At 40.4% G+C, this 72,089-nt stretch overlaps 2 protein-coding genes across 2 annotated transcripts; both read left to right on the plus strand.

Moving 5' to 3' along the window:
* The first annotated feature begins 20,574 nt into the window (after positions 1–20,574).
* Positions 20,575–21,742, plus strand: LOC306670362 (vomeronasal type-1 receptor 90-like). Its single transcript, XM_079155063.1, has one exon. The coding sequence runs from the start codon at positions 20,628–20,630 to the stop codon at positions 21,417–21,419; it is 792 nt and encodes a 263-aa protein (XP_079011189.1). The 5' UTR covers positions 20,575–20,627; the 3' UTR covers positions 21,420–21,742.
* Positions 21,743–40,469: 18,727 nt separating this feature from the next.
* On the plus strand, positions 40,470–41,675 carry LOC306637878 (mortality factor 4-like protein 1). The gene has a single exon (XM_079100717.1). It carries the CDS (start codon positions 40,528–40,530, stop codon positions 41,497–41,499), a length of 972 nt encoding a protein of 323 aa, XP_078956843.1. The 5' UTR covers positions 40,470–40,527; the 3' UTR covers positions 41,500–41,675.
* Positions 41,676–72,089: the final 30,414 nt, after the last annotated feature.

Genomic DNA, 72,089 nt, shown 5'->3' on the forward strand with positions numbered 1-72,089 from the left:
GGCAGCCACAGCCCAGTAGGGTTGCTGCTCACTGTGGTCCCTGGGCCTCCAGTGGTGCTTTCTATTTTTCCTTTCAGCTTCACAGTATGAACCCAGCCCACAGGTCGATGAGAAGACAGTAAGAGCCGGACTAAATTCAGTTGTCTCTTTAAAACCAAGTCATGAGCTAAAAGTGTTGTACCCCTTAAAAATCATTTTAGAAAATGGAAAAGCAAGAGGAAAAAGACTGTAAGTGATCCTCTGGATGCTGCATGACCGTGTGAACCTTAGGGTGTCCTGCCTGTGGTGATTTTGGCAGAAGCTTGCTTGACACCTGCATGACCAGCAGGGTTGCCTGGCTCCAGTGGGGGACCCTGCAGCATGCAGGAGGCAGATGTTGGTGGCAGACAAGGTCACCCCTCTGGCTTGGGGGAGGCTACTGGCCCCTTGCTTCTGCCCACCCTCAGGATGTGCTGTGCAGGGCACATTCAGGGCTGTGTGAAACTACTGTCCCTGTAGGGGATTCAGTGTTCTCCTTTTCAAAGAAGCTATGTTGGCAGGGCCTCTCCTGGGTCCTGGGGGCCCACCCTTGGGATCCTGTGCACCAGATGGCACCAGGCAGCACCTCTGAAGCCCTCTGGTGCCCAAGGCTGCACACGTGTTGTTAGTATGACCACTAACCCACCAGCACAGATCTGTCTATTTAGAAACAGCCAAAGAAATCGGGGGACAAGCAAACAAAGTGGACACCAGGCTGGACAACACCTAGGTACACATAGGAGGAACAGGAAAGAGACATATGTGCAACTAGTGAGCATCACTGCAAGTGAAGAGGGAAGGTTTCCTGAAGGCTCCATGCATGCAGGCCCACACTCACCTGGATGGGCACTCTCACATCTAGGCCAGGTGGTCAACCACACCAAGGGTCCACAGCCCTGGTCAGCATGCTGCTACTGTGTGAATGGATGGGCAGGGAACAAGACATCACACAAACCTAACAGCAGGGTGCAGGCTGGTGACATAATGCCAAGTTGTGGCCCGAGGAGAACCACAGGAATGACAAGTGACCTCAGAATGAGGCTTGAGCCCACAGGGCTGCTGTGCCTCTGTTCTAGCTACCACTCTATGCTGGCTGACCTCCTGCAACCCCATTGTGAGCACGCCCACCTGCTGAATTGATAGTTGAACGTTGGAAGAGACCTGACTTCCTCAGAGGCTGCCCAACCTTTGCCCACTGGGCATGAGGACAGAGGCTATGGAGTGCTTGACTGTTCCAGAGGCTGGCCAGCTTCAGCAGACATCTGGGAAGATGAGGCAAGGTGATCAGTCACCTCTGAAATGTGCCTCAAGTCACTGGTGTGCACAAGTATGTTACAACTCTATTCACTGAACATATACAAATAAATAACTTATTTTGAATTACATAATTTAAACTAACTTTCTCATCACCTAGAAACATCAAGGGGCACACAGGACACTGCAGAGTCACAGGCCAGAGCCCTGCCTTCCACAGGACCCATTTTAATGGCTCCACAAGACTGACACAGTTGATTTTGGTTTGCATACTCCTCAGAAGACTTGTGGCTGTGACAGAGGAATACAAACATAGGGTTTGAAACCTGAAATGCTTGCTGGAGCCTGCAGACCCAGCTACAAACCCTGGCTCCAAAGAGCTGTGTCCTCAGATGAGACTCCTGAGGCCTCAGGTCTCCACCTGTGTCACAAAACTGGTCATGGTAGTGCCCAAGGCCACGTCCCATGCACACACTGCTGATGTTCCACCCACCAGGTCATAGGTGTCCCCGATCTTGGCCAAGACCAGGACTTCAGTTGGCCATAATCATAACTTAGCACAGTGCTTGTGGCAATCAGAAGGGCCTGGAGTTGAGAAAGTCCATCTGACCTGAAGGCAGCAGAAATGTATGGCAGGTCAAACTTTCTTCCCTTTATGGAAAATTAGTGTCACAGGAGACAAAGATGTCACAGCTTCCTCTGATGAAAGGGAAACCTTCCCAAGAGGGAAGGGGCACCCCCATGACAGTCAGCTGCTGCCCCTCCCAAGCCTCCTTCTGTGGGTTCCAGCCTGAGGCCCCTGTGGTTGAGCTGGTGTGTGTTGTAGAGTGGGAATGTCATACAGCCCATGAACCAGAGACACTCCTGGCAGATGGCTTCCCCCAAAATTCATGTTTTAAGTGGACATGAGTCAAACCTCCTCCAGTTCTGCCACAAAGCTCTTACTCACTGGAGACTGCCTTCCAGCTGCACAGCAAGTCAATACAGTCCTGCAGGGCCAGAGGGTGTGGTAGCAAAGCTGATCCTACCGTGAAGGTCTGAGGATGCTGACACTGGCTGGACCAGGACAGGGGAGAGTGTGGGAACACTGCTTCTGGCCACTTCTTCCTCTGGCTGACAAGAACATGCTGCCTATGAGCAGGAAAAAGGGTGCTAGTTTTGAGGAAGGCTTTTGTGTTGCTTAAAATGCCTCCTAGATATCCATGTGGACAGGTCTGTAGGTGAGAGCAGAGGGCCGGGAAGAAGACGGATACTTGGGAGGCAGGGGAGGTGGAGAACGCTTCCTGCCATGAGACTGAGGTGACCTATTGTGAGGTGAAGGTGGAGAAGCACAGGAACCTTGCTCTGACCTGGGGACATGCGTATATTTAGCAAAGGTGAAGAAGATCATGAAGGAGAGAGAGGGCAGGGTCATTCAGTTAAGGGGATAAAAGACCAGGGAAATGGAACAACATGGATTTCTGGGAAGAGAGAATTGTAAAAGGAAAGGCAGGGGTTCTTGTACTGAAGACCACTCAAAAGTGGGCAACTAGTGGGCAACCAAGGAGGGACCATTAGATTTGGTGCCATAGATGTTTCTGATGCTCTTAGTGGCACCAGTGTCCACAGGTGGAGGGAAATAAAGCCAACTGGATGCCTTATGGAAGAATAGAAGGTGGCACAGTGAAGGCAACAGCTGGATATCATATAAGGAGGTTTAACAGAGAAAGCCTATCTCCATGTGGTCATGTCATCCAGAAAGAAGTTCTGCCATGCCACACAGTACCGCTGTGCACTGGCTCATGTGAAGGAAACTTAGGCATCACATCATAATTACACATTTTCTGTCCTCCCCAACACAGATTTCAAAAAGTTAATGATATGTTTTTCAGTACTGATAAATACCAAAAAGCTGATGGTGGCAAAGCCATTGTCCACAAATATCTAGGTACAATGATGAATTGGCTCACTTTTCCAAATAATATGTACAAACATAATGCAGTCCACCAGGTACCTGAAAACAATGAAACACATTAACAGCACAATGATCCTGTGGCCCCTCTCTTCTGGGGATGCTTTCAGAGAAAGGCTGGTGCTGTCACAGTGCTGCCACTGCCTCTTATGTCTGCACAAATTGGCCACCATGTACACACTAGAGATAGCCAGGACCCCTATGAATGGGACACATTCTCGATTCAAACTTCATTCAAAGAAAAAATTCAAACCACAGTTTGAACAAGGAACTTCTACCTTTTATGAGTAAGATATTCTCAAAACACAATAGTAGGAAATCAGGAAATCTTTAGAGAAAAATGGCAAAAGACTTCAGCTAAAGTCAATCAAAGAAAGTATAATTAAAGGGAAGTCAGTCAATGTCCTTATCCTGATGAATTTGTGAAGTAAGATGGTGGGTGAAGGGTCAAGCCAAGAGACTTACATCCAAGATCCAGGAACACACTTATCAAAGAGAAAATAAAGTGTTGACACACAGCAGCTTGGACAAATCCCTAGAAAATCACACTAAAAATCCAAAAGCTTGCACACAGCAGAGTCCACTCAAGGCACACTGGTGATTATGCCAGGTTGTACCCAGAAAGAACAGCTTCCAGGTCTTCAGGGGTTAAAGATGTGACAGGGCTGGAGAGGGGCAGAGGTGACAAGAGTGAGACAGGAGGGGCCCTCAGCACTGGAGGCCTTCTGCACCCTACCTGTGCTGCTGTCATCACCCGATGAGGCCACAACACAGGTTTTCAAGACAAGGACACTCAGGAAGATTGGATACAGGGCACTGGGTCTCACTTAAGATTGGATACAGGGCACTGGGTCTCACTTCACCATTTCTGAGTCAGTGTCCATCTCAGTTACCTCAATACAAAACATTTAATTCTTTTCATGTGCATCAGGCTCTGGGACAAAGTGAGATAACCTCACTCACTGGGTGATGATTCTTGAATGATGAAGAGGTGAATGGTCCAAGCACAGAGCCAGGCACAAAGGTGAACTCCCACTTGGCTCTCAGAGATGAGCATTGCTCAGTCAGAAGGTGGTTGGTGAGAAGTAGAGCCAGGGCAGGCAGGGCTGGTGAGGGTCAGGTTGTGGTGAGCAATGGCCACACTCAGTCTCAAATGCATATTCAAGGCATTTATGTCTGGCGAGGGTCAGACATGGGAGAGTGGGTGATAGGGGCACACAGATGATTCCCACATTTCTCCCAGGACCACTGGATTGCTGGTGCCACCAGTTTATGAGCAGTTGTGGGGTGAAGGGCAGATGGATGGAGAAGGGGTTAGTTGTGGATGTGGTGAGTTTGTGTGAACTGGGAGACACTACAGGCATCATCTCTCAGCTGTATGCACAGGGCTGGAGTTCATAACTCACATCTGGGATAGAAAATTAATGGAGATTAAGCCTCTTGGTTGGGGTAAAGGCATAAGTCTTACTCAGAACACTCAGAGGAGAAAAAAGACAGCAAGCACTTTGACTTTCCCAAGTCAAGAAGAAGGCATTTTAAGGAAGAACCAGTGAGCAACAGTGACCTCACAGCAGATAGACATAAACACCAATTAATTCCAATCACTGGAATTGGTGAGGTGGGTGTGACTGGTGACATGGGGGAGACAACTCTGGTCAGAGAACAAGCTAAGTTTCAGCCAGAGTGGTCTGAGAAGACACAGTGAACAGGACTTGTGGATTCTGGAAGCAGAGAAAAACCAGAAGAACAGGAGGGGCTGAGGCTTAGCAGGACTGTGAAGATGAACTGGATGAACAGGGAGGAGGAGAGGCACAAGATTCCTGGCCAGAGGGACAAGCAGGGTTAAGGACAGTGTGGTCCAACTACTAGGACCTATGTACAGTGAAAGCAACTGCTCGATAGCAAGCTGGCATCCGTCCACTCTGAGGGAGATGGGAAGAAGCCACATGGATGTCTTTGAATTTGGAACTGCAGTGTGATGCATAAATCTGACTGTTGTTTCGGGGCAGAACAGAATGGAAATGAGCAGTTTAAGAGTTGACAGGTTGTGGTTTTGCAGCCTGACACAGGAATGCTTCTTATGGCTATTGAGCATAGAGGCTTGCAGTGGATGCAGGTACATGTAGGAAGTGAATTACAGTAGAAGAAGCAGGAGCTAAATAGAAGGGACAGAGCCATCTCTCTTTAGGCTCAGTGCAGAAAAAGTCCCTACTGTATATGAGCTGAATTTTCTAGGCTGTTGACACTCTTCTACCTGTACAAGGAATATAAATTGAACTGAACAGCACCATGTCCCTTGCCTTGGTGTGCTCCAAAATTGCTTATTGTAACACTAAAATCCCTGCTGTATATGGGGCTCATGCTGTGGGAATTACCTCTCTGAGCCCTGTCATCCACTAATAAACTTGCTTCCACATCTTGGTGTTCTGATCCTCATTTCTCATGACATTTTCATACTTCAATCTTTATTGTGAGTGGGGAGGCAAAATGACCTTCACAGGAAGCACAGCAGGGCCCACTGGGACTAGTTTCCTCTATACCCACCACCAAACCACATGCCTGGGACACAGATAGCAAATACTTTCATTTGACTTTAGGGGTTACTGTGCCCTTAATGCAGTCATTCATTACAACCAACCAGCAACTTCTTATGTTAATTACAGGGAATATATGATCTGTCCTACTCCCCAGAATTCCCTATGTCTTGTAGGTCTCTCTTTAGAGAGCAAGGTTTAAGACTGAAGGTTAGTATTCTAGTCAATAAAATAAAATATGTAATTGAGTATTGTGATATCTAATGATTTTGTGTTTATTAAATAGCCTTCAAAATTATATGCAGATAAATTCATTTTCATCTTTTTCCATTACATCTGAAGTCCATACCTGTGAGTTAACCACCCTTATTCATCAAGTTACTATGCTTCAGATATTTTCCTCCATTTATATACATATATGCATTTCAGACTGCATCATGCATGAGGAAAGTCACATATGACGAGAGTTTTGAACACAGAATCGAAAATGTTACATGCAGAACTTGACTGAATATAAACATCTGAAAGAGCTTCATTGTGACATAATTCAATTATTCTAAAATTCAGCAGGTTAAGTTGTACAATTTTACTTGTATATTCACAGATTTTTGAAACCATCACATATCAATTTATGAATTAATTCATTATTTAAAAAAACATGTCCTTTGTTCATGTTTCTCTAACAGTATGCACGGTGAAAATCAGTTGATCTCACTTTCTATAGATTTTCCTGTTCAGGCATTACATGTAATAAATTATGGGGTCAAATGTTCTCAGCAGCACTATCCCAAAGTGTGAGAGATTTGAAGATGCAAGGGAGTCAGGATCCTATCTCTCATATGGGGACACAAGGGAGCAAAAAAGTTCAATGGAAATTTAAAGTAATTTCAGAAAATTTTATTTATGAATAACACATAATAAATTAATATGGCCTTATAATCAAAATTAAATGCAATTACCATCCTGGGTAGTCTAAATCCTATTACTGCAGTGAAACCCAACATTAAAATAGCTGCAGTCTGAAGCTCTGGGTTCAATTCTTAGCAACTCAAAAGTGAAACACACAAAGAAATAATAGCCAGGTGTGGTGGGGTGTGCCTGCTCTCTCAGTGACTGAAAAGATTGAGAAAGGAGACCACTGTGGTGATGCACTTCTGTAAATCCAGTCACTTGGTTACTGAGGTAGGAGAATTACAAGTTCAAAGCCATCTCAGAAACTGAGCAAGGCCCTAGGCAACTTAGCTGACACCTTGTCTCTAAATAAAATATAAAAAGAATTGGGGATTTGGCTTAGTCGTTTAGCATCCCTCTGACCATTCCCTGGGTGCCGCACCCAGCCCCCAAATAAGCAACTGCATCATTCCCATAAGACCACAGATCAGAGACATTATTTGGAATTTAAAGTAATTTCCATTATATCAGTTCCATTCATGAAACATATGTACATATATAATTCATAAGTCATTATGACCATATATACAATGATAAATACCAATTTCCACTACTGCAAGAAAACCCTGCCTTAAAGACACTGAAGCTGAAGCTCTGGGTTCAAATCACAGCAAGTCAAACTCAATAACAAAAGCCAGTTGTGGTGGTGCGTGCCTCTGATCTTGAGGCCAGCCAAGCAAATTCATGAGACCCTGTCTAAAATATTAGAAAGCAGTGGGAATTTGCTTCAGTGTAAAGAGCCCTTGGGTTGAGTCCCTAGTATCACAAAAACCAAAAGCAACAGCCCAATGTCTGTGATCTGTTCTCATTAATTCCTGGATTGACCACATAGGACTATCACTCAGAGGTGGTTCACTAGGCTCAGAGTCAGGGGCCAGGGCCTGAACACATGTCCAATCAGAGGCACTGGGGTGAGAACTGCCCAATCCACATGCAGCCAGTGAGGACGGCGGCATTCTGAAAGTTAGCACTGGGGGAATTCAGGGTGAGAGATAGGGGTTTAGTTTCATTCTGTTACATATGGATTTCCAGTTTTTCCAGCACCATTTGTTGAAGAGGCTATCTTTTCTCCATTGCCCATTTTTGACACCTTTGTCTAGTATGAGAAAATTGTATTTATTAGGGTTTGTGTCCGTGTCCTCTATTTCGTACCATCGATCTACCTATTTTGGTGCCAATACCATGCTGTTTTTGTTACTATTGCTTTGTAGTATAGTTGAAGTTCTGGTATTGCGAGACCCCGTTTTATTCTTTCTGCTAAGGATCGCATTAGCTATTCTGGGTTTCTTATTCTTCCAGATGAATTTCATGATTGCTTGCTCTATTTCTGTAAGGTATGTAATTGGGATTTTAATTGGAATTGAATTGAATCTGTATAGCACTTTTGGTAGTATGGCCATTTCGACAATGTTAATTCTGCCATGGGAGATCTTTCCATCTTCTAAGGTCGTCCTTAATTTCTTTCTTCAATGTTTTGTAGTTTTCATTGTAGAGATCTTTTACCTCTTTGGTTAGATTGATGCTCAAGTATTTTATTTTATTTTTTTTTTTTTTTGAGGCTATTGCAAATGGGTTGTTTTCCTAATTTCCATTTCTTTTTTCTTTTTCTTTTTTTATTTTTAGTGGGTTCTTTTATTTTTATTTTATTGTAAAAAAATGGGATAAATGTTGTTTCTCTTTTGTACATGGCGTAAAGGCATACCATTTGTGAAATCATAAATTTACATAGAGTAATGTTGTTTGATTCATTCTGTTATTTTTTCCCTTCCCCCCACCCCTCCCACCCCTCTTTTCCCTCTATACAGTGCTTCCATCCTCCATACTTTCCCCCCTCCCTAACCCTAACTCTAACCCTAAGACTAACTCTTCCCTCCCGCTATTATGTGTCATCATCCACTTATTAGCAATATCATTCGTCCTTTGGCTTTTTTGAGATTGGCTTATCTCACTTAGCATGATATTCTCCAATTTCATCCATTTGCCTACAAATGCCATAATTTTATCATTCTTTATGGCTGAGTATTATTCCATTGTATATACATACTACAGTTTCTTTATCCACTCATCAATTGAAGGGCTTCCATGTTGGTTCCACAGTCTGGCTATTGTGAATTGAGCAGCTATGAACATTGATGTGGCTGTATTTCTGTAGTATGCTGATTTTAAGTCCTTTGGGTATAGGCCAAGGAGTGGGATAGCTGGGTCAAATGGTGGTTCCATTCCAAGTTTTCTAAGGAATCTCCACACTGCTTTCCAGAGTGGCTGCACTAATGTGCAGCCCCACCAGCAATGTATGAGTGTACCTTTTTCCCCACATCCTCGCCAACACCTGTTGTTGCTCGTATTCTTGATAATCACCATTCTAATTGGGGTGAGATGGAATCTTAGGGTAGTTTTGATTTGCATTTCTCTTATTACTAGAGATGTTGAACATTTTTCCATATGTTTGTTGATTGCTTGTAGATCTTCTTCTGTGAAGTGTCTATTCATTTCCTTAGCCCATTTGTCAACTGGATTATTTGAATTCTTGGAGTAGAGTTTTTTGAGTTCTTTATAGATTCTGGAGATTAGGGCTCTATCTGAAGTATGATTGGCAAAGATATTCTCCCACTGTTTCTATATATATATCCCCCCTTAGCCTTCAGTAGGCTGAAGTCTTCGAGGAAGTTGATAATGCAGTGCTCCACAAAGAAGCTGCCTCTCTAGGAGTGGTGGCCTTCAGGTGGTGTATAATCCCTGCTAGTAGGCAGAGGTGCCTCCACTTTTTGACCAATGGTCATCCAATATGGACCTAGGCTGCGGGCTGAGGCAAGGCCTGTTTGGGCCTGAGTCTCTGGTTTTACTGTCCTTGTGGGGTAACCTCACCCAGCAGGGAAGACTCACCCGGTGGGGAGGTCTCGCTGGTCGGTTCCCTCCTAGAGGTTCCCCTCAATTTACAGCTACTGCCTGGGCTGAGCTGCCTTCCTCTGCAAAGTTCCCAGGGGCCCGGCCCTACCTCCTGGGCCTGGGAGCCTCACCCTTCGCAGATGAATCTCCTTAGGCTGCCCCTCCTCAGAGAATCTGCCCACAGGCCTGGAACCTTCGCTCCGCCCTAAGCCTGTCTCTGTGCGGCTGTTCCACCCAGAAGCCTCCTAGATCCTGGGACCCTGCTCTGCACCTAATCATCTGGCTATGCGGCCCCTCCTCTGAGCAGCCACTTGGGGCCCTGTACAATCGCTCTGAGTCCCAGAGACCCGCCACACACCTCTTCCTCCAGACAGTTGCCCAGTATTCCGGAAACTCACTGCGTGCCTCCACCTCCCACCAACCACCCGTAGCCCTGGGCAATCAATCACTCCAAGTCAAAGTGACCCTCCCCGTTCCTCCTTCTTCTCCAGATAACCCCCCGGGTGTTCAGGAGCGGTCGCTCTGAGTGGCTCTGAATCCACGTGACCCGCTGCACGCATCCTCTGGGCAACCGCCCGGAGCTCTGGTGCGGCCACTCAAGACCGAGCGACCCACCACGCTTCTCCTCCAGGCAGCCCCCCTGTGTTCAGGAGGTGTCACTTTAAGTCCAAACAACTCACCACTTGCCTTCTCCTCTGAGCAGCTGCCTGGAGGGCTAATGCAGTCACTGCGAGTCCAAACAACCTGCCACGCTCCTCCTCCTCCTACTACTACTCCTCCGGGTAGGCCCCGGTGTTCAGAAGTGGTCTTAGTCCAAACAGCTCACCACGCAGCCCCTCCTCTGGCAACTGCCTGTAGCTCTGGTGTTGTCACTCTGAATCCAAGTGACCACGCTCCTCTTCCTCCTCCTTGTCCTCAGGGCAGGCCCCGGGGTTCAGAAGCAGTCATTCTGAGTCCAAACAGCTCAACGCGGAGCTTCTCCTCTGGCAACCGCCTGCAGCTCTGGTGCAGTCACTCTGAATCCAAGCGGCCACGCTCCTCTTCCTCGTCATCCTCAGGGCAGGCCCTGGTGTTCAGAAGCAGTCGTTCTGAGTCCAAACTGCTCGCCGTGCAGCATCTCCTCTGGCAACCGCCTGTAGCTCGTTTATGGAGATTTATAATCAAACTTATGAAACTCTAAAGAGAGAGAAAGACACTAGAAGATGGAATGAAGTTCAGTGTTCTTGGGTAGGCAGAATTAATATTGTTAAAATTACCATATTATCCTTGTATACAGAGCCAGTGTGATCCCCATCATAATACCAGAGGCATTATTCACAAAACTGGAAAAAAATAATCCTATCATACAAAGAACAAAAGACCTAGAAGAGTTAAAGCACCACTGACCAATGAGAACGATGCTGGGGTCATCACAATGCCTGATCTCAACTTATACTATAGAGCTCTAGTAACAAAAACTGCATGGTACTGGAACCAAAATAAACATGAAGTCCAATGGAAAAGAGTAGAAGGCAGAGGCAAATGCACATGTTTACAGTCATCAGATCCTGGACCAAGATGCCAAAATCATTCACTGGAGAAAAGAAAGGCTTTTTAATAAATGGTGCTGGGAAAACTGGATATCCATATGTAGAAGAGTAACACTTCATCCCTATTTCTCACCCTGCATACATAAAATCACCTCAAAAGTTCATTGAAGACCTAGAAGTTACACCTGAAATAGTGCAGCTACAAGAAAAGAAAAATAGCATCAACTCCAGCAGACTGGCACAAGAAATATCTTCCTTACTAAGACAGAATCAGTAAGTGGGATAACTTTGAATTAAAAATGTTCTACACAGCAAAAAAAGAATAATTAAAACTGGGAAAAAAAGCCTACAGAATGGGAGAAAAAATTCCAGGTTCTCTTCCAGCAGAGGATTAATATGCATAATATAGGAATAAATAAAAAAACATTAACAACCCCCCATACCCAGTAAATAAAAGTGCCAATTAACTAAAAAGGCATTGCTTTAAAAAGAATAAGACAAGTGAAAAAACATGAATAGTCAACAAATATGTGAAAACTGAGATTTCATCTTCTATTACAATGTCAATCATCATTAATATAACGATAATCAATGCTGTCAAAGAGGAAGATAAAAGAAAACTTTATATACTGTTGGATTGTCAATCACTATGTTTAATGTGAAAATCACTATAGTGTTTTCTCAAATGTCTAGGAATGGAATTGTCACATGACCCCCACTACATCCCTACTTGTCCAAAAGATTATAGAAATACATGCAGAACCATATTTATAACATTGTTAGTGACAATAACCTAGTAATGGAAGAAGTCTAAACTCATGTAAAAGTGAACAGATAAAGAAATGTGGTATGTGTACACAATGAATTTTACATGGCCACAAATAAGAAGAAAATATTGTCATCTGCAGAGAAATGAATGGAAGTGGAAAGCATCATGTTAAATGAGAAAACCAAACTCAGGAAGTCAATAGTCAAATGTTTTCTCCCATAGATGGAAGAAAGGGAGGAAAAAAGAAGAAAAATAAAAGGAGCTCATGAAAACAGAAGGTAGAGGTGTAGAGTACAAAATGAAATTGGAGGAGAAAGGAGAAAGTGATGGAAAGTACTAGAAAATTAAATTGACAAAATTATGTTATGCGTACATAACATATGACACAATGAATCCTACATGAATAACTAGTGCACCAATTAACTTTTTTTAATGGTAGCCAAAAGCTAAAGACCAATGAGATGTGGCTTCCATGTAAGTATTATTAGTCAAAACATAATCATGGCCACAACTACCTGCAAAGTTGGATGAGAAATGTAGTTTCTAAAGTCATACAAAAGACACAGGTTTTATTCTTAGTAACTGATAATACTTCCTCACACTTATGTTTAAACAAATATCTGAGTTTAACTTACTCACTTACAGATATCTGTTTGAAGTGCCAATGCTGGGGCAGGCGTGGAGCTACCACCATGTATTCCACCAGTTAAGTGGAAAAAAGAATACCTGTCCTTTGCTGGCTTAGGGAACACTCATTGTGTACCAAGTACCTACTATGATTCAGCCCCATCTTTCAGATGAGTGAACAGAGATTCTGAGGGGTTAAAAATCTATTCAATATTTTACATGTATAAGTAGCCAGAATTCAAATGCATGCTGATCCCCTCCAGAGCTTGGTCCATTAACATTTACTCTAGACTAGATACTACATCTGAGAACCTCCATGAAAGCTTTTATAAATCCAATGACGGAGTCCTAATGATTAGAGATTCTTGTTTAACTGATTGGAACCACAGCACAGTTATTAGTGTATCTATCCCTCATTCTCACAATTAGGGATGAAGTCATTTTTCTATTAAAAATTAGGAAAATGTAGATAGAGATTGAACTCACCTGCCCAAAGTCACACAGAGTCCACAGCAGAACAAGGGTGCTTGTTTACACCTCACTACCTCTCCAGAGAGCTCCTCCTGGTTCCACAGAAAAGGGCACTCCAAAAAGTTAGGGGAACACTGGCCATTTCTGAGCCATGGTTCACCCCAGAAGCCTCCCAGGGGAAGAGTGTACATAAGGGAAAGGATTCCAGGAGGCACTGGTGATCAATGACCCCAACATCCCATAGAGGAAGACAGAGTCCTGGTCACCAAAGGCAGAGGTGAGGCTGAACCAGGATTGGGCTGCATGTGGGGATAAATGTCTTTTTATCACTTGAAGCCCTGGGCTGCATCCTGCCCAGAAGAGAACAGTATAATTGAACACATGCTGGAAATCTTGTTCATCAGTGCTCTTCTCCTGTTTTATATTTTCCTTTCATGTGGCTTTGGAGGTCTCATGCCTTGGCATTTGTTGTAACTTTCCATCCATATGGAATTTTAGCCTAGAGATGTTACACTTTTCATTGCATATATTTCAATTTAGTTCAAATTTCCCATTCTCTCTAGAAATAACTATTTTTTTTTATTTGTTATCATACCTGTTTTAACCCTTCACATATTGATAATGGTGGCCATAAAGACCTCTCTTCTGATTCCAATACTTGGAACATCAGTGGGCCTGCTTCAAATGATTTTACTTTGCTTTGACTCTAGGTCACAGGGCTCCATTTGGTCTTTAATGTTTTATAAAACTTCCCATAAAGTACACAGGAGACTAATACTAATTTTACATGGCTTCTCACAGAGAAAATGTGGGACTTTACCCACCTCTATTAGTGAAGACAAGGGCTCATCATGCAGGTTCCTTAGAGCAGGCACTGGCTTGGGCTCTGCCTCAGCTCTATGTTCAATCTGCCAGGGATCTCCTCAACCTGTGACCTTTAAATTTGCCTCTACTTATTTATTTTCCATTTTATACTAGATTAATTTCAGTATATTACTTGGAGCTTGTAACACACATTTACCAGTTTGAAAATGGTGGCATACAGAACCAACACAACCCAGAAACCAGGCGCTCCATATGAGAACAGACTAGGGAATATGAGTCTATTACACACTGTAGGAAGCAGACTCTCAGAGCCACTCAGAAATCATGGGAGTTGCCAGATCCCCTCACCCCAAACTAGAAGCTATGTAAACTGTGGAAGGGGTTTGGGCTAATTTGATCTTAGGATAAGAATGAGAGTATCAAAGGTCTCAACATGACTGGGACATAATACAAACAAGATTCCTCTCCAGATGTGTCCAGGGAGCTTAGAAAAAAAAGTTTTGAACCCAGGTCTCCCAAGACTGCTGTTATGCACAAGAGAATAAAGTAAAATTAGGAAAGGGGTGACATGTTTCACTGGGAAAGTCACAGTTCTCTGTTCTCTAGTGGGATCTTGTCACCTTTCTACAGACATTTAAACTACAGGCCTGGAAATACAGGACTTAAAAACACCCTTTCCTAAAAACTTACAACTCTTTGGCTTCTTCTCAGCTGCTTGAAGTCCTGCCCTGCTTTAGCCAACTGGATACATGCTACTCTTTCCTCAGATGCAGAATTAGAGTGCAGGTGGGTCCTAGAAAGGCTGTGGAAGGAGAAAATTTGAGTCTATTAGTGAGGTTTCCACTAGTTGCAGAGGAGATATCAGATCCAACAGTCCTTCTAAGAATGTTAGCTTCTTTAATTTTTTAACCTTTATTTTTATTGTAAACAAATGGTATATATGTTGTTTCTCTGTTTGTACATGAAGTAAAGGCATACCATTTGTGTAATCATAAATTTACATAGGCTAATGGTGTTTGATTCATTCTGTTATCCCCCACCCCCAGCTTCTTCAATTTAAAACCTTCTGAAATTAGTCAAGTTTTTGTATAGGGAATATCAATTAATTTTAATTCTCCACTTTTTCAAATTTAATGTCATCTAGTGAAACAAGTTACATATAATATCTATTCTAGAGACTTTATACATTATTTATTTGGATATATATTATCAAGAAAGTTGTAAGTTTTAATTTAATATTTTTATTACTTATAATATTGCTTCTATCATGTTTAAAAACCAAAAAGAACTATTATTAATGTAAGTGAATAATTGTAAGGTTTGTATTCTTTAGAAGGAAATGAGGTTCTATGATCAAAACCTCATTTCATAGAGTGGAAACTCACACTGATATAAAACATATACTTAAATCTTGTGGTGAAGTCTGCATTCAAATTAATTTTACAAATTAAATATTCCCTTATCCTGTACTCTATCAGCTAGGAAATGTTACATAAGAGAATCATAATGACAAGATTTGGTTATACATTAAACATTTTTTAAAAATCAAATGAATATGCTGGCAATTTTCCATTCATGGGCCAAACCACTGAAGAATATAATTCACAACTTTGAGAAAAAGTATTTGTGTTCATTAGTTCTTTAAGATTTAGGGACTGGGGAGATAGTTCAGTTGGTAGAGTGCTTGCCTTGCAAGCACAAGGTCTTGGATTTGATCCCCAGCACCACAAAAAAAAAAAAAAAAAGATTTAGTCACTTATAAAAAAAAAAATTGCCCTTTGCAATTTCTGTCACAATGGAAATGCCTGGATTTGACTTTGCTTAGAGGAATATTTAGGTCACTCAAATCCCAGCCTGCCCACTGGTCACTGTACTTAGCTTTCTTTTTTTTTTTTTTTTTTTTTTACAAAACTTGATTTTTTATGTCATTAGCATGAGCAGATAAATGTGAACATAACTTCTTTTGTTTTCACTAAGACACAAAGTACAAGATGAGACAGGAAAGGGAAAGCTGTGGATCAGAAGAGAAGGACTCAAATCTTACATCATCACATCAATCAGATAGACTGACTTTCCTGCAGGACTGCTTGGGTTTTCCAGTAATGACAACTTGGGATCAGCAAAGAAGCATCTTGGGGGCTTCCTGTCTTCTTACTTTAAAAGAACACTTTTTTTTCTAGTGGCTTTTCTCAGATAGAATTTAAAATAGTGATAATATAAATATTATAGCTGTAAGTGTGAACCCTGGCAATTTAAAAAGCAACCAATAATTCTCACTTCGAGTAGTCACTAACTATCATTCATTTGTCCAAATATTTATCCATGTTTTACTTCTTACATTGCTGGAATTTGTGTATTTCCCAGCAGATATGCCTGCATGACTCACACCTGCTTTGTGATGGTTTTGCCTTCCCTGAGGTGCCAGCCATTTCTCTCTAGTGCTCATAGATTTTCACCAAAAGGCAGAGGGTGCTGCCAACATCGATCTCAGTAACAAACCCACTTGCTTACGCAGGACCACTCTCACCACCCAAATCCCTTTTGTCCACTTTTTCCTTAGTGAATAGAAGGGGGGAATGGCAAGAGTGGCAACAGTGGCAAAGCTGAGCTTTGTGATAATGACAGTCCAAAGCACGTGAGCCTGCACATGCTAGGTGGTGAATAAATAATAGGATTTATCTGTCATCTCATCCCTGAGATAGAGGCAGGATGATACTCACACTAGAGATGATAGAACAGATGTGTGCTCCCTTCACTCCTTCACCCTGGAATCTGCCCACCCCAAATGTCCTAAGAACTCAGACTAACAGTGGGGACTACAGAGGGGTGTCTTCTTCCTGTAATTCTCTCTGCTTCTGTCCTGGCCTCCAGCACATGTCCACTGCCTGAGACATTCTCACTGGTTTGGGGGAACAGGTATGATGATGCACATATCAGATGGCTTCCCATGATGCTGGTGACAGCAGGATGGCACAATGCCTAACATAAATATTTCCTTCATGTAGATATAAAGGGAGCCTTAACCATGAGGACACCCCAATCTTCACTATTGGCTCTAACAAAAAAAAAGTTCTGAATGTTTTTGGACATTTCTTATTTTTTATATGTGATCTATTTTACTCATCAGCTGACTTAGTTTTTCCTTCTTGTTATCAGATGTGAATTCTTCAAATGAGAACTATTTTAGAAATTTATATTAAACTCCTTGTGATTTACACATCCTTACACACAGAATATCCTGTCTGGGGGCAGCTTCCAATTTCCAGTGTGTAAGGTACAAAATTTGCACCTGGTACAAAAGGACATCCAGGTACTACACTGGTGGCAACACTCTTAAGACTCTAACTTGAGGAGTGTCTTTCAGATCACCCCACTGATGGCAGAGAGCTTGCATTCTGTCCCCTGATTTCCTAGACTGTACCATGCCAGTCATGATCACGATGGAAAACAGCTGGGAAGGGACATGTCTCATGATTTCTCTGAGTTTATCTTTATATGAATTATTCCCATTACCCAGGATGCTTTATAACAACAATGTTACCTCAGCATGGACATTAAAACAGACCTTTCTTTACAATACTGCCATGATATATTTACATAATTTTAATCATATATACTTTATACTTTTTTTTTTGGTGCTGGGGATTTAACCCAGGGCTTTGTGCATGCATGGCAAGCACTCTATTAACTGAGCTATATCACCAACCCCAATCATATATACTTGATGTGCATCATTTAGTGGTATGATTGGTTGTGGTTCAAAATTGGAGATAGCACAATGACTAGAGGATTTCTCTGGCCTTTCTCCTGGCACTATGTGGAGAAATATTAGTTGTGCTCAGAATTACATCAAATTGTGTCCCTTCCTTTGAAGCATACTGTCAGGAAAGAATCTAAGATTTTCCTGCTAATGATTTAAAAATTTGCACTCAGAAACAATTTTTACAATGGTTTTAAGGCAATGAACAACAAAAAAAAAATCAATGAATTTCTGACTATTATTGCAAATTCATAGCACCCATACACTCCTGCTTTTCATTACTCTAGGTTGTAGGACTGCAGACTCAATGAAAATGAAGTTAATGACATCCCGGAGCCTTAGAACACAGGAAATTAAAGCATGTTATTCAAGGAGTACTAGAAAACTTTGTTTTGTAAGGCTCAAAGGTTTAAGTGAATTAAATAAGATCCTGTATGTCACAGCAATGATGTGAAATAATATAATTTGTTTTGTTTCATAATACACATTTTGTTGTTGAGAAAAGGTAATATTAAATCATTTTTTTGACACTTAACCACTGAGCCATAACCCCAGGCTTTTTTATTTTTTATATTGAGGTAAAGCCTGGCTAAGTTTCTTTGGGTCTTGCTATGTTACTGAGGCTGGTTTTGAATTAGCAGTCCTCCTGTCTCAGAATCATAAGCCACTGGTATTACAGGATTATGACATTGCACCTAGCCTAAAACAATTTTTGAAGTCAGTTATTACATGCAAATATGGATTATTTCAACTTATACCAAAGAAATAACTACATAATATTTCAATTTGTGAAATAAATTTATTAGAATTGGCACATGTCATTTATATGTACATAGATACCACAAAAAAAGAATTAAATCCTAGTGATCAAATGTGACCCACAAAAGCTTGGACACATATGGACATTCGATTTATATCTTTGTTTCTTCTTTCTAGACATCATGGGAGACAACCCCAAAATATTTAATGAGTGAATGGAGAAAATTGTGTCACTTTACCTGATCATTACTTGGGGAAAAGATCATCTTTTCCTAGTGATGGTAGAGAGTTTTTATTTTCCACTAATACTGCATGTTGGCTCTCATGCATTAAAACTGAAACAGCTGATCACAAATAGACCAAAATCAGAAAACTTCCTAGACCTATTATAAGAAAAAGAATGAGATAGATGATGGATGAGGAGTGCCAAAAACAGTTAAGAGAGGAAAGTAACTCTTGATGACAGTACATAATAATTACTTATAAAATTCAAAATAACCAGAGAAGTATTGGGAGGTTTGAAACATAAAAATGACAATATTTGAGAAGATGAGAAGTACACAGATTAGATCACTACACACTGTATACACATACTGAATTATAATGCTGGGTTCCATATCCAAATATAAATAGTAGACTTCAATTAAAAATTGAAATAAACAAAAATCAACTCTTCAATGCTTTAACAAACTATCTACATTACCTTGGATTTTAAATAGTATTCCATGCTCATCACTATTTAAATTTTCTGTTTTTTCTTAGTATCTTGCCTTTTAGATCTATGTCTCTACAGCATCATGAAATGATTTAGCCTCACACAAATATTTTCTTATGACTGTTATTTTTCAATATGTGGCTGTAAATGATTTAAAATACATATGTATTTTAAGACACTTGACTTACAGCACAAATATGCCTTCTATAGAAAATATTCCATCAGTAGTTCTATATAAAATTTTAAGTACCACTTTTGTGCTTCTGTTTCCGAACTAAAAAATTGCTTTCTTTGTGGAGAAGAAAATTGGAACTCTTTAGGAGGTCCATTCGGGCTTGGGTGACATGTTCTTTCTTTAATGAAAACCTTACAATGGAATGACCCTGAATCTACTTTAACTGTGACTTTAATTACCACCCTAAGTACAGATGACTGAATAGGAAATATTAGAATATATTCCTACTAATATTTGATAACTGGACTTGACTCACTTAGGATAGTTATTCTGGTGATAATAATAACAGAATTTAAGACAGGTAGTTACTCTAGGATTTGAAGACAGTACTAAAGTACCACCAAAAATATTTCTATACATACTCCTAAAATGTTCTAACATCATGGAAATTTTGAGAAAACAACAGAAGTAGTCATTATAAAAAGAAATTAATTAAACCTCCCATGACACATGCATGAGGAATGGCATAATTAAATCATAATGACCAATATTTCTTGAGGTCATTATATTTCTGAAACATTTCCACAGATTGTACTTCATCTTCTTTAACACATACTTGTAGAATATATTTCACCTGACTGTCTATATTTCATACATGAGATGATCAGTGTTTACCATCATAGACTGCTCAAGGTCATTCTTGAACTTGATGGAAGATCAGATGCAAATTCAATGTATATTACAGTGTAATTTCCTCAATGTTGTCTCAGTTCATATTTTAAAGATATAGGTCTGGTACTAAACCAGAATAAAGACAACACTGAAATGATATATTTAACTGTAAATCTACTCCATTGACATTTAGTTCTTTACAAAGTTGGAATTCTCTATCATTATGCATTCCTCCCAATTGAATTCAACACATATTGTAGAGCTGCTCATATGTACCTGGGCTTTATCAAGATGAGAAAGATAAAAATGGGATGAGAATGTAGCTCAGTTGGTAGAGTGCTTGCCTTGAAAGCACAAAACCCTGGGTTCAATCCCCAGCACCTCAAAAAAATATGAAAACCAAGTAATCCCCCAGAGAAAACAAAGATGAAATTATTACCTAGAACTATTTTCAATAGCATATGGTAATTGTGAATGGATACAAAAGGTGATGTACAGTGGAAAACCAACAACTGTTATATGATCCAGACCTAATTTTGAAATAACAGAATAGCACCTGGAGGGTGTCAGAAAGACTTGAGTACTGAAGGGGGAAAAGTGTGTGTTGGGGTGATTGAATATATTTCCTGATGATATGAGTGGAGGCTGAGATTGATGATGATGTTACTATTTGAAATAAAGAATTTCTCTTTCTTTTCTCCTAAGATATAATGTGACTCTTTGCCCAAAAGATGAAAAAGACCAACAAACTATATGATCTTATTAGTATGAGAAATGCACTTTTCTCTGAAGTTGTCATTGGGATCTCAGCCAATACCATCCTTCTTCTCTTCCACATCTTCAGGTTCTTTCTCCAGCACAAGCTCAAGCCCACTGACTTGATCATTGGACTCTTGGCCCTAACCCACATAGGGTTGCTGATAATTATTGGGTACACTCCTACAAATATTTTTGTGCCTCAGGTCTTTTGGGATGACAACAAATGTAAATCATTGATCTACTTGTACAGGTGTTTAAGAGGCTTCTCCATTTGTGCCACCTGCCTGCTGAGTGTCCTCCAGGCCATCACCCTCAGTCCCAGGAGCTCCTGCTTGGCAAAGTTCAAACATAAGTCCCCACATCAGAGCCTGTGTTCCCTTGTGTTCCTGTGGGTGTTCTACATGTCCCTGAGTGCTCACTTCTTAATCTCTCCTACTGTGATCCCCAATGTGATCTCACATGGTCTTGTAATTATTACTGAATCCTGCACAATTTTACCTGTGAGTTACTTCCTCTGGCATTTATTTTCTGTATTAGGTGTATTCTGGGATGGCTTCCTTATAGGGCCCATGGCTCTCTCAAGTGGGTACATGGTGACCCTCTTGTGCAGGCATAAGAAGCACTTCCAGCAACTTCAAATCACCAGTCTTTCTCCCAGAGAATCTCCTGTACAGAGGGCCACCAGGACCATCCTGCTGCTCATAAGTTTCTTCATGCTCATGTACTGTTTGGACTGCATCTTTTCTTCCTTAAGACCAATGTAGAACAATGACCATGTTTGTCAATTTATCCAGATGATGGTGGCTAATGGCTATGCCACAACCAGTCATTTGTTGCTAATCCATACTGAAAAACAAATTATTAACTTCTTCAAATCCTTTTTGGGAAAGACAAAACATGTTTCACTAGAGTGATAGGTAATTTTTCTGAATGTACCAAAACACTGGCTTCTGAATAGTAAATCACAGCACAGACTATATGATCCCTGGGTTAAGTGAATATGGATATGTGCATGTTTTGCTAAATCTGTTTACTTTGAGACAATTGAATAAAAATATGTAATAGAAACAGCAATCATTTACTTTTTTGAAATCACATAAGGGCCCAACCTGTTTACTTGGGGTCAGCAAGTGATTTTTATGTGGTATGTCTCATGTTTGTGGGCTTGGTTAGCCATTTATAAGACATTAAGAGTGTACAGTACTTTTTATAAAGTGCTTCAGTGAGTTGTATTTTGTCCAACCAAATATATCAATATTTATTTCCCTGAATTACCACCTGATCCATCAATTATCTTTTATTTTTATGTATTCATTTTGGGGGGCACCAGGGACTGAACTCTGGGGACTCAGCCACTGAGCCACATTCCCAACTCTTATTTTGTATTTTATTTAGAGACAGGGTCTCACTGAGTTACGTAGTGCCTCACTTTTGCTGAGGTTGGCTTTCAATTCAAGATCCTCCTGTCTCAGTCAGCCCAGCCACTGGGGTTACAGGTATTCACCACCACAATTGTCCTTTGATTGATCTGTTTAAAAGAATTCAACATAGGAACTCAAGTTGTCACACACACACACACACACACACACCAGTGCTCCTAGTAGCATTATTCATGATAGCCCAATGTGGAAACAACTCAATGTCCAAAAGCATCTGAAGATACAAATAAAACATAGCCTGGTCATACCATGGAATATTATTCAGTGTGGAACAGAGAAACAAATTCTTCAGCAAGTAATTTTTGAACTTTGATGACATTATTGAAAGTGAATTGTCAGTCACAAAAGAACAAATGCTGGGGCTGAAATTATAGTTCAGTAGTAGAGTACTTGCCTGGCATGTGTGAGAGACTGTGTTGTAACCTCATTACCACATTAAAATTAATCAATTAAAGATATTGTGTCCATCTACAGCTAAAAATAGTGTTTAAACGAAGAACCAATGCTATAATAGTTTAATGTAGAAGGTAGAAATATGAGTAGAAACTTTTATAGACAGAAAAGTAGAATGGCATTTACCAGGGGCTGAGGGAGGGAGTCAGTGAGGAATTTCTATTTGATACATACACAGGGATAGTTTGAGAAGAAGAAAAAGTGCTGGAGATGGATGGTAATTATTTTCACAATAGTGTGGATATGCTGGCTGCCTCTAACCTGCACTATTATAAAGCATGAAAGTTGTGAATTTTCTGTTATGTTCATCTGACCATAATGAAAAGTGTCCAATAACCTTCATTATTTCACATGTAATACACCAGATACAGAAGGAAAAACATCACATGTTCTTGCTTATTTGTGAAAAGCAATGAATAAATGTAGTAGAAGAGAAAGGAATAGTGGTCATCAGAGAATGGGAAGAACAGGGAGAGGACAGATGGAAAGAGATCAGTGAGGGACACCAGGAGCAGAGTCAGGGAATCCCTTCTGGTACTTCTTTGGCACAGTAGGGTAACTATTGGTTAAAACAATCTATATTTCAAAATTTAATTCCCAACACATAAAAATAATTAATAGTTGAAGAGATGGAAATGCTTATTACTATGATCTGATTACTACAACTTATACACATGTACTGAATTACCATAAGGTACCCCATAAAAATGTACATGTATAAAGATATCTTTAAAAATAGTTTCCAGTGTTTTCATGAACAGATAAGAAAAGATTCTCAAAAATAAAAGCAATTTGATGGCATGATTCTCAAAATGCCAAAATATAATTTTCTAAATATTTCATTGGATTTTAGTAAATTGGGTCCAAATCATTTTGTTGTCATTGTTTGGGATCAGGGATTGAACCCAGCATTGATTAACTACTGAGACATGTCTCCAGCCCTTTTTATTTTGAGACAGGTTATTGATAATTTGCTTGGCTTAGTTTTCCAAGCCTGACCTTGAACTTGTGATTATCCTGGATCATTCTTCTAAGTCCCTGGGATTATAGGTGTGGGCCATCTTGCAAAGTATCTGAAAAGGAAGAAGAATTCTTGTTATGGATTCAGTTAAGCAACATGTACAAAAGGGTATGTATCCTTAGGTAGCAAGAGTCTTCATTTTCTGGGAAAGTGTTTTACATGAGTTCACAATGTCAAATTCAAATTATGCAGGAATACATGGAAAATTGCTGTCCTTGATAGTTCATGCTGTGGAAAGTACATATTTGTAGTATATTTTGAATTAGAAAAAGGAAAAAATAAAGATGCGTACTTGAATTAGAGGACAGCATTATATGTCACCAAATATTTCAGCAGATGAACTGTGGGAAATATTACAATATCATATATCTTCTACTGACTTACAGTATCACTGCTCCTGTCTGGCAATTTTGTCTTCAAAATTATGATGTAAAGAAATAGCCAAAGAATGGAACCAGGCATCCCACAGGACTCAGGATTCAAAAGAGGAGATATTGAGAGACTTGGGACCAACTCAAAGCAACCGGGTGAGTCTCTCCCATTGGGGAGGCATCCCGGATGGTGCGGTAGTCCCGGAACGCAGGAAACTTTGTGAAGTAGAGCTGCGGGTGAGACACCCCTCCCCGCGCTGGAGCAGTGAACTCGGACAACTGGAAGCGTTGTAGAGGAGGCCGCTCAGCACAGCGCTGGGACTCGGAGCAACCACTGGGGCTCTGGTGGCTGCCCAGGGGAGGAGCAGCGAGGAGAGCTGTGTGGACTCAGAACACCGGGGCCTGCCCTGAGGAGGAGGAGGAGGAGCGTGGCTGCTTGGATTCGGAGTGACTATACCAGAGCTACAGGCGGTTGCCAAAGGAGGAGCAGCACAGCGAGCTGTTTGGACTCAGAGTGACTGCTTCTGAACACCGGGGCCTGCCCTGAGGAGTAGGAGGAGGAGGAGGAGGAGCGCAGCATGTCGTTTGGACCCGCAGTGACTGCATTAGAGCTCCAGGCAGCTGCTCAGAGGAGAAGGCGATTGGTGAGTTGTTTGGACTTAAAGCGACCGCTCCTGAACACAGGAGGCTGCCTGGAGGAGGAGCATGGTGGGTCACTTGGTCTTGAGTGGCCGCACCAGAGCTCCAGGCGGCTGCCCAGAGGAGGCGTGCAGCGGGTCATGTGGATTCAGAGCCACTCAGAGTGACTGCTCCTGAACACCTGGGGAGTTACTGGAGGAGGAGGAAGAATGGGGTGGGTCACTTGGACTCGGAGTGATTGCCCAGGGCTACAGGTGGTTGGTGGGAGGAGGAGGCACGCAGTAAGTTGCTTGGACTCCTAGTGACTGCACCAGAATACTGGGCGGCTGTCTGGAGGAAGAGGCGTGCGGCAGGTCTCTGGGACTCAGAGCGATTGTAAGGGGCCCCAGGTGTCTGCTCAGAGGAGGGACCGCATAGCCAGGTGATTAGGTGCAGAGCAGGGTCCCAGGATCTAGGAGGCTTTTTGGTGGAAGAGCCGCACTGAGACACTCTTAGGGGCGGAGTGAAGGTTTCAGGACTGTGGGCAGATTCTCTGAGGACGGGCAGCCTAAGGAGATTCATCTGCGAAGGGTGAGGCTCCCAGGCCCAGGAGGTAGGGCCGGGCCCCTGGGAACTTTGCAGAGGAAGGCAGCCCAGCCCAGGCGGTAGCTGTAAATTGAGGGGAACCTCTAGGAGGGGAACCGAACAGCGAGACCTCCCCACCGGGTGAATCTTCCCTGCCGGGTGAGGTTTCCCCAAAAGGACAGTAAAACCAGAGACACAGGCCGAAACAGGCCTTGCCTCAGCCAGCAGCCTAGTTCCCATTTGGATGACCATTGGTCAACAAGTGTAGGCACCTCTGCCCACTACCAGGGAATATACCCCACCTGAAGACCACCACTCCTAGAGAGGCAGCTTCCTTGTGGAAGCACCGCATTATCAACTTCCTCCAAGACTTCAGCCTACTGAAGGCTAAGAGGGGATATATATAGAAATTTTCAAGGACATTGTAAGCCAATAGAGGAAATCTGCAATATCTCAGCGGTCCACTGATACCTGAACAATATGAGAAAACAAGGAAAGAAAATGCTGCAAACTAATCTAGATGTTACATCAATAAAACCCAATGACAGCATGGCAGAAGAAATGACAGAAAAGGAATTCAGAATGTACATAATGAAAATGATCAGAGAAGCAAACGATGAGATGAAAGAGCAAATGCACGCACTGAATGATGAGATGAAAGAGCAAATGCAGGCATTGAATGATCGACAGTTAAAAGAGCAAATACAGGAAGAAAAAGACCATTTCAATAAAGAGTTAGAGTTAGAGATATTGAAAAAAAAACAAACAGAAATCCTTGAAATGAAGGAAACAATAATCAAATTTAAGAACTCCATAGAAAGCATATCCAGTAGGACAAAACACCTGGAAGACAGAACCTCAGACATTGAAGACAAAATATTTAACCTTGAAAACAAAGTTGAACAACCAGAGAAGATGGTAAGAAATCATGAACAGAATCTACAAGAACTATAAATGAAAACAAATGAAAGAGTAAAACATAGAAACTATCCCAACATCTGGAGATTAAACAATATGCTATTATATGGTGAATGAATAACAGAAGATATTAGGAAGGAAATTAAAAAATTCTTAGAGGTAAGTGAAAACAAAGAAACTTCATATCAAAATCTCTGGGACACTATGAAAGCAGTACTTAGAGGGAAATTTATTTCATGGAGCGCATTTAATAAAAGAAGTAAAACTCAACAAATAAACAACCTAACACTACAGCTCAAAGCCCTAGAAAAAAGAATAGGCCAGCACCAAAAGTAGTAGAAGACAGGAAATATTTAAACTCAGAGCTGAAATCAATGAAATTGAAACAAAAAAAACAATACAAAAAATTGACAAAATAAATAGTTGGTTCTTTGAAAAAAATAAACAAAATTGATAAACCTTTAGCCACACTAACAAAGAGAAGACGAGAGAAAACCCAAATCACTAAAATTCGGAATGAACAAGGTATCGCAATACCAGATCTTCAACTGTACTACAAAGCAATAGTAATAAAAATGGCATGGTATTGGTACCAAAATAGAAAGGTAGATCAATGGTACAGAATAGAGGACACGGACACAAACCCAAATAAACAAAATTTTCTCATACTAGACAAAGGTGCCAAAAATATGCAATGGAGAAAAGATAGCCTCTTCAACAAATGGTGCTGGGAGAATTGGAAATCCATATGCAACAGAATGAAACTAAACCCATATCTCTCACCATGCACGAAACTAAACTCAAAATGGATTAAAGAATCAGACCAGAGACCCTGCATCTTATAGAAGAAAAAGTAGGTCCAGATCTCCAACATGTCAGCTTAGGACCAGACTTCCTTAACAGGACTCCCATAGCACAAAAAATAAAAGCAAGAATCAATAACTGGGATAGATTCAAACTAAAAAGCTTTCTCTCAGCAAAGGAAACTAACATGCGAAGAAAGAGCCTGCAGAGTGGGAGGATATCTTTGCCACTCATACTTCAGATAGAGTACTAATCTCCAGAATCTATAAAGAACTCAAAAAACTCTACTCCAAGAATACAAATAATTCAGTCGACAAATGGGCTAAGGAAATGAATAGACACTTCACAGAAGAAGATCTACAAGCAATCAACAAACATATGAAAAAATGTTCAACATCTCTAGTAATAAGAGAAATGCAAATCAAAACCACCCTAAGATTCCATCTCACTCCAATTAGAATGGCGTTTATCAAGAATACAAGCAACAACAGGTGTTGGCGAGGATGTGGGGAGAAAGGTACACTCATACATTGCTGGTGGGGCTGCACATTAGTGCAGCCACTCTGGAAAGCAGTGTGAAGATTCCTTAGAAAACTCGGAATGGACCCTCCATTTGACCCAGCTATCCCACTCCTTGGCCTATACCCAAAGGACTTAAAATCAGCATACTACAGAGATACAGCCACATCAATGTTCATAGCTGCTCAATTCACAATAGCCAGACTGTGGAACCAACCTAGATGCCCGTCAATTGATGAGTGGAGAAAGAAACTGTGGTATATGCATACAATGGAATATTATTCAGCCATAAAGAATGATAAAATTATGGCATTTACAGTGAAATGGATGAAATTGGAGAATATCATGTTAAGTGAGATAAGCCAATCTCAAAAAGTCAAGGAACGAATGATATCGCTAATAAATGGATGATGACACATAATGGGGGGAGGGAAGGGTTAGTGTTAGGGTTAGAGTTAGGGTTAGGGAAGGGGGCAAGTATGGAGGAAAGAAGTACTGTATAGAGGGAAAAGAGGGGTCGGAGGGGTGGGGGGAAGAGAAAAAATAACAGAATGAATCAAACACCATTACCCTGTGTAAATTTATGATTACACAAATGGTATGCCTTTACGCCATGTACAAAAAGAGAAACAACATGTATCCCATTTGTTTACAATAAAAAAGTACATTATAAAAAAAAAAAGAAAAGAAATAGCCAAAATTAGGGGTAAGTTATAAAATAGGTTGTAGCATATATACCTACTAAATGATAAAATAATCAAAATCCACAATAGCAGTGCCTAGATTCATGGTCATGTCCAACTAGTTAAAATGATAGGATACTATGCCACAGTCTTGCAGAAAGTGACAAGAGTGGAGGGGAAAGATGGGGACATGAAAAGAACCTTCACCAAAGAAGCATTATAAACCTCATGTTAACATATAAAAAGATGCTTAACAGATTATGCCACTGGGGAAATAAAGTTAAAAGTACTGGAAGATCCAACTCACCATTCATAAATAAGAGGAATTTACACAAAACCCAAGAATAACAAATAGTGTTTGATTGCAGATGTCTTCGAGGTTTTCTGTTTTGTTGGAGTATAGATTTTCAAAATAGCTTCTATTTATATTTTGTATTTCACTCGTGTCTGTTGTGATAGTCCCTTGTCATTCCGAATTTTAGTAATCTGAGTTTTCTCCCTCTTTCTCTTTGTTCGTGTGGCTAAGGGTTTATCAATTTTGTTTATTTTTTCAAAGAACCAACTATTTATTTCGTTAATTTTTCCAATTGTTTCTTTTGTTTCAATTTCGTTGATTTTGGCTCTGATTTTAACTATTTCCTGTCTTCTACTACTTTTGGTGTTGGTCTGCTCTTCTTTTTCTAGGGCTTTGAGTTGTAGTGTTAAGTCGTTTATTTGTTGATTTCTACTTCTTTAGTTGAATGCACCCCATGAAATAAATCTTCCTCTAAGTACTGTTTTCATAGTGTCCCAGAGATTTTGATATGATGTGTCTTTGTTCTCGTTTACTTCTAAAAATTTTTTTATTTCCCTCCTGATGTCTTCTGTTATCCATTCATCATATAATAGTGTATTATTTAATCTCCAGGTATAGGAGAAGTTTCTGTTTTTTATTCTGTCATTTATTTCTAATTTCAATCCATTATGATCTGATAGAGTACAAGGTAGTACCTCTATATTCTTGTATTTGCTAACAGTAGCTTTGTGGCATAAAACATGGTCTGTTTTAGAGAAAGATCCATGTGCTGCTGAGAAGAAAGTGTATTCATTCTTTGTTGGATGGTATATTCTAAATTCTTGATTGTGTTATTGAGATCTATGGTTTCCTTATTCAATTTTTGTTTGGACGATCTATCCAGCGGTGAGAGAGGTGTGTTAAAATAGCATAGTATTATTGTGTTGTGGTCTATTTGATTTCTGGAATTGAGAAGGATTTGTTTGACGTATATGGATGAGCCAATGTTCGGGGCATAGATATTTATGATTGTTATGTCTTGCTGATTTATGCTTCCCTTAAGCAGTATGTAATGTCCTTCTTTATCCCTTCTGACTAGTTTTGGCTTGAAGTCCACATTATCTGAAATAAGGATGGATACTCCAGCTTTTTTGCTGTGTCTGTGTGCATGGTATGTTTTTTCCCATCCTTTCACCTTTAGTGTATGGGTATCTCTTTCTATGAGATGAGTCTCTTGCAGGCAGCATATTGTTGGATTTTTCTTTTTAATCCGTTCTTCCAGTCTATGTCTTTTGATTGATGAGTTCAGGCCATTAACATTCAGGGTTATTATTGTGATATGATTTGTATTCCCAGTCATTTGACTCATTTTTGTTTTTTGACATGATTTGGTTTTCCATTTATTTCGCTATTCCTTTAGGCTAGTTCCTCCCATTGCTGATTTGCATCATTGTTTTTCATCTCTTCCTCATGGAATATTTTGCTGAGAATGTTCTGCAATGCTGGCTTTCTTTTTGTAAATTTCTTTAGCTTTTGTTTATCATGGAAGGATCTTATTTCATCATCAAATCTGAAAGTAAGTTTTGCTGGGTATAAGATTCTTGGTTGGCATCCATTTTCCTTCAGGGCTTGGTAAATGTTGTTCCAGGCCCTTCTAGCTTTTAGGGTCTGGATTGAAATATCTGCTGATATTCTTATTGGTTTCCCCCTGAATGTAATTTGATTCTTTTCTCTCGCGGCCTTTAAAATTCTGTCTTTATTTTGTACGTTAGGTATTTTCATAATAATGTGCCTTGTTGTGGATCTGTTGTAATTTTGTATATTTGGAGTCCTATAAGCCTCTTGTATTTGGTTTTCCATTTCATTCTTCAGATTTTGGAAATTTTCTGATATTATTTTATTGAATAGATTGTTCATTCCTTTGGTTTGTTTCTCTAAGCCTTCCTCAATCCCAATAATTCTCAAATTTGGCCTTTTCATGATATCCCATAATTCTTGTAGATTCTGTTCATGATTTCTTACCATCTTTTCTGTTTGGTCAACTTTGTTTTCAAGATTAAATATTTTGTCTTCAATATCTGAGGTTCTGTCTTACAGGTGTTCTATCCTATAGGTTATGTTTTCTATGGAGTTTTTAACTTGGTTTATTGTTTCCTTCATTTCAAGGATTTCTGTTTGTTTTTTTTTTTCAATATCTCTAACTCTTTATTAAAATGATCTCTTGCTTCCTGTATTTGCTCCTTTAACTGTTGATTGGTGCGATCATTTAATGCCTGCATTTGCTCTTTCATCTCCTCCTTCAGTGCCTGCATTTGCTCTTTCATCTCCTCATTTGCTTCCCTGATTGTTTTAATTGTGTACATTCTGAACTCCCTTTCTGACATTTCTTCTGCTGTGCTGTCATTGGGTTTTATTGATATAGTATCTAGGTTTGTTTGGGACATTTTCTTCCCTTGATTTCTCATATTGGTCAGGTGTCAGTGGGACTTTTTGATATTGCAGAATTCTTCTATTGGCTTATATTGTCCTTGTAGATTTCCACTGTATCACCTTCCTGCCTTCAGTAGCCTGAAGTCTTGGAGTAACTAGATAATGCAGTGCTTCCAAGGAAAGCTGTGCCTAGCCCACTACTGGTTGCAGGACTTGGAGCTGGCTCTGTGTGGAAAGGCTCTCACTGGGGGGTCTTCTCCAAGATGCTAGCCTGGAAAGGCACTTCCCGCCAGAGGGGGCCGGTCTACGGGCTGCTTGGGGAAGTCTCTGGCTGCACTGTCCTGGTTCTTGAAGCAACCTGCGGGCAGGAACTCGCCACCCTGGTTCAGGGACTTGAAGCTTGGTTCTGTGCAGAAAGGCTCTTACTGGGCGGCCTGCTCTGAGATGTTGGAGAATCTGGCCCTGTGGGAGGATCCCACTGCTGGAGTGCACAGGGCTGCCTGGGGAGGATTCTAGCTGCTCTGCCCTACTCTAATAAGCCACCCGAATCCGGGCCTGCCACCCGGGCAGTGCTTCACCAGGTGGGGGAGACTCACCCTGTGGCTCTATTTTAGTCCAAGTCTCTCAATGCCTCCCCTTCTTGAATCCTGGTTTCTGGAGTGACTGGAGATGCAGTCACCCTCTAGTCCACCATCTTGGATCACCAGGAAGAGTTTTAACAGGAATTATCATTCTTTGCCAGCAGGATCACAAAATTGTACAGCCACTTTAAAGGAGTTGGGCATCTTCTTACAAAGCTAAATACAGTCTAACCATATTTCTAGCAAACACATTCTATGTGTTTATCTACTGGATTTGAAAGCTGACGTCCACTGAAAAACCTCCATGCAAATGTTTACAACTTCTTGAATTGCCAGTTTGATTTATAGAAGCCTAGGAAATGCCCAGGATTGGGATAATTTTGGGTTCAACTGTGAGAGTGTTTCTAGAGATGATAGGCATGTGAGAGAGCAGACTGAAGGGGGAAACACCCGAAATATTGGAAGCACTATTCAATAGGCTGAGGGACTAGGAAGAAAAGTGGAAGAAGGAAGAAGTTGCAGAAGATGAAGATGCATTCCTCTTGAGTGGGTGTGTCCTTTGCTGCATCAAGAAAGCCCTCCCCAGATGGTGGCATCTTTTCATTAATTTTATTTATTTATTTGACAGTAGAGTATATTTTGATATATTAATATGCACCATCAGGAGATGAGAATAAGTAGAAAATAACTTATTCCAATTACGATCCCATTCTTCTGGTTGTACATGATGTGGAGTTTTACTGATCATTGATACATATATGACCATAGGAGCGCTATGTCTGATTCTTTCTGCTGTCTTTTCTACTCACATCCCCCTCCCTTCCCTTCATTTCCCTTTGCCTAATCCACTGAAATCTGTTCTTCCCTCCCCACCTTATATTATGTTAGCATCTACATCTTAGAACTTTCAGCCTTTATTTTGGGGGGATTGTTTTAGTTCCAGTAGCATGGCAGTCTCCACTTTCTTTCATTTATAAGCAAAAGTCATAAACTTATTATTTTTTGTAGTTTATTAATATTCCATTGTGTATATGTACCACATTTTCTTTATCCATTCTTCTGTTGAAGGTCACCTAGGTTGGTTCCATATCTTAGCTATTGGAAGCAGAGCTGCTATGAACATTGGTGTGGCTGTGTCACTGTAGTGTGCTGATTTTAAGACTTTTAGATATATACCAAGGAGTGAGACAAATGGGTCAAATGGTGGTTCCATTCAAGTTTTTTTCTGGGGAATCTCTGTACTGCTTTCCAGAGGGGTTGCACCACATTCCAGTCATAATAGCAGTGCATGAGTGAACCTTTTCCCCCACATTGTTACCAAAATTTATTGTTAATTGTACTCTTGATAATTGAATGACTGTGCCTTGATTTGGAAATCCTAGTACCTGGAACACTATGAAAACTAATTTCTATTCTTCTTGTGTTACCTAATCTGTGTTGTACTGGTATAGCAGCACAAATGGGCTAAGAAGGACCCTGAAAAGACAAAGAAAACAAGACAGCAAAGCTGAAAGCATCATACTCCCATATTTTAAAATATATTACAGAGATATAGGAAATAAAATACTGTGTTTGTAAAATTTCAGCAATGTACAGACCAATGCACAGAAAATAGAACCAGAATAAGCCCGTGCATATGCTGTCAGCTCATCTTTGACAAGGGAGCCAATAATACACAATGAAGAAAGGATAATCTCTAAAAAATGGTGCTGAGGACACTGGATATCTATGTAGAGAAGAAAGAAATCAGAACCTTATCTTACCTCTTACTGAAACATCAACTCAAAAGGAACAAAAAATACAAATGTGAGACTTGAATTTTTAAAATTCTTATAAGAAAATACTGGGGCTCCATTTACCAATCTCTCTCCATCAGTCTAAGAGTACAAATACGATCACTCAGATTTGATCACTACACAATGTTACATGTATCAAAGTATCATGCTGTATCTCATAAGCAGGTGAAGTTACTGTGTTTCAATCTAAAATAAAAGAAGACAAGAATAAGCTTGCAAAAAAATTTAAAAAGAGAATGCAGAAGAAAAGCTTTACAGTCTTACTTTAGGAAATTGTTTCTTGGCAATAACAACAAAAGGATGGGGAAAGAAGTATAAATAGACAAGTGAAATTTCATTAAACCAAACATTTCTGCACAGCCAAATAAAGCATGAAGAGAGAAAAAATTCAACTGCCGGAATGGGAGGGATTATTTGTGTATCATCTGAGAAGAGCATAAGGTCCAAAATACATAATTAAGTCCTAGAACTCTATAATAAATAACCTTATTAAAAACCAATAATGGATCTGGGTGGTGTTGACATGCCTACAATCCCATTGGTCAGGAGATTGAGACAGGAGGATTACAAGTTTAAGACCAGCCTCAACAACATAGTGAGTCCCCTGTGGAAATCAGTAAGACCTTGTCTTCAAAATAAAATATAAAAAGCACTAGGGACATGGCTTAGTGGTAAATTTGCCATGGGCTCAAACCCTGGTACAAAAAGCACACTAAAAAAAGCAGCAAAATTTCAAATGGACATTTCTCCAATAAAAACATACAAATGGCCCACAGAGAATTAAAAGATGCTCTATGTCAACTAATCATCAAAGAAATAGAAAACAAAATGGAAATGAATAAACACATAAATTTGATTCAATAATTTTATTGTATTTGAAAATTAAACACCTCCTCTCCATGAATATATACAGCTGTAATTTGTCAAATACTAAAAAGAAACCAATCTGTTGCCACACACCTGTTAGAATTGTCATTATCAACAGAAAAGGAAACAGGTGCTGCTACAGATGATATGGACAAACTGTTGTGCTTATATATTATTTTTGGAAATGGAAAATGCTACCACAATTATGGAAATCAGCATGGAATTTGCTTCAAAAATAAAAAACAGAATGACTATGCTACAGCCACCCTTCCTTTAAGTGTAGATCCAAATGCGTTGAAATCAAGATCTCTAGGAGATGTCACCACTTGCACTCACATTACAGCATCCTGCACAAGAGCCAAGGTACAGAAACACTTCATGTCAATGACAGATGGATAACTAAAGGAGTGTGTCTTTAAAAAAGAACTAAATACTGACAATTGTGGCAACATTAATAAGTCTGAAATTACGCTATGTGAAGGACAACTGCTGGTTGATACCACTTATGTGAATTTTTTTAAAAATAGTCAAACATGGAAATATCCCAGTGCCTCAGGAGGCTGAAGCAGGAGGAACAAGAGTTCAAAGGTAGCCTCAACAATTAAGCAAGGCCCTAAGCAACTCAGTGAGACCCTGTATCTCTTCTTAATATACAGAAAAGGACTGGAGATGTGGCTGAGTGGTTAAATATCCCCAGCTTCAATTCCCAGTACAAAAAAAAAAAAAAAAACATATGTGTGTGTGTGTGTGTGTGTGTGTGTGTGTGTGTGTGTGTGCGCATGCGCACGCATGTGTTTGTGTGTATAAATTCCTGGAAACAAAGGGTAGCATGTTGGTTGGGGTTAGGGGGAAGTGGGGTGCTATTCTTTGATGGATATAAATTTTCTATTACATAAGATATATAACTTCTAGGTATTTTCAGAATAATTTTGTGCTTAGTTTACAATACTATACTATTTAAGGTCTGTTTCTTATTTTTCAATTTTTTTCATATTGAGAAATGCTTGACATCTGTTTAACTTTTTTTGACAGTTACAAATATTTTCTTAAATAAATATTTCCATTCATGTATATAGGTTCATAATGTCAGTCTCAATCTAACATCCTTCCCATTTCCACCTACCCTCCCCTCCCCTCATTACCCTCAGTACAATCCAAAATTCCTTCATTCTACCCTGCCTATCCCTCACTATGTATCAACATCCACTTATCAGAGAAAACATTCAGCCTTTGGTTTTTTGGGATTGACTTATTTCACATAGCATGATACTTTCTAGTTCCATCCATTTACCTGCAGATGCCCTAATTTCATTCTTCGTTAAGGCTGAGTAATATTCTATTGTGTATATGTACCACTTTTTGTTTATTCATTCATCTGTTGAAGGGCATCTAGGTTGGTTCCATTTTTTCACTATTGTGAATTGAGCTGCTATAAACATTGATGTGACTGAGTCACTGTAGTAAGCTGATTTTAAATCCTTTGGGTATAAATAAAGGAGTGGGATATCTGGGTCAAATGGTGACTCCATTCCAAGTTTTCTGAGGAATCTTCATATTGTCTTCACTAATCTGCAGTCCCACCAACAGTGTATGAGTGTGCCTTTTTTCCGACATCCTTGCCAACACTGATTATTGCTTGTATTTTTTTATAATTGCAATTCTGATTACAGTGAGATAAAATGGTAAGGCAGTTTTGAGTTACATTTCTCTAAGTGCAAAAGATGAACACTTTTTCATGTTTGTTGATCGATTGTATTTCTTCAATGAAGTGTCAAGTTCCTTAGCCCATTTGTTGATTAGGTTTTTTTTGTTGTTGTTGTTGTTGTTGTTTTCTGTGTTCTTTACATATCTTAGAGATTTGGGGCTTATCTGAGGTGCATGTGGTAAAGATTTTTTTCCCATTCTGTAGGATCTCTCTCTTCAAATTATTGATTATTTCCTTTGCTGAGAAGAACCTTTTCAGTGTGACTCCATTCCACTCATTGATTCTTAATTTTACTGCTTGTGCTTTAGGAGTCTTGTTAATGAAGTCATGTCCTAAGCACACAGGATGAAGAGTTGGGTTATTTTTTCTTCTATTAGGTGGAGGGTCTCTGCTTTTGTGCCTAAGTCATTAATCCACCTTGAATTGATTTTTGTGCAGGGTGAGAGAGACAGGGTTGATTTCACATTGTTAAATATGGATTTCCAGTTTTCCCAGCACCATTTGTTAAACAGGCTATCATTTCTCCATTGTATACTTTTGGCACCTTTGTTTAGTATGAGATAACTGTACTTATGTGGGTTTGTCTCTGTGTCTTCTACTTTGTACCCTAGTTCTACATGTCCATTTTGGTACAAAAACCATACCATTTCTGTTACTATTGCTCTGTAATATAGTTTAACGTCTGGTATTGTGATGCTTCCTACTTCACTCTTCTTGCTAAAGATTGCTTTGGCTGTTCTGGGTCCCTTAGTTTTCCAAATAAATTTCATGATTTCTTTCTCTGTTACTATCAAGAATGTCATATTGATTTTAATAGGAATTGCATTATATTTCTGTAACACTTCTAGTAGTATGGCTATTTTGTCAATATTAATTCTGCCTCTCCAAGACCATGGGAGATTTTTCCACCTTCTAAGGACCTCTTTAATTTCTTTCTTTAGTGTTCTGTAGTTTTTTATTCTAGAGATCTTTCACCTCTTTAGTTAGATTGGTTACTCAATATTTTATTATTGTTGAGGCTATGGGGAATGGGGTGTTTTTTCTTATTTCTCTTGCATTGGATTTTTCCTTATGTATAGAAATGTATTTGATTTATGGGTACTGACTTTATATCCTGAAACTTCTTGAATTATTTAGTTCTAGAAGTTTTCTGGTGGAATATTTTGGATCTTCTAAATATAGAATCATGTCATCAGCAAATAGTGATAGTCTGAGTTCTTTTCCTATTCACCTTTCTTTAATTTGTTTTATGTGTCTGATAGTTCTGGGTAGGGTTTCAAAGATGATGTTGAATAGAAGTGGTCAAAGAGGACATCCCTGTCTTGTTCCAGTTTTTAGGGGAAATGTTTTCAGTTTTTCTTCATATATATTTAACAGTATAAATATCCTATTTAGTGTTTACTGCCAAGGATGGAAGAAAGGGAAGGAAGGAAGATGGACAGAGAGGCAATGGGGTGAGAGAGGTTACAGGAGTGGGAGAGAGAAAATGGAGGAAGAGAAGAAGGAGGAGAATGAGATGGTGGTAATAGGTGGGCAGAGGAGGACTAGCACCATGATGTTTCTCCTATACAGTCAGGAACCCTGCTCAAAGTAGTCCTGTTCTTGCTTGAATACTCTGCTGTTGCTATCACAATGTATCTTAGTACTTATGTTTTGTAAGTGAGTTCAAAGAAGACACTGGACCATAATTATGAACACAGTGCATACAAGTAACCATATATATACTGTGTCTGCCACCCCCTGCACAATAAGGAGTGTTAATTCCCATTGGCAGAAAATTGCAGTGGGTAAAGGAAATATGGGAGCTGAGAGATTTGGGTACAAGGTTAGTGTGTCCTATCTACAAATAAGTACACAGAAGGAGGGCACTGAAGACAGGGAGATCACACTTTAGCATCACATCAAAACTTTATTCAAATGCAGAAAGAAGGAAGTGTATTCTTTACCAAGACCAAGGACCCCTGTCTTAACCTTTGTCATTCATGGTACTTCACTGTTAGCCCACCTCTCCAGCTGAGGATGTGATGGACTGACAGATCTGGCTCCATGAGAATGTTGTAGGCCAGACTCTAAGGGAAATAACTAAACAGACTCCATTTTGCTCTGAGACTCCATGTTATGTAGGAAATAAGCTTCTCCCATGGGAACACCCTGCCTCTGTGCCCATCATAAGTTACTTGGTGTGACATGTTTAATAATATACAATGGCAACTCCTATGTAGGAAAGAATTGCTCTCTTTTGATTCCTATTGCTCTTAACTAATGTACCATGTAAACGGTAATTGTGTGGATGTTAGCAACCATTCTTTAGTTTGTACCTAGGTAAGGGTCAATTTGACCCACTTCCCCCTCTGTTGATGATCTCATGATGTTAGTTTGTAATTTTGAATCATAGCAACAGACACTTATGATTGATGTGATTTTTAGTATAAGAACCCCTACAACCCTATGGTCGGGGCTGTTCTCCCAATAGCCATTTTTTGGGGCATTGTGTGAGACAGTCAGCTGGCCAGCTTAATAAAGACTCAAATTTGGACTTCTCAGTGGTGATCGGTCTGTTATTAAATTGCACCCCATAACAAGGATATGAAGGGAAAGGGAAACTAGGGCAATCTAGTCACTTTCCTTTAAGTTCTAACTCATTAACAAACCAATGGGATAAACTGTAAATTGTTTTTGAGATGTAATGAAATCAGGTGCATTGATTGTGCATAACATTTTCACTGCTGTGGTATGGATGAACTCAATGTGAGTATGCAGGCTATGAAATATGAATTCCTTGTAAGTTTACCTTTAGAATTGACATTGCATAATTAAAGATAAATGTTAAAAATGTTTCTAATAATTTAAAATGCTGTTTTTTCTGTAATGAGAAAGACACTGAAGGACAAATAAAATGTACATGACATGTGAAGAGATCATAGAAGAAAGAAATAGATTTCTGTTGCATGATGTTAATGTCACAGGCTACCTGCTTTTTGAACAAGGACTCTTTTCATTTTTCCCTTGGCCCTTGGTATTTACACAGATGGCCCTAGTAAATACCAGTAAAATGGGGTCTATTTCCCTGGAGAAATGGATGATTCTAGGATCTGGAAAGGTGAATGCAAAATGAGCCTAGAAGAAAGAATGAGGAAGAGGAAGAAAAAAGGAGGGAGAGGAGGCAAAGTTGAAGGATGAAGTGGAAGAGGAGGAAATAGAAGAGGAAAAAGAAGAAGGAAGAAATAGGGAAGGAGAAGGAAGAGAAAGAGGAGGAGGAGCAGGAGGAGGGGGAAGAGGAAGATGAGAAGAAGAAGAGAAGAGGAGGAAGAAAGTCTCCCAAATGTGGATGTCTGGCAAATAACCTAGTAACAAAGGTACCAGATATTCAATGAACCAAAGCTGGAAAAATATGAGCAGGAAAATAAAGAGCTTTAATAGTGAAATATAATTGAAAGCAAAAAATGAATGTTTACTGACATAAATAAGTAATTATAATAAGTGAAGGGAACAGACATATCTTTCTTTGAAAACAAAGTAGGTGGACAGCATCCCCTCCTGCAGGTGAAGTTTAGTACCCTTCTCCTTTTCTGGGTGGGCATATTCAGGGACTTGATTGCAAAGAAGAGTGTAGAAAAAAAGGCAAAAATCAAGTGACTTCCCAATGATGAATCTGCCAAATTCGTCAAATTCAATCATACTGACCATGTATGGACACTAGCACCTCAAGGATTTCAATGCCATCAGCTAACCCCATCATGCTTTGACAAGAAGGCACTCCACCTCTGTCCTATTCCTTCCAAACTATTTAACCACCACTGTCTTAAAATACACACCAAAAAAATACCAATGAAAACCATGTAAGGCACATGGTACAAAACGTGTGGCCAGCATTTGCCATTATTGTGAAGACCATGATAAATAAGAAAACAGAGAGCTACAGTTATCTTCACAGGAGAATGAAAGTGACCAATTTCACAAGAAAGAAACAAACCTTAAGGATATAAACTCCCTCCTCCAGTGTTGAGGGCCTACCTGTCAGTGATCAAATAGAATTTGTTCTGTGTTTTTAATTAGCACTTATTAATTGCACATGTTAATGTGATTCAATGCGATATTTCCAAATGCATGGTAAGCGGTGAACTTTCTAATTATCCATTGTTCACTCTCACCCAATGCCCTGCCCCAGCACCCTTCCCAGTCCCTAGGAATCATGATTGTGCTTCTAAATTTAAAAGAATTCAACTCTAGTGTATAGGTGGCAAACATGGTAATAGAACAGAGATTTCTGAAGTCACAAACAAGCATTTTCTGGAATGACCTCCTCCCCACATCTCAGACTCTGGCAATAGTAATGCCTGGCTGGAAAGAATATCAGGGGTAAGAGTGAGTGTCTCTCATAAGTGTCAAAGGCAATATTGAGAACAGTTAGTGTCAGAGTTCACAATTTGGATAATGAGTATGAGCTCACATGAGGGTGTTACGTGAGTGACAGAGGCCAAAATGAGGACATTATGTGAATATCAGAAGTCACAGCAAGGATATTATATATGTCATGGGACACAAATATGGTAGTACATGAATGTCAGAGGCCACATTAAGGATATTATATGAATGTCAGAGGCAAAAGTGAGGACATTTTGTGAGTGTCATGAGCCACAATGAGGGTATCATATGAATGTCAGAGACCAAAATGAGGCCATCAGAAGCAACATGGGTAGAGCTGGCTGTGCCTGACGGGGCGTCTGACGCGAAGTTGGGTGGGGTAGAGAGTAGGGGGCGGTAGTCGGGGGTGGTGGGAGAAGGAGGAGGCGGCGAATCACTTATAAATGGCGCCCAAGCAGGACCCGAAGCCGAAATTCCAGGAGGGTGAGCGAGTACTGTGCTTTCATGGGCCTCTCCTTTATGAAGCAAAGTGTGTTAAAGTTGCCATAAAGGACAAACAAGTGAAATACTTTATACATTACAGTGGTTGGAATAAAAATTGGGATGAATGGGTTCCAGAGAGCAGAGTACTCAAGTACGTGGACACCAATCTGCAGAAACAGCGAGAACTCCAAAAAGCCAATCAGGAGCAGTATGCAGAGGGGAAGATGAGAGGGGCTGCTCCAGGAAAGAAGACATCCGGTTTGCAACAGAAAAATGTTGAAGTGAAAACAAAAAAGAATAAACAGAAAACACCTGGAAATGGAGATGGTGGCAGTACCAGTGAGACACCTCAGCCTCCCCGGAAGAAAAGGGCCCGGGTAGATCCTACTGTTGAAAATGAAGAAACATTTATGAACAGAGTTGAAGTTAAAGTAAAGATTCCTGAAGAACTAAAACCATGGCTTGTTGATGACTGGGATTTAATTACCAGACAAAAACAGCTGTTTTATCTTCCTGCCAAGAAGAATGTGGATTCTATTCTAGAGGATTATGCAAATTACAAGAAATCTCGAGGAAACACAGATAATAAGGAGTATGCCGTTAATGAAGTTGTGGCAGGAATAAAAGAGTACTTCAACGTAATGTTGGGCACTCAACTGCTCTACAAATTTGAGAGACCACAGTATGCTGAAATCCTTGCAGATCATCCTGATGCACCCATGTCCCAGGTGTATGGAGCACCACATCTACTGAGATTATTTGTGCGAATTGGAGCAATGTTGGCCTATACTCCTCTGGATGAGAAGAGCCTTGCTTTATTACTGAATTATCTTCACGATTTCCTCAAATACCTGGCAAAGAACTCTGCAACTTTGTTTAGTGCCAGCGATTATGAAGTGGCCCCTCCTGAATACCATCGGAAAGCAGTGTGAGGAGGCACTGTTTGCTCACTTGTGTTTGGATCTCTGTAAACACATTTTTGTTCTTAGTCCTTCTCTTGTACAAATGATGTACTTTGAAGATGTTAGTGTATAACAGAATTGATGTTTGTTTTCTGTTTGAATTTAAACAGAGAAAATAAAAGGGGTCACTACTCCCTTTTCCTTTCCTTTTTTTTAAAATTTCATTTCAAAGTTGCTACCAGTGTATTCAATAATGGACAACAGAGAGACATGCTGTAGAGTGTTTGCCTAGTTGACAAAGCTGCTTTTGAATGCTGGTGGTTCTATTCCTTTGACACTACGCACTTTTATAATATGTGTTAATGCTATATGACAAAATGCTCTGATTCCTAGTGCCAAAGGTTCAATTCAGTGTATATAACTGAACACACTCATCCATTTGTGCTCCCCCCCCCTTTTTTTTTTAATGGTGCTTAAAGTAAAGAGCCCATCCTTCGCAAGTCATCCATGTTGTTCCTTAGGCATTATATCTTTGCTCAAATTGTTGAAGAATGGTGGCTTGTTTCATGGTTTTTGTATTTGTGTCTTATGCACGTTTTAACATGATAGACGCAATGCATTGTGTAGCTACAGTTTTCTGGAAAAGTCAATCTTTTAGGAATTGTTTTTCAAATCTTCAATAAATTTTTTCTTTAAATTTCAAAAAAAAAAAAAAAGAAGCAACATGGAATATTCTATGTGTGTCAGAGGTTATAGTCAGAGTATTTTGTCAAATTCTGGGACCACAGTGAAGGCATGATATAAATGTCAGAGGCCACTGTGAGGATATTATGTGAAGGTCATAGGTCACAGTTCAGATATTATGTATCAGAAGTCACAGTGAGAGTATTATGTGAGTGTCAGAGGTCAAGTGAGCATACTGTGTAAATTTCAATTCCACAGTGGGAATCAGTGATCACAGTGTAGGTATTATGAACATGTTAGATGGCTCCATGAGGATATTTTATTAGTTCCAGAGTTCAGAGTAGGGATATTATATGAATCAGAGGCTACAGTGAGGATATTATGTGAGTGTCAAAGGCCACAGAGATAATATTATGTGAGTGTCATAGACCAAGTGAGGATATTTTATGAATATTAGGGGCAACTCTGAGGGTATTGCATGAGTATCAAAGGCCACATTGAAGATATTATGAGTTTCAGAGGTCACAGAGAAGACATAGTATGAGTGTCAGAGATCACAGTAAGGGTATTTTGTCAATGTCAGAGGCCATATGGAGTATATTACATGAGTGTCCGAGGCTACAGTAAGAATATCAAGTTAGTGTCAGATGCCAAGTTTGGATATTATGTGTGGGTCAGAAAACACAGTTATGGTATAATATGAAAGTTAGAGGCAACAGATGGCATATTTTATCACTATTTAGACCACACTAAGAATATTATGTGACTGTAAGATGCCAAGTGAGGTTATTATGTGAATGCCAAGTACCACAAGGAGGATATTATATGACTTTCAGAGGCAACAGTGAGGGGACTATATGAGTGTCAATGGCCATAATGCAGATATGAACTCAGTATCAGAGATCATATTGAGGATATAATGTGAGTGTCAGGGGTCACAATGAGAATATTATGTGTGTTTCAGGGACCAAATGAGGCTATTACAAGACTAAGAGGCTTAGTGAGGATATTATGTGTCAGATGACCTGTGAGAATATTATGTGCCAGTGGTCAATGTGAAGGTATTAGCTGAATGTCATATTCCACATTTACAATATTTCATCAATGTCCTGTGCTACAGTGAAGATAATATGTTAGTGTTTCAGTCCGCAGAGAGGGTATTGAGTATAAGAGGTCATAGTGAAGTTATTAAGAGTCTCAGAGGTCCCAGTGAGGATATTATGTGAATTTTATGGGACACAGTGACATTATGATTTGTTGTGAGTGACAAAGGTAATTGAGAATATATGTTAAGTGTCAGAGACCAAAGTGCTGATAGTATGTGAATGACAGAGGCCAAGTGAGGATATTATGTGAGGGTTAGATGCCAATGAAGACATTATGTGAGATTCAGAGGTCAGAGTCAGGATTTTATGTGACTATCTGAGGTAAAAATGAGGATACTATGTGATTGTTAGAGGATACAGTGTGGATATCAGGTTAGTGGCAGAGGCCAACTGTGGATATTACCTGTGTGTTAGAAGACAGAGTGAGGGTATTATGTGAGAGTCAGAGGTCACATTTATAAAATTCTTTCAACATCCTTGGCCACAGTGAGGATTTTCTATGAATGTCAGAGGCCACATTTGGGATATTTTGTCAACATCCAGGTCAACAGTGAAGATATGTGAGTGCCAGAGGCCACAGTGAGGATATGTGAATGTCAGGGGCTAGAGTGAGGATATTATATTGGTGACCAAGGCCACATTGAGGATATAAAGACAATGTCAGAGGTCACAGTGAGGGTTCTATGTGAGTCTCATGGGGCACAATGAGGATATTAGGTGAGGAACAAAGTATACATTAATGATATTATTAAATTAATGTCCAAAGCCACAGTAAAAATGTTATATAAGTGTAAGAGGTCAAGTGATTATATAATGTGTCAGAGACCATTATTGATATCATGTGAGTTTCAGAGACCACAGTGAAGGTATTATAAGAGTTCCAGAGGCCAGGTGAGGATAATATGTCAATGTCAGAGGCCACATGGAGGCTATTAAGTAAATGTCAGAGGCAAAGTGAGGATACTATTTGAATATCAGGAACCATATGTGGATATTATTTGACTACCAGAAGCATAGTGAGGACATTATGTGAAGGTCAGAGGTCACAGTCAAGGAACTGTGTATCACATGTTACAATGAGTGACATGTAAGTGTTGGAGGCTAGGGTGAGGATATCATATGAGTGTCTGAGGAAGCAGTAAGAATATTTTGGTAGTGTCACAGGCCAAGGAAGGGTGTTATATGAGTGTTAGAAGACAAAGTTAGGGTATTATGTGACAGTCAGGGGCCACAGGACATTTGTCAATGTTTATGGGCACAGTGAGAATATTATTTCAAAAATGGAACTACAATAAGGTACTTTGTGAGTGTTTTGTGATGATATTATGTGAATTTCAGGGGTAACAGTGAGGATATTAATGGAATGTAAGAGGATACAGTGGTGGTATTATGTGAATATCGGGTTAACTCTGAGGGTAGTACATGAAGGTCAAATACCACACTGAGGATATTTAGTTAGTGTCAGACATCACAGTGCAGATATTATGTGAGTTTAAGAGTTCACAGTGAGGGTATTACGTGAGTGGCAAGGGCCACAGTTTGAAGATATTATGTGAGTATCAGAGGCCAGGTGAACATATAATGTGAGAATCAAAGGCAATACTGAGGATATTATGTGACTGATAGGGGTTGCAGTGAGAGTATCATGTGAGTGACAGAGGCATCACTTAGGACATTTTGCCAATGTCCAGGTCATACTGGGGATATTAGGTGTATGTCAGAGGCCACTGTGAGGATATTATGTGAAGATTAGAGTGCACATTTAAGATATTGAGTAAATATGGGAGGCAAATATAGTCACAGAAAGAGATTTCTGCAGCTACAAACAAGAGAAAAATGCACTTTCTGGAATCACCTTCTTCCCACATCTCAGAGACCACCAATGTTCATGCCAGGCTGTGTCTTCCTTAAGTTCATTGTCCCAAATCACAAAAATGTCCTCCAGCTGTTGCCTTCACTGTGCCACCTTCTATTCTTCCATAAGTCATCCAGGTGATTTTAGATCCCACCACCTGTGGACACTGGTGCCACTGAGAGCATCAGAAACATCTATGACACCAAATCTAATGATCCCTCCTTGGTCGCCTTCTAGTTCACTTTTGAACAGTCTTCAGTACTACAGGTCCTGCCTTTCTTTTTATAATTCTCTCTTCCCAGAAATCCATGTTGTTTCATTTCCCTGGTTTTCCATCCCGCTAACTGGAAGCCCCTGCTCTCTGTCTCCTTCATTGTCTTCTTCTCCTTTGCTAAATATAGGTATGTCCCCAGCACAGAGCAAGGTTCCTGTGCTTCTCCATCTTCATCTCACACTAGGTCCCCTCAGTCTCATGGCAGGAAGTATTCACCTCTCCTGCCTCTCAAGTGTTCATCTACTTCCCAGCCCTCTGCTCTCACCTGCAGACCTCTCCATGTGGATATCTAGGAGGCATTACAAACAACACAAGAGCCTTCCTCAAAGCCAGTGCTCTATTCCTACTCACATCATCTTTCAGACCCATCCTGTACTGGAAGTTAACAACCCCCTAGGTTGCACAAAAAAAACTTCAGAAATTGTCATTGGTCTTTTTTCCCTTCCCCCCACCTCAATCCATCACCAATCCCCGCTTGTTCTAGAGACAAAATTATAAGCACATATGTGTATGTGTGTGTGTGTGTGTGTGTGTACAAAATTATATACATATAAATTATGCAATTACATGTAGTTATATGTATATAAAATATCTGTAATTATAAATAAATCAGGTTCAACCACTCTCATTCCCTTACCTAGTTATGCCATCATGTTATATAATATATATTCTAGGGGCCGAAGAAATCACTCAGTTTGGCAAATGCTCACCTCCAAAGGGTGCATCAGAGGGGAAATATGTATATATATGTATATTTATATATATGTATATAAATATGTATATATATGTATATAAATATGTATATATATATATATATTTGATTGATACACATGTCCATGGTGGCAAGTTCTGCAAAATGCCACAAATTCTTCTCATATCAGAGGGACTTAAAGGCTGCTTTTGCCAAAAACTACTGATTCTTCACTGGGGTCTACAGATGCCCAATGAGTAAATAAAAGCAAAATAACTTGGCATCTCTGATACTTAATTACACATACATGTGTATAAATATATGTCTATATATACACATATATATTCTATCTATTGGCTTATAATAATCAAAGCTTAGAAAAGAACACAACATGCCTCCAACATTAGCAAAGATTCCTGCAGCATCCCAGGAACAGCAGTTGTGGAAGAGGCCATGACTGAATTGAGATGCTAACCTCACTTCTCAATAAAATTTCGAGAAAAAAAATACCTGAATATCTATCTATCTATCTATCTATCTATCTATCTATCTATCTATCTATCTATCTATCATCTATCTATCTGCATTGTCTTCTCCTGATGACAATGAACACTGCAGTGGGTACTGAGTGTAATAATACTCCCTTTCATAGCTGGACAGTTAATTCTATACACAAAACTCATTAAGAGTTGTATCCCTCAAAAATAAAACATAAAATAAAATAATGGTTGTTTGTAAAACAGCAGCTTTGAAGGGCTTTCTCAAACTTCATTAACCAAACCAATGACTATGTAGGCAGATGTTATAGTGGAATCTAGAAAAAGTCTTATGTGCAATTCTGGCACCATCTAGCATCTAATCAGGAGTTAGCACTTCTAACAGGAGAAAACCCACATCAACCAGAGAGGTATGTACTGGTAGAGGTGAGACAGATGCTCTTGCAACCTAAGGGCTAGTTCCTTAGGAGTCCTTCATCTTACAGGTAGGAAAGTACTAGGGGTAGCTAAGTGACATGTGGGGTGTACTTTAGAATAAAGGAGCAGGTGAAACTTTGCTGTGGATGGTAACATTAGATCACACACATAAAGGGGTCAGTGCTCCATGTTATTTTAGTGCCTGAATTCTTGGGCTAGACCAGTGGAACAGCAGCTCACACCAGAGCGGGAGCAGGGATTCCTGACTCTTTTCTATGTCCTCTCACCTAGAGCAGAACTTCATACCAAATACTTCTTTTTTTAAAAAATGCAACAGAGGTATGTTTCCATATATAAAACTAAATGATAGCACTGTCAAAACACAGATCTCCCACCCCATCCAGGCCAAACAGCCTTTTAGAGAATCATGAAGCTGGGGCTTGGCTTCACAACAGCCTGAGAGGCAGATCTCTTTCTTTGCCAGGCAAAGATCTCTTTATTTACACAGGCAGTGGGTTCCACAAGATGGCCCCTGGCAAGGGTCAAGGCCACCTTCCCCATCTATGCTTCTCTCACTGCCCAGGTGCCAGGAAGCCCCTGCAGGTGGCTGAGTGAGGTACAATGTGGGATCCAGACCAGACTCCATCCAGATTCTGGTGCCTCACAGGCTTACCCTCTCTGGACCTCTAGGTCTCACCGTCTACACAGCAGGTACCAGAAATCTCTCTGAGTACACTGGGACAATGGTCGCTCCCAAAAAACAAAGTGTCTAAGGTGACATCCCCAGGACTGATTCCAGGAACCCCACAGACCCCAATGCACCTTGAGTACATGGAAAGTTCACAGCATCCCATGAGAGGGAAGGATTAAGCAAGATTGTGCCTCAGAGTCTTGAGCCCCCCTCTGTTGCCTAATTGTATAAATGGGGAAACTGAGGCCCAATGGAACAGCCTGAAATAACATTCCTGGTCCAAGATCTCAGGGGTCTGCTTCCCCGCTGGGTTCACAGTAACTTCTGACAGTATTTTCAGACATATGCACCTCTCCTGACTCCCTTTGCCTCCTGTGGATACACCCACAATGCCCTCCACTCACATGTGGGCTCCTGGTTCCAGTGCCTATCTCACTGAGGAGCTCTGGATGGGGCGCGCCTCCCACCTGCTTCCCCTTGCCCTGCCTCGCCCACTGCTTCTAAGCCTTTGACTCCATTTGCTCAGCTGGCTCCACCCCACCTGCTCCGCCCACCACTGTGGTTCCACTGGGCCCTCTCAACTTTCTCCCATAGGCTCTGCCCTACATCTGCACTGCTTTGCAGCACCATGCCCACTCCACCCACATCCTCCCCTGCATTCCACCCACGTGGCTTGGCCTCTTCTGGCCCACTTAACTCACTGGTATCGAAAGTTTTCCCCTGTAGCCCTGGACCTCTTGTGGACTGGCTGGGTCAGTTCCACCTACATCCAGCAGCATCCCAAATGGTTCTGCACATCTTGATCAGCCATGCTTTTCAATCAACCTCACTCCTACACCTGCCCCCACTCATTACCCGGCTGCTCTGCCACTCCACCACTCTTTGAGAACTCCCTCCAAAATCAATGAAAGTTGTCCTACAATGTTACCCATGGTTGCAGATACCTCTCAGACTGAAGGACAACTGGACTTTGGGTCTGGTAACGTTGGGACCCCACAACCCAGGGGATGACCTTGGACAACTCTGTTCACCTGAGCCTTGGCCTCTCCATTTACACAATGCAACTGATGATAATTCTTGATTAGCAAGAGAGCAAGGATGTTTTTAGCATCATCTGTGTGTCAAGCAGATACTGGAAGCAGAAAAGACCAGTGAGCAAGAGAGCAAGGTCCCTGCCCTGCATGTGGAGAAGTCCAGCAGGATTAAAGGAGCATGTTTACACAGGACTTGGCCTTCTGCTACTCTCTAGCTCCGTGGTGTTCATCACCTTCTTTCAGCCTTTGAGCACAAGATGGGCACAGCTCCTTGGCAAACAAGAGTCATCTGTGCTCTCTTGGCCATCCAGCCCCATGCATTCTCAGAATGAGGAAGCCCAGGTGTCTGATCATGGCCATCTTTCTCAAGACTGGGTCTTGGAAGGAGAGCTTCTTTATAACTCTGTGTGAATAGCTTTCATTCTGATGGCTTGACTCAATGCTGCAGAGATGAGACAGCATTTGGGGACTTGGGTTACAAGCTTCAAAAAATAAACTGGGTTCTTTAAATAAAAATAACAAGTTAGAGGACACTAGAGACATCAAGGGAACCTGATGGTAAAGTTCAGTGAGAAGCTGGGCGGTGCCAGGTGATCACAGTACCCAAAACCCTGCACAACCCTCCCTGGATGCTGCTGCAAGGTGAGCACCCTGTAGGACTTTCTGTTGTCCCTTTATCATTGCTCAGATTCAAAGTCTCCAGAGAAAGAGCCTGATGGACTGGGTGTAGGCATCTGAAATTCTCCCCATCCAACTTGGTATTGAAGGATGAGCAGAAACTTGATAAAAGGTCAAAGGAAGGACATTCCAGATAAGAACAGCATGTATGTCCTCACAAAGTCATTGGGGGCCTCTCAGAGTCATGCAGTCACACTATCCCAGATGCTTTCCTTATCATGTCCTTCAATGCTCAAAATGCTTCAAAAATAGTGCTTTTTTTGGAAAACTGGTTACATTGTTTTATAAAAATGTTAAATATTCTCATAAAAAATTCAAGGTATACAGCAGAATACTGCAAAACTGGGCAGGAGAAAGGAAGCAAGAAAAAGAAAACTATTGTCCCAGACACCAGAATTAGCATTAAGCCACAAAATCGCAGAAGCCCTTATAGCCACATAGAAGGTAGGGAGGGAGGGGAGAATGGGAGAGGGACCAGGGGTAGAAAGAAGGAAAAGAATTTGATTAAAATAGGTCAAATGTTTATTATTATTTATTTAATTTTGTATATAAAGCATATCACCTGAATTTAAGAAAAGAAGAACAAATTCAGGTGAAAAAAAAGCATTTTCTTACTTCACACATTTCTTTTTTGTCCAAAACACCTATTTGATATAAGATCACCTCAATGTTGTGATTAATATATTGTCTCAAAATAAATTTAAAAATATATTTGAACATGTTCAGATATGGTTTAGTGGTGAAGCACCTTGTGTTCCTGGCCCAAAAAAAAAAAAAAAAAAAAAAAAAAAAAAGGAAAAGAAAATGAAACAACATAACAAAAAACTTGTGGATCTATTGACTTCAATTACATAATTTCAATTTTAGCATTTGTTTTTCTCTGTTGTGGAGGAGGCTGAAAGTTAATCCGTCACACATTTGTTCATAATCACACCCACCATTTAGCCTTCAGGCTGTGGTTTTCAGTACAAGATCTGTAAATTTACAGATCCTTGCCACCTCCTTTCCCTCGGATATTTCATCAAATCATAGGAGAGGACATAACACACCTGGCTCCTGGGACCCTGAATTCTTTATTTCTGCCTTAATTTAGGTTCAAGTCATTAACTGGCACAGCCCCACTGTAGAGATGGGAAAAGCAAAGCTTGCTCAAAGTCACTTTCCACATGGTCCATCAGTGCAGGAATTGAGATTTGGACCAGTGTCCACCTGTTATAGAGAGAGGGCTCAAAGAGCCACGGGGGCCCTGAGATTTTGGACTTGAGTGCTGGTATCCAGAGGAAAAAGACTTGTTCTCTGTGAACCTTCTGGGAAGTGAGAGGTCCTGGACAAGACTCAGAGCTTACTGTGCCCCAAGGGCTCAGATTAGGGACTGGACAGGCTTCCTGTGGTGCCTCCATTTCATCCCCAGAGACCTGAGAAAGAGATTACTGACAAAGGTTGCTGTTCCTCTTGGCCCAGATTTTTTCCAAACCTGAGGACAATGAACAGAAATTGGAACATGGAAGATATCTAATGCATCCCTTTTTCCTCTCATATAAAAATATGCCCACCAGATAGTGAATTTTTTTCCTTTATTTCAAAGAAGCCCAGAGGTGGGTATGTGAGCTGCCATTGCTTTCCAAACATGCCTTCATGTATAAGACCCTTCCTGTTTTCCATCCTGCCATCCTTTTCAAGACTGCTATCAGGGGAAGGGGAAGAAGGGAAAAACAAAGAGTTGGAGGCCCAGGGACTTTGAGCAATATCTCATTGGCCAGCATGTAATCTTAGGCACTCCTACCTGCAAAGGATGTTGGGGAATATAGTTTCTTTTGTGCTTTTTGTTTATTGGATTTGTTTTGTTTTTGGTGGTGTGGACTGAATCCAGGGGTACTTAAGCAATGAGCCTCCATACCTTACCTTTTTTGATTTTTAAAGACAAGTTCCCCTCTGTTGCTTAGTGTCTCAATATGTAGCTGAAGCTGACCTAAATCTTGCAAGTCTCCTGCATCAGCCCCCTGAGCCATTGGAATTATAGGCATGTGCCCCCACACCTGGTCATTTTTTTTTTATTAGGTGCTTGTGATGTAACCCAGAGCCAGGCACATGTCAGGCACTTGTTCTACCACTAATATGTACCTCCAGCCCTAAAAAAAAAAAAAAAAAAAAAGTCATTTTGTAATTTAGCAACACATTTTTAAAAAGTAAGGTCCCATTCAAACAAATGAGGGTTGTCTGGAGCTAGAACAGAGCAACCACTTGTACTTGGGTGGTGGATGTGTAGCAGAATGAGGGCAGAATCACAAAGTGCCATGGCGGGGTGGGCAATAAGTGATCACATATCCAGGATGCTAATGTGAATGAGCACTGATTGTTAAAGGAGGCCAGGTGAGGGTGGCTTGGTTGAGACATTATTCTTTCATGTGTGTAGGGGGACATCCAGGTGGAGTAGGGGCAGAGGATGAGTGCAATTGTGTGCTTAACCAATAAGCCACATTTTCAGCACTTTCTATTTTTATTTCAGAAAAGGATTAAGCTAAGTTGCTTAAGATCTCGCTAAGTTACTGAGGTTGGCTTTGAACACCCAATCCTCCTTTCTCAGCCTCCCCAACTGCTGAAATTATAGGCATGTGTCATTGCACTCATCCTGAAACAATTTTAAAATTTATTCCATGCTAATATGAATGTATATAAACTTACACTATAAAAATATACATATAATATTTTCACTATGTGATATAAATTTATAAGAAAGGGCATATGCCATTTATATGTACACCACTGTCACAAATTTAGAGAACAACTTCCTAGTGGTCAAATGTGACCAATAAAAGTTTGGACACATGGATGCTTTACTTATAACTTTCTATTCTTTTTTTTCCTGGACTTATCATTGGGGACAAAACCAAAAAATTGAATGAATAAATGCAGAAAATTTTGCCAACTTACCTAATTTTTAAATGAGTGTAATTTTGTATTTTTCTGGTGGTGGTAGAGAGTTTTAATTGTCCACCAATATTGCATGTTGGCACTCAAGCACTGAAGCTGAGAAGCTTGGTCACACAGAAGTCAAAACACAAAAGCTTCCTAGATTTATAAGAAAGAAAATGAGATTGTTGATGGGTAGGGAGTGCCCAAAACAGTGGAGAGCAGAAAGTAACTCTAAGGTTTTATAGCACATGGGCTTATTACAGTCTATAATAACTACTTATACAAGTCAAAATGCCAGAGAAATGTTTGCAGGTTTCAAACATAAAAATGCTAATATTTTGGAAGATAAAAATTATCCTGATTTGATCACACTGGATGCACATATTGAATTATAATTCTGGGTCTCATATTGAAGTAGACATAGATTACAATTAAAAATCAAATGAACAAAAATCAACAGTTTAATGTTTTAATCAAGGACCTACATCACCTTTGATTTTTAAATGGTATAGCATGTTAATGAATATTCAACTTTTATGGTTTTGCTTAATGTCTTGCCTTATAGAGTTACATGGTCTAAAGAGTCATGAAATAATTTAGTCTCACCCACATGATTTTCTGATGACTGGTATTTTTCAGTGGGTGGTTGGAAACCATTTAAAATACACACCCGCTATTTCAGATGCTTGACTTGAAGCACAAACATGTATTGTATGGAAAATATTCCATCAGATTAACATCAAATTTGATGTGTCAAGTTTAGCTTTGGTCTCTGAACTAGAGAAATATATTGCTTACTTCATGTGTGATAGGTTGACAGATCTGGCTCTATGAGAATGTTATAGGCCAGACTCTAGGGAAATGACTAAACAGACTCTGTTTTGCTCTGAGACTTCATGTTATGTAGGAAATAAGCTTCTCCCATGGGAACACCCCGCCTCTGTGCCCATCATCAGCTACTTGGTGTGACATGTTTAATAATGTACAATGGCAACTCCTACATAGTGAAAATTTGCTCTCTTTTGATTCCTATTGCTCCTAAGCAATGTACCATGTGAACAGTGATTGTGTGGATGTTAGCAACCATTCTTAATTTGTACCTAGGTAAGGATCATTATGACCCACTTCCCCCTCTGTCAATGATCTCAGGATGTTAATGTGTAATTTTGAATCATAGCAACAGACACTTATGATTAATGTGATTTTTGGTATAAGAACCCATACAACACTGTGGTCGGGGCTGTTCTCCCAATAGGCATTTTTGGGGGCATTGTGTGAGACAGTCAACTGGCTGGCTTAATAAAGACTCTCAAATTTTGACTTCTCAGTAGTGATTGGTCTGTTCTTAAGTTGTGCCCCATAACATTTGGAGGCCCCAGTGAGATCCTCGCTGCCTGGTGAGCAATCACCGCTCACCACTGACCTAGAAACTCCTGCAGAGGGGAGAGGCCACAATGTTGCTTCTAGGGGAAGTCCTCTGAGAGAAGTTCCTCAGCCCCAGGCTGCACTGTCTGTGGAGCCCCACCCTAGGACTGAACTAAGTTCTCCAAGAGTGTCACCTGTTTCTGCACACCTGGGAGACTGGTAAATCTGTTTCTGGTGGATCCGCATCTGGGGACTCTAAGGAAGGCTGGACACAGCATTACTTCTTGAGTCCAGGACTGGCAAGACATTGCTCAGTCCCTCTGGTCTGGAATCTGTAGTGGCTGCTTGCCTGTGTCCTTTGGTGTTTTATCTGTTCTGTGTTTGTTTGTCCTTTTATGTTTTTTTGTTGCCTTTAAGTGTAAGCATGGCTCAGTCTCTCTCACATCAGTCATGTACTCCCCTCCAGTGCATGTTAACTAATTTCCAGTAATTCCAGAAGAGAACCAGTGGCTATGGAACTGGCTGCAATGTCTTTTCTCTCTCTAAATTCTGTGAGAAAGAATGACCAACTTTGGAGATCAGATGGCCCCCACAGGGGACCACCAAATTGTCTTTGGGCAGCCTGAACAATCTGATCAAATGTTTTATAGTCAAATTTGGAAAAAAAAAAATGGTTAAAAGGGTTTTTAAGCATGTTCACTGAAGCTTTTATTAAAATGTAAACAGCTGCCAATAGAAACTTCCAACTATTGGAATTGGTCCACCAAGATGCCAGGCTAAAATTCTGATGGCTGCTGTCCAAGAGACCAGGAAAACCGGTTTAGAATAAGACCCCAACCTAAGGAGGCTCTCCCAAGGAGACCAATGGAAGCAAGTCCCCTTGCTGTCTCTTCGGGAAACTCCTTCAGGGAGGGATAGGGCATAACCTTTGTCTATATTCTCTTAATTTCTTTTCATCTCTGAGGAGAAGGATCACATCAGGATGGAGGCCAAAAAGACTTTAAAATTCTATTTTTTTGAGTTCATAATTTTGATCTGGTGTGCCTAGCTTAATTTTTGATCAGATTATAAATTATAAAGTTTTCTTAATGCTCTGTTTCATTCAGAGGCCAGTTTATAAGGGTTAACTCTCAATATAATGGGTTTTAAAAATAAGCTATAAGGTCTTTGTCCATCTGTTTATTTTATGTATATGTACACTGGTATATTGTCATGTCTACATATATTTGGTACCAAAATTGGCATATGAGCTCATAAATTAAAATTTTAAAAAATGGATCCAAATGCTTTTGATTTGCATAATTTAAAAGGTTTTTAATTCGGGTAAACAAAAGTATGACTTTCAAGTTACTAAACAGTTTTGTTTCCAGGTGGTCAAAAAATAAATAAAATGTTATTTTTATAAAGTGTCTAATATCAATTGTTTCTAGGTTTTTCCTCAACAGGAAAGATATGACTGATATGGCTCAATACAATTCTCTGATATCTTGGCTTTTAAAAAATAACTAAATTAGATTTAACATACATTGTATTGATCATGGATGTGTTAGAGATATCTGATTGGTTTAAAGAGTTAAAATGCTGTTAAATATAACATCAAGTACTCAACTTTTTAAATTGCACAGAGTAACGTACTTAAAACATTTTTGGTGTATTCATAAATTGGTAAATAAAAAAAGACTTAAATTTACTTTATGTTGTCACTGAAAACATGGTTACTAAAAGTCTTAACAGGCATTATTCTATATAAAGGGTCCAAAAGTTTCAACTGTATTTAAATAGAGTTTCTATAAGTAACAAAGTATTTCATCTGATTAAAATGGAGTAATTTGTCTAAATTCAGAAATTTATAAGGGTTGTCTCAAAATGTAAATTTTAAAAATAGGAATCAACTGATTAAAAAATTAAAACATTACAAGGTTTTAGATATAAAAATATGTTTAGTAAAAATTTTTCTAAGTAAAAATGTCCTTATGTGATAAAATAAGGCTGTAATACATCTAAGTAAACAAGGGTGTCTAATTAAGTGATTAAAAATGTTAATTAAGAGTAAATTTTAAAAGGTTTACGTGTATATGTAAGTAACACAACAGTTAAAACTATTCAAGGTGTTTTCCTAAGGTCAAATATTAATGTACTGATGTAAACCAAAGTTCAGTCTATATGCTAAAATGACCAATAATTCTTAAAGCATTAATTTACTCTTAACATTGTATCTGTTAACTTTTATTCTCCAGAACAACTAGTCTTAAAAATTGGGGGTTTGCACAATTCTGGTTAAACAGCAACTGTTATTTTAGAGTATTGTACTACATCACAAAGTCTAAATTTTCTTTAAAAGTTAAACATGGTTAATATAAAAACATCAATGTAATCTTCCAGGTATACAAGTCTTTAAAAGGTTTAAAATAACATTTTAAACTGTGTTTAAAGCTGGTGTTCTCCAACCTGAAGTTGTAATGGTAAATTTAAACTTATCAGAATAAGAAATTTTATTGGGGACTTATTTATATCATTTAGTGTTCTATAACTGGACCTGAACCTTATGTTGCCTTCTACACTGGGATAAAAATGTAAATGTATTTCTAAAAGATAATGAGAGCCTGATTTGTTTAAAGGTTAATATCATGAAACAAGAAAACATTTTGCCACATTACTACACAAAAGGAAAGTTAAAAGCTCTCTCAGCTTTCTTTGATTCATATTTCAGGTGTAATATCATACTGTGTTAGCTAACATTCATATATTTATGAAGAGCCCTGCCTTACCTGAGATAAAGTTCTGCCTCCCAACTTATTACATGTTACAGTGGCTCCAAAATAAGTCAGACTTCAGTTCACTTAAAGTTATATTCAAAAGATTGGTTTTTTGTTGTAGAATTACTGTAATCTCAAACAGAGGATATAATATATAGCTCAGTCAAAATTTAAGATAGCTATTACACAACTAAATATGTTTTTACTGTTGTTAATTCCATTTTGTATTTTCCTTGTAAACTTTGTAACTGTTCACTGATTAATGTTTTACAGAGGTACTGTTTCAAGAACAATCTAAATTAATTTGTGCTAATAAGCCATCACCTATGGGACAGATAATATAGACCACAGTTTAATAAAAGTTGGTAAATAACTATAAAGTCATAGACATTAAATTTAAAACCAAGTACTCTTACTGTATGACTTGTGAAACTGACTTGCTGGATGTTTAAGATCAAAACTTAAAGATTAAGATTAAAATAAAGGGGGTCAAGAGAATCAATATTTGGCTCTTGCCCTCAGAGTCAGCCTAAACCCAGGGAATTAGAGAACTTCTCTAAGGAGCTTTGCAACTCTGGGGCACACAACCTTCTGATCAGGGAGATTGATGAGACCACTAGAGGATAAGAAGCCAATCAGTGCACCTGCTGCAGAGGAGGGTCCTTGGAAAATGGAGCCATCCCTAATGCTTCCAAAGGAAGCCACCTCATCAAGGATGCCCTACCAGGTGAATGGCACTAAAGGAGCTAAGAAACTGCTCTCAAGTTCCCCAAGAGTGACCCCTGTGGGAATTAGCTGTCTCTTAACAGCAGATAGGAACAAGATCAATTTGACCAGCTTGATCTTAAACACCTAGCAAAACAGTTAAAACCAAAACACAGTCATTCCTGGACATTTTAAAAACTAAACAATTGTTATTTTAATGTAACTTGGGATGTACACTTGTGTTAGCATCCCCAAAATAAGTAGAACTAAAGGTAACAAAAAAGATTCTTAGACAAAAGTGCCTGATAACTACCAAAAGAAACGGCCAGAGTTATAAGTTTTTAGTCAGTTTAAGGTCTACAGACTTTTCTAGCCTCCAATACAGGCAGACTTAATCAATGTTTGCTAGTATGATTCTCTAGCCCTGAGTAGCAAAAATAAAGGGATCTCTACTGAACAAAAATATCATGCCAGTAAAAAGATATTTTACAGTAAGTAACAGTAAGTAACTTAACTAAGTGTTGTGTTTACATTCCTGATAACTCCAACAGTGTTAAGATTTACAATTAAGACCTTATTCTCTCCAGCCTTGTTAGACTTTATTAGGCCTTTTTATGTAAACAACATCTCAGCTCTTCCACCTCCTGGTAAGAGATTATTAATTTCTATCAGCTTCATGATATTCAATGACATGTTCCAAATGCTATTTATTTTGTACTCATGGTTTATTGTTTCTTTCACAGAACAAGACTTTTTACGCCTAGAAAGGAAATTTTTACTGCTTGCCCCACCCCACATCATCCTCTCTCAGCTCAAAGGAGCAAGAGCGGTCATTGCCCTTTGTCCTTATATCAATAAAAAGTCCCTAAAAGTAGAGGGTTAATAATAAACATTTTTTTAAATGACAGTCAATATAATTGTTAATATAAATTGGGTTAAATGACAAAAATAAGGGCCAGTTCGGGTTCAGAAAATTGGAGACAAATGACCTCTGAGAGATTAAAATGTTAATGCTTCCAGAGCCCTTCCTCCACCCTTACTAAGAACCTGCTCCTGTTCTAACCTATTATTAAGTCTCTCCAAATGTTCAACTTATGAAAGAACCAGCCCCAAGAGACCACTGATTTCCAACATCCATTTCAGTCAGAAGACTACGTCTAAGTCAAATGGTTCCAAAAAGGACTAACTTCTGGCTGAAATGGAGGGGGCCTTACTCACAACTTGGGCTCATCACATCTGAGTCAAGACAATAGAAAAATGGACAGCCCTCAGAGACCCCAAATACCGTCTAAAGATAAGACTGAAAAAATGTTAAACATGTTTTTTCTCTTGCTTGAGCTATGTCAGGAATACCTCCATGCTTAACCCTTCAACTTTTTGAGATTATCAAATGGGATGAATTCTGTGTTACTGTTTACATCTTTCCACAGGTGTACTATTATGATGGGGCAAAAAAAATGGAAAATATAGGACTCATGCATTGATCTAAACAGGTGGCCCCTGTACTTTTAATCAGATCATGCATGATAAAATGTTCAACTAAATATGTTAGAGATAGAATCCAGTCAGTTAAGCTAATGGTGTTGCACACTCACTATAATCACCTGTGCACTAATGAATCAATGATTTGGTTAGGTACAAAAAACCAGTGGGGAATGTGATAGGTTGACACATCTGGAATTGCATTGAATCTGTATAGCACTTTTGGTAGTATGGCCATTTTGACAATATTAATTCTGCCTATCCAAGAACATGGAAGATCGTTCCATCTTCTAAGGTGTTCCTTAATTTCTTTCTTCAATGTTTTGTAGTTTTTATTGTAGAGATCTTTTACCTCTTTGGTTAGATTGATACCCAAATATTTTTTTTAAGCCATTGCAAATGGACTTTTTTTCCTCATTTCTATTTCAGCTGTTTCGTCGTTTGCATATAAAAATGCTGTAGATTTATGTGTGTTGATTTTATAGCCTGCTATTTTGCTGAATTCATTGGTGAGGTTAGAAGTTCTCTGGAGACGGTTTTTGGTTCCTCTAAATAAAGAATCATGTCATCTGCAAATAGTGACATCTTAAGTTCCTCTTTTCCTATTCGTATCCCTTTAATTTCTTTAGTCTGCCTAATTGCTCTGGCTAGAGTTTCAAGGACAATGTTGAATAGAAGTGGTGAAAGAGGACATCCCCAACTTGTTCCTGTTTTTAAAGGGAATGGTTTCAGTTTCTCTACATTAAGAATGATGTTTGCCATGGGCTTAGCATGAATAGCCTTTACAATGTTCAGGTATGTTCCTACTATCCCTATTTTTTCTAGTGTTTTGAGCATGAAGCCGTGTTGTATTTTGTCAAACACTTTTTCTGCATCAATTGAAATAGCCATATGATTCTTATCCTTAAGTCTATTGACATGATAGATTACGCTTATTGATTTACATATGTTGAACCATCCTTACATTCCAGGAATGAACCTCATTGATCGTGGTGCACAATTTTCTTAATATGTTTTTGGATACGGTTTGCCAATATTTTGTGAAGGATCTTTGCATCTATATTCATCAAGGATATTGGTCTAAAATTTTCTTTCCTTGATGTGTCTTTTCCTGGTTTGGGTATGAGGGTGATATTAGCTTCATAGAATGAGTTTGATAGGGTACTCTCATTTTCTATTTCCTGGAATACTTTGAGAAGTATTGGAATGATTTCTTCTTTGAAGGTCTTGTAGAACTCAGCTGAGAATCTGTCTGGTGCTGGGCTTTTCTTGGATGGTAGATTTTTAATGGCTTCTACTATTTCATTGCTTGATATTGATCTGTTTAAATCGTGTATGTCCTCTTGGTTCAGTTTGGGAGGAGCATATGTCTCTAGAAATTTGTCAATGTCTTTGGTAGTTTCTATTTTGTTGAAATACAGATTTTTCAAAGTGACTTCTCATTATGTTATGTATCTCAATGGTGTCTGTCGTGATATTTCCTTTTGCATCATATATTTTAGTAATTTGAGTCTTCTCTCTCCTTCTCTTTGTTAGTGTGGCTAAGGGTTTATTTATTTTGTTTACTTTCTCAAAGAACCAACTTTTTGTTTTGTCAATTTTTTGAATACTTTCTTTTGTTTCAATTTCATTGATTTCAGCTCTGATTTTAATTATTTCCTGTCTTCTACTACTTTTGCTGTTATTCTGTTCTTCTTTTTCTAGGGCTTTGAGCTGTAATGTTAGGTCCTTCAGTTGTTGACTTCATTCTTTTCTGGAATGCACTCCATGCAATGAATTTTTCTCTTAGTACTGCTTCCATAGTTTCCCATAGATTTTGATATGTTGTATCATCATTCTCATTGACCTCTAAGAATTTTTTAATCTCATCCCTGATGTTTTTTGTTATCCATGTTTCATTCAATAGCATATTATTTAGTCTCCAAGTGTTGAAGTAATTTCCTTTTTTTACTTTGTCATTGATTTCTACTCTCAGTCCATTATGATCTGATAGAACACATGGCAGTATCCCTATTTTTTTGCATTTCCTAAAGGCTGCTTTGTGGCATAACACATGGTCTATTTTCGAGAAGGATCTGTGTGCTGCTGAGAAGAGAATGTATCCGCTCGTTGATGGATGGATTATTCTATATCTGTCTATTAAGTCTAGGTTATTGATTGTGGTATTGAGTTCTATGGTTTCTTTGGTTGGGTTTTGTTTGGAAGATCTATCTAGTGGTGATAGCAGTGCGTTAAAGTCACCCAGAATTATTGTGTTGTGTTCTATGTGATTCTTGAAATTGAGAAGGATTTGTTTGATGTACAGGGATGTACCATTGTTTGGGGCATAAATATTTACTATTGTTATTTATTCCTGATTTATGGTTCTCTTAAGCAGTATGAAATGTCCTTCTTTATCCCTTCTGACTCACTTGGCTTGAAGTCCACTTTATGTGATATAAGAATGGAAATCCCTGCTTTTTTACTGAGTCCATGTGCACGGTAGGTTTTTTCCCATCCTTTCACCTTTAGTCTGTGGATGTCTTTTTCTATGAGATGAGTCTCTTGCAGGCAGCATATTGTTGGGTCATTCTTTTTAATCCATTCTGCCAGTCTATGTCTTTTGATTGAGTAGTTTAGGCCATTAACATTCAGGGTTATTATTGAGAAATGATTTGTATTCCCAGTCATTTGGCTTATTTTTGGTTTTTAAGTTGGCTTGGTTTCTCCTTTGAGTGCTTTTTCTCTAAGGTAGTTCCTCCTTTTGCTGACCTCCATTGTTGTTTTTCATTTCCTCCTCATGGAATATTTTGTTGAGAACATTCTGTAGTGCAGGCTTTCTATTTGTAAATTCTTTTAACTTTTGTTTATCATGGAAGGATTTTATTTCATCTTCAAATCTGAAGGTTAGTTTTGCTAGGTGTAGGATTCTTGGTTGGCAACCATGTTCTTTCAGAGCTTGAAATATTTTGGTCCAGGCATTTCTAGCTTTATAGTCTGGGTTGAGAAGTCTGCTGCTATCCGTATTGGTCTCCCCCTATATGTAATCTGATGCTGTTCTCTCGTGGTCTTCAAAATCCTCTCTTTATTTTGAATGTTAGGCATTTTCATTATAATGTGCCTTGGTGTGGATCTGTTGTGATTCTGTGCATTTGGTGTTCTGTAAGCCTCTTATATTTGATTTTCCATTTCATTCTTTAGTTTGGTAAATTTTCTGATATTATTTCATTGAGTAGGTTGTTCATTCCTTTGGTTTGTATCTCTGTGCCTTCCTCAATCCCAATAATTCTTAAATTTTATCTTTTCATGATGTCCCATAGTTCTTGGAGATTCTGTTCATGATTTCTTACCATCTTCTCTGTTTGGCCGACTTTATTTTCAAGATTAACTATTTTGTCTTCATTGTCTGAGGTTCTGTCTTCCAAGTGGTCTAGTCTGTTGGTGATGCTTTCCATTGAGTTTTTTATTTGGTTTATTGTCTCCTTCATTTCAAGGATTTCCGTTTGGTTTTATTGAGAATCTCTATCTCTTTGTTGAAATGATCTTTTGCTTCCTGCAGGTGCTCTTTCAGCTTATTGGTATTATCATTCATTGCCTGCATTTGCTCTCTTATTTCATCCTTTGCTTCGTGAATCATCTTAATCATGTATAATCTGAAGTCCTTTTCTGACATTTCTTCTAACATACTGTCATTGGATTCTATTACTATAGAATCTAGATTTGTTTGAATCATTTTCTTCCCTTGTTTTTTCATGTTGTTCATGTATCTTCCCCTCTAGTGCTGCAGTTCTGGGGCCTTGCAGATTTCCCCCTATAGGCTTATGGTGGCCCTATAGGTTTCCAAAACCCTTTCTTTCAGGGGAGATCAATATTAGCAGTGCCCAAATCAGACAGTATGCAATCCTAGACCATATAACCCCTGACAATGAACTTCAAGCCTCCAGCAGGCGTCTCAAGATGGGATTTGCCCCACCCGAAGATCAGATCTATGGCTTCCAGGATTATCCAAGATGGCTTCTCTGGCTTCAAATGTGTTGGCAAATGTGGAGCTGCAACTCAGGGGTGGACATGGTCAGCTGGAGGTCCTTGAGACAGGATGCAGTTGGTTTGGCAGGGGTCCTGGAGGTCAGGTGTGTTTGGTGTGATTATGGGATCCTGGAGGCCGGGTGCAATCAGTCGGTCTGGGTGCCCGGTGAGAGGGTGCAGTCAGTTGGTCTGGGGGTCCTGGTGGCAGGGAGCAGTCAGTTGATGTGAGGGCCCCAGAGGCAGGGGGTGATTGGTCGGGCTGAGGGATCCTGGAGATGGGGCTCAGTCAGTCCCGCCAGGCGTCCTATGGGGCCTGGCTGTTGTCTCAAAATGGCGGCAGCCACGTGTAATCAAACCTGCAGATACTGTAACAGTGAACTTCCAGGTGGCAGCAGGCAGCTGGTTCTCCACTGGTAGTCCGTGGTCAGTCTGCTGGCAGCTGTCGGACGATTGGGAGGTGAACCTCCAGCGTTGGGTGATGGATAGGTGTAAGGCAGATGATGGACAGGCGAGAGGCAGGCAAATGGCAGATGATAGATGCCTGACAGTGAGCAACCTGCTCTCAAAAAAGGCTTCGATATGCTGGCAGATTGCAGGTGGTCACAGCAGACAAGTGGTGTAAATAGCAGTGGATCGATAAGCAGCAAAAACTGCCTCACTGAGAAACAGATATCCTCTGCTTGAATCTGGCATTATGGAGCGACAAGGAACGTAGCCTCCCTCTAGTCTGCCATCTTTGATCCCCTTGTTCTTTAATTAAAACTTTACAAAGGAAGGACTTGGGATCTATCTTAAATGTGACTTTTATTACCACACTTATTCCATATAACTGAGGTGAAAACAATTAGAATATGTTCCCACTAATATGATAGATGGACTTTGTTCACTTAAGATAGATATTCTGGTCCAGATAATAACATGTATATAAGATGGATAGCTATACTGGGGATTCAAAGACAGTCCTAAAATACCATGAAGAAGTTTTCTAAACACATTGCTAAAACGTTCTAACATTAAGAAATGTTTTTTGAGGCAATAACACGGGTAGTATTGATTAATAATGCTAAATTAAATCACCCAATTCACATGAATGAGGAACTGAATAATTAAAACATAATGACCAACATTTCTGTACACATAATTATATATCAGAAATACTTCCATATTTGTTACTTGATCTTCTCTCACAAGTAATACCTCTAAAGCATAGGTAATATGACTGTCCAAATTTTATATGAGATGATCAGTTTTAGCATCAAGGTCACACTTGAACTCAATGAAAAATCACAAATGTGAACTCAAAGCATATGTCTTAGACAGCATGCTTCTCATTGTTGGCTCAGCTGTATTAAAGGTATTAAGTCTGGAAATAAACCAAAACAAATACAGCACTGAAACAATATACCTATTTGTGCCCCTATTCCATTCAAATTCAGTTCTTCAGATGGTTGGAATTCATTATATTATGCAAACCTCCCACTTGAATTCACCAAAAATTGTACATTTTCCATATATTCCTGGTGCTTAATCAAGAAGAGAAAGATTAATACCAAGTAAGAGATTACCCCATAAAACCTCAAAATGACATTATCTTTGAGAACTATTTTCAATAATGTATGGTAAGTCTGAGTGTATAGGAAAGCTGATGTACAGTGGGAGTCCAACAATAATTACATAAGTCAGACATTATTTGGTTAAAACTAGGAAAATAGCACCTGAAGGGTGCCAGAGAATCTTCAGAACTGAAGTGCAAAAACACTGTGTTAGGGTGCATCCACATATTTCCTGTTGGTAAGAGTACAGACTGAAATTTATGAAGATAATACTATATAAAATAAAGACTTTCTCTTTATTTTTTCCTAAGATATATGTGATTCCAATCCCAAATGACAAAAAAGGCCAATCTACTGCATGATTCCACTGGCATAAGAGATGCTCTTTTCTCTGAAGTTGGCCTTGGGATCTCAGCCAACACCATCCTTCTTCTGTTCCACAACTTCATATACCTACATCAGCAAAGGCTCAAGTCCACCAACCTGACCATTGGTCTCTTGGCCCTAATACACTTAGGGAGGCTGATAATTATGGGGTTCATAGCTACAGATGTTTTTGTGTCTCAGGATTTTGGAGGTGACATCAAATGTAAATCAATAATTTCCTTACACAAGTTTTTTGGGGACAGTTTCTCCACTTGCACCACTTGACTGCTGAGTGTCCTGCATGCCATCATGCTCAGCCCCAGATGCTCCTTCTTGGCAATATTCAAACATAAATTCCCACATCAGAGCTTGTGTTCACCTGTTCTTTCTCTGGGTCTCTTACTTCTCCTTGATTACACCCTTCTCATTATGTTTCACTCCTATTCCCAATGTGATCTCATGTGGTCATAAGAATTACTGTATGCTGCATGATTATGCCAATGTGTTTTGTGTTCTTGAAGTTCCATGGTAATAACAAGGAGATGGAAATCCAGATCTGGCATGCCTGGTTCAATCCAGCTCTGCCACTTACTTGCTGTGTGAACAGGGGTCGGTTATTGAACATTCCTGGGCCTCAATGGCCTTACATGTAAATGGGGTGTCATGAAAGAACCTAATTCCTAGGGTTTGGGGGAGTAAGTTTGAGGCACACAAAATCTCTTAAGGTGTCTCTGTCCCCTGGTGCACGCAAGATATGGTCTGCAATTCCTGCACCATAACATGTCCATCCCTCATTTCTGAAGGTCTGCTGGTGAATGACAATCTGGGTATGGGTGTAAGGGTCCTCCTGTATCCCCTGCTGTCCAGAATGTGCACGTCAGTTGCTCTGCTGTGACTCTGGCACTGGTTGGCAGCATTGTGATGAATAGAGTCTCTGGACTGACCATGTGAGGCAACAGGTCTTGCACAGCCCTCTCCGAGTAGGGGCGCCTGCAGCATGCAGCACTAGAGCCAACCACTCTGTGTGCCCAGAAGCATTAGAATGTACATGGAGCAATCTTCACATGCAGATGTGGCCACTGTGTCACTCCATGTGCCAAGGAGAAATGATCTCTCCACAGCTCCAGGGCAGGACTCAAGGCCAGTAGCCTCAGGCACCTTCCCTTTACCTCTGGCTCCTGTCCATTCCTACACCCCACTGTTGGTGACAGGTCCAGAGGACTTTGGACCCTGGCAAAGCCAGAGGAAACTCAGCACACTCAAGAATTTCCAGGGTACCTTGGATAGTGAGATTGTCCAAATTGCTGGGGATGTGCCCTCTCTGTGGGGATGAGGCATGAGGCTTCAGAAGGAGCCCAGACACCGTAGACCCTGAAGCTCCCATTGCGCACCACACCACACACACTCCAAGGATGTCAGAGCACTCAGGCCACACCCAGGCCCTCTGCCCACACTCCAGACCCAGCCCCAACTCCAGAAGAAGTACAGCCCAGAATCCAGGAGCACAGACTTGTTCAGTGAGTGTCCCATTCTGGACAATCACCTGCTTCGGTGTGCATGAAGCCTGTTCTGTGTCACCTGGGAACTTCAGGTGACACAACATCTAGAAGGCTAGGCAGCGTGGAGAAGCAGGTGTCCTGCAGGGAGTGTGGCTGACTCAAGCCATGGACAAGGGTTTTGTTCCCAAACACAGATGGCTGCCTGTGGAGGCACTCCCTCTCTTCCCACCCCTGACTCAGTTTCTCTTCCCTCACCACCTGTCCCTCCCTCTCTCTTTCCAGGCTCCTCTCCAGGTGGCTTCTGCCTCCTGCCAGAGAGACCCCAACTCCCAGGTCTCTGTGCTAGCTTCCAACCCCTCAGAGACCTAAGCCCCACTTCCCGCATTTCTGGACATTTCTCTGAATTCTCTGGTATTTCCATGTTTCCTTCTTCTCACCACTGACAAGAAAGTGTAACAGGAATGGGAAACACAGAAAAAACCTCAATTAAGGGCACACTGAACTTTCACCAGGATACACCCTGGAACATTCTCCTGAAGTCCTCCTGCTGACCCTGCCCAGTAAATCCTTTTTAGGATATAGCATCAGCCTGTGTGTTCTCCATTCTGGAAACTTATATGTGTAGAATCAGGATGGGTTACTGCTCTGAAATGGAGGGGGCTTGGTGATGTGCAACTGAGTCAAGAGCCTATTCTCACTCTGCACTGTGCTACTGTGTGAACTGCTCATGATGATTATGTCAAACAGTCTCCTCCTCTCTCCTGTTGGACATATTGGGCATGACCCACCTTAAAGAGTCTCCCAGGTCCTTTACTGACAACTGATTCTGTGGTTTGGACAGCAAGCACTGGGCACAGGGAGGCTGCTGTGGAGAGCAAAAGCCAGCTTCCCAGTTTGTAACAAAATGCTGGAGGCCTGCAGGTGGAAGGGTTTGCTTTGGCTCTGAATTTTAAAGACCTCAGTCCAGGGTTGATTGTGGCATGGGGTGAGGCAGCACGTCATGCAGGATTTTATGGCAGGGCAAACTCCCCATCTCATGTCTGGGATGTGAGAGAAGCAGGAAAAACCTATGTCCCACAGTCCTCTTCAAGGACATATTTCATGGCCCTGAACCTGCACCAGACCCCACCTTCTTCCTAATGCATCTTCACAGGAGCATAATCTGGTGACTGGCCTTTAACAGGTGGCCTTGGGCATTCTGTCTTGGAAGCGGTCCTGCTGGGCTTCACTCCTGTTGCTGCCTGAGACACATCAATGTTGAGAAAATCACTAGGTTTTACCAGAGCCTGACTAATCAGCACCCTGTCTGCAAGGAAGGCCCAGCACCATCAGTCTGGTGCTTTGTCTTCATCCTGGGACAAGGCCTGAGACCACATCCTCAGGGGGGTGAATCTAATGGGCAGGACAGAGGCCTCTGAGACTTGCCAGGTGTCTGACTCCCCTGATGTCTTTGACATGCCCCAGCTGCCCCTGGGCAGAAGTCTTCCTCTCTGGGCCAGAGCCCACCCTACTACCTAAATGGGGGCTTAGACTGTCCTCCTTGTAGTGTCAGAATCCTGGCCCTCAGCCATGGAAACCTCCCTGCAAAGGCCACAGGAAGATAGCAGGATGTGGAGACAGTAGGAAAGAATGCAAAGGAGGATGCAGTGCAGGTGGGCAGCTGATGGGGTGTCAGTGGTTTTGTCACAACCCCTGTCTCTTCTTCAAACTCCATGGCAATCCTAGGATGTAGGTGTTCTGGGGTTGCCCAGTGGACACTAATAATAAACATCAAGAAAGAAGACATTCCTCCCATTAGAGAGCACCCTGGCTTAGGAGGACAAAGAAGGGACCCTCTAACCCTGTTCATGAACAGGTTTCCTGTTTAGGAACCTTTATTTGAATAGATTTTACCCTGGACACTGTGGATGAAGCCACCAGACTGGACAGCACCCTAGGATGCCCTTCTGGAACCTGGACCAGTGCCACCCTCTATCTCAGCTGGGAGGCCTTCATGGTGGAACAAGAGAGGGAGGGTGGGGAGAGCAGCCCCTGGTCTGTGCAGGGTCTCTGTCAGAGTCACTGGCCAGCTGTGAACACCCTGGCTTCCTACTCCAGCTTTCTCTCCTGTACCTGGACATTGGAGGCTGCAATGTCAGAATCAAAACATTACAAACATGGCCACTGAGTGCACAGCATGGTCCTCAACCCCGTGCCTTCCCAGTGCCACAGGAACAAGCTTCTGGGGTCCCAGACCTTGGAGTGAGTAGAGTTGTGGGTGGCATTTCTGGAACTGCCACAGAGAGGGCAGGGTGTTTCCAGCCTGTGCTCCACTGGATACAGGAATTCAGGCACCACCTGGGCACTGACCCTACCAGTCCACTGCCATCTGGACACTGAAATTCTGTGGAGGAGACTTTGACCTTGACTTATGTGTCAGGCTCAGAGCTCCCTTATCTACTACCCCACACTGTCCTGTGCACACAGACACAGGTGTAATGTCATTGTCAGGACTACCCCTGAACACAATAGGGCAGGGTGGCAAGAGCATTGGGTGATCCTGAGGGCCTGGTACTGCAAGTCTCAGTCACCTCGAATTGAGGGACAAAACACACAGCACATACTATGTTCACACACACCTCCTTACACATCACAGAAAACACAGCAAATGAAACATGCACACACACACCCTTACACATCACACATCACATAGCACACACCATATGCACACATACTTGCTTACACATCACACAACACACACAACTCATCTCAGCAGATACCATGTGCACACAACTCCTTACACATCCCACAAGAGATACAACACAACACAGCACACACTACATGCACACACAACTCCTTATGTATCACACAACACACAACTCAACACAGCATGCAGCACATGCAAACAGAACTTCTTACACATCACCCAACACACACAAGGCAACACAGCACTCACCACATGCACATACATCTCCTTACATATCACACATCACATGAAATGCAACACAGCACACAGCACATGTATACACACTCTTCACATTACAAAACACACATGATACCACACAGCACACACCGCATGTAAACAACCTCCTTACACATCACACTACACAACCACTATACAACAAACAGCACATATCACATGCACACTCGCCTCCTTACACATCACAACACACATAATGGAACACACAGTACACACCCAATGCATCACAACTCCTTACATATCACAGAACACACAAAATGCAACACAGAACACACCAAGTGCACACACAAGTCCTTACACCTCACAGAACATATAAAACAAAACAGGACAACCACATGCACACACCTCCTTTACACATCACAAAACAACTACAGCATGACACAGCACATACCTCAGCACACAAACTCTCTTACACATCACACAAATCAAACAATGCAACACACCACACACACCAAAAATTTATGATTACAAAAATGGTATGCCTTTACTCCATGTACAAACAGAGAAACAACATGTATCCCATTCTTTTACAATAAAAAAAAATCACACACAATGTAACACACCACACATCACATATAAACAACATCCTTTCATATCACATGGCATAACCACTACACAAAAAGCAGCATACATCACATGAACACACACCTGCTTACAGATCACAAAACATACATGATGAAACATACCACAGGTACACACACCTTTTCATGCACCACACAGAACACTTCCAATGCGACACACAGCATACATGATGTGCACACACACACACACACTTACACATCAAACAATACATTTAATGCAAGGCACAGCACACACCACACGTGAAAAAAAGTCTTACACATCACATAACACACATAATGCAACACAGCACACAGCATTTGCACACAAACCTCCTTACACATCACACAACATATATCAAATCACACAGCACACACCATGTGCACACACATCCCTTATACACCACACAACGTAGACCTGAAAAGAGCACCCACCACATGCACACACACTTCCTTACATATCACACAATGTACTCACAACACAACACTCTGCACTCACAACGTGCAGACACCTCCTTACACATCATACACAGACATTCAATGCAGTAAAATTGCCACACAGTAACACAACATACACACAAATGACACACAAATTGTATAGTATCCACTGTGCACAACACAGCAAGCACAACACATGTACACCCATTCACACACTATACACATATCACATACACATACTTCACTATACACCCACAATGTTCTTTGACTTTACTGGAGATTATCATGACTCCTCATGGTCAGTGTTGGAAAAGGTGTGTGAAATGTGACCTCTGTCTTCAACTGCAGATGAGGTTTCTCTGCTTTGGGGAGGCCTTGAGTCACCTTGAAATCTAGAGAAGGGGCTCAGCTCCCCTGGGACTCCCACCTGGCCCTACTGAAACCCTCCCTGACAGTGGTCATGGATGATAAACTGAGGGCCCAGGTCCCAGCCCACGTGTTGCCACTCAGCCCAGACACACCTGAGTGCCTACAGAAAAACAGCCATGCCCCATGACTCAGCATCACCACAACCTGTAGCTGTGGGGTCCAGTAACCCCTCACCCACACAGACTGTCCATCTGCTGGCCAGGTCCATGGAATTCGCACCCAGTGACTCTGACCCAAGTCCTTCCATTTCTCCCCTGGACGGAGCTCCTGATGTGACCTCCCAAAATGGAGAATTCGTTGCAGGGGCACCCGGAATTCCATCCAGTGCTTGACAAAAATCCTCTGGAGGATGTTTGCAAAGGCTCATCCTAAAGGGAATTGCCGGATGTTTTGCTCTGGAGCATGATGTTTTTTCTGCTGTGTTTTTCTGATAATATATTACTCATTTCAGTCTGAATAGATTGCTTAAGGGGATGAGGGGAATACAACAAAAATTCCAGAAAATATTATCTACAATTCGAAAGATAATGGGTCTTTACCACTAACAAAGTTAAAAATAATTTTGCAACCATGCAATGAGTCCCTGAAAGCCTGTGGAGAAAATAGATATAGATCTGCCTTTGTCTCCAACAGGCTGGTTAAATCCTAATGATTGTTTTGTTTATGTGTGGTGGTGGAGTAAAAGAATAAGGTTTCACAACATTCCTTCCTTCCTACAAAGAATAGGTCACCCCTATAATAAATGTTGGTGCACAATGCCCTGTTTTGGAAAAAAGAGCTACATAAGACAATGTAATCTACTCAGTAAAATAACTTGGCCACGAGAACCACTGCGATCACTGCCCTCCTGTAGCCCTTAACTCAGCAATTTAGATATTAACCAGATGGACCTAGTAGAGAGGGTCACATGAGATTACTTGTCTATCGCTTTAACCACAAAAGTAATAAGAATAGTCTTAGATCACATAGAGTTTAGATATTAAGGAAATAAACATTGTATTAGCTCATTGACTTAGTTAGATATTCTTAAAATAATTGTGATTAGGTAAGGATAATCTGTAAGGTTACTGTTTTCTCATAATCTTTCGGTTCCTTGTTAAGAACAATTTCTGCCTATGCTTTGGAAACTTCTTTAATTTCATTAACCACAAGACTGCCATTATAGCCTGAAGAAAAATGTATATAAACCCAGCCTTCCCCAGAATAAAGTGGGAGTGATTGCACCAGAACTAGAGTCTGTGTCTTTCATTCTCCATCCAGTCTCCCCATGCCCCATTACCTGTGTGGAACCCAAGGACTCCTGCTAAGGCTGGACCCCAGTAACTGGTGATGAGAGACTGAGCATGGGGTAGGCCTCCATGCTCACAGTCCCTTCCCTCCAGACTCTCTCACCAACCCTGACTGTGTCTAGTGACCTACCCTGAAGGCCAGGAGAAGCTTGGGTTGGGCTGGGAAGGTGGAAGCTCCAGGTTGTTAGCAGGAATTGCTGTGGGCCCTGGCACAGGGAGAAGGAGGGTGGGGGACCCAGGAGGAAACTAAGGAGATACTGGCAGCTGGGACACCCCTGTACTAGGCTGCTGATGACCATTGACTGTGAACAGGACATGAGCAGTTCCTCAGTGAGGGACTGAGTGTTGGCAGGTTGGGGACCCATTGGAGTCTTCTC

The sequence above is a fragment of the Sciurus vulgaris genome (assembly GCF_902686455.1).
Source record: "Sciurus vulgaris genome assembly, chromosome: 10".
Classification (NCBI taxonomy): domain Eukaryota; kingdom Metazoa; phylum Chordata; class Mammalia; order Rodentia; family Sciuridae; genus Sciurus; species Sciurus vulgaris.

Coding starts and splice junctions, on each gene's coding strand:
- LOC306670362 (XM_079155063.1), top strand. CDS start 20,628: ATGAAAAAGACCAACAAACTATATGATCTTATTAGTATGAGAAATGCA.
- LOC306637878 (XM_079100717.1), top strand. CDS start 40,528: ATGGCGCCCAAGCAGGACCCGAAGCCGAAATTCCAGGAGGGTGAGCGA.